The sequence below is a fragment of the Tenrec ecaudatus genome, chromosome 9 (genome assembly GCF_050624435.1).
Source record: "Tenrec ecaudatus isolate mTenEca1 chromosome 9, mTenEca1.hap1, whole genome shotgun sequence".
NCBI lineage: Eukaryota > Metazoa > Chordata > Mammalia > Afrosoricida > Tenrecidae > Tenrec > Tenrec ecaudatus.
Window position 1 is genome coordinate 119,372,741 of NC_134538.1, and position 72,089 is coordinate 119,444,829.

At 38.7% G+C, this 72,089-nt stretch overlaps 1 non-coding gene across 1 annotated transcript; it reads left to right on the forward strand.

Annotated features, from left to right (window-relative positions):
- The first annotated feature begins 27,894 nt into the window (after window positions 1–27,894).
- Window positions 27,895–28,058, forward strand: LOC142457463 (U1 spliceosomal RNA). The gene has a single exon (XR_012786193.1). It is a non-coding gene; the product is annotated as a U1 spliceosomal RNA (small nuclear RNA).
- Window positions 28,059–72,089: the final 44,031 nt, after the last annotated feature.

Genomic DNA, 72,089 nt, shown 5'->3' on the forward strand with positions numbered 1-72,089 from the left:
TGTCCAATCAAATCAATGGCAACTTCTGGGGGCATTTGCTGTGCCAGTTAAATGCAAGTCAGAGAAATCAGCCCAGAAGATGGTGATAACTCCTCTGGGTGACCCCAAAGTGCTACTTTTGAGAGCTCATACTAAAACTCATACAACTCTGAGAAGGAACACGATTTGAATACCTTGAAGTTGATAAAACAGCTCTTTCGATGTGGTTTAAATTGAAGAGCACAGAATTCCTGGGTTAGACAGATGTGCATAGATGTACATAGATTTACATGCAGGATACATCAAGAAGCAGTAGGTTAAAGTTTTGATATTTTTGATTGTAATAAAAGTTTCAATCGTTATATAAAAATGTTTTAATTATCTTCATATGCTGTCCAGTTTTTTTCCATTAGAGCAATGGTTCTCAGTCTTCCTAATACAGTTCCTCATGTTGTGGTGACCCCCCAACCACAAAATTTTTGGTTGCTACTTCATAACTGTAATTTTGCTACTGTTATGAATTGGGCGACCCCTGTGAAAGGGCTGTTTGACCCCCAAAAGGGTCATGACCCACAGGGTGAGAATCGCTGTATTACAGTATTTAATACATTTATTATACTTTACATTTTTCAAATAGTGCCAACATAGCTATCATATATAAATCTTTTAAAAAATATTTGCTCTGTCTCTAGGGAGTATGTTTTTTTTAAAAATTTCCCCTTGCTTTAGTGTATCTCAAATTATTTTTGTTGACATCAGATATATTTTGGATGTTCATATAAAACCAAGCCACCAACTCATTGGAGTGCTGTTGAAATTCTGACTCAAACTGAACCTGTATAGAGCTTCTGATGTAAATTTGTACAGGGTAGATAGCTTCATAAAAATTGTAGTAAATAACTTTTAATACCTGAGACAGAATACACATTTTCTTTTCTATCAACTTGATGGCTGTAAGTTTGGTTTGGGATTTTGGAGTTAGGAGTTGATCTGGGTTTCAGCTTTGTCTTTATTATGCCTATTGTCATTATAGTATAGGCTTCAGATTTCTGTAGTAACACGTGGTCTTTCAGGTAGAAATTGATTGGCCAGTATGTGAGTTCAACCATATGTTTTAGACTTATGCTGCGGCTCATTGTGCGTCTCTGAACAGCTGTGTTATTCTCTTGTCTCTCTAAGCAATATTCTGCTGTTAACTATAATTTGAAGTCTTCTAACTTAGTAATGAGAAGTGTACTCTCTCAATCGCAGACAAGCATGGAGTTGGTGTTGCAGTCTTCTCCATTTCCCTGCACCGTCTTAGGTTTATTTGTGAGTTCAGTGCCTATTCCTGCTAATCCCTTACAATTTAATTTATTTCTCAACGATATACTTATATCAATCATCTAACAATAATAGTTCTTTGTTCTCCCTCTCTACTCTTACACTCTCAGATAAAGGTGCTTTTCCATACATCAGTGGTATTCAGATGAAGGTGATGGCATAGTAGGTTTGAGTCAGGTACACAAGTTCAACAATTCAACACTACCAGTGGCTCCATAGGAGAAATATGGAGCTTTCCACTCCTATAAATAGTTACAATCTGGAACCTCCGGGGGACATTTCTATTGTCCTATAGGATGGCGCTGAGTCAGAATTCACTTATTGGCAATGATTCATCGCTTTATCACTCACTCTGGTCTCCATACACAAATATGCAACAACCCAAGACAGACCCATTTTCTTCAAAGTGATTCTAACTCACAGACATCCCACAGAACAGAACTGTCCTGCCGGAGTTTCCAAGCTGCCACATCTCTCTTCCAAGGAAAGATTGGTGAATTTGGACCACTGGCCTTTCAGGTAACCACTGAGCCCTCCACCACCGGGGCTTTTTTTTGCTTTCTGTATGACACAAAACTTTTCTTAGGGACATTTTCAGTCTTTTTAAGTGGAATGCTGGTGAAGTTCCTTGGGAAAGAGCCTGAAAAACTATGCACCCCACCCCACCCCAATCACCCAATTTCAGTGATCATCAGGACCTTACACTTTCACTCCATTTGATCCTCTGCTTCTATCAATCCTTCATCCACCATGTTAGCAGGTCTCTTTGAAACCTTGTCTTGGGGTCTACTATAAGTAAGGGGGTGCTGGCATGTCTCTCCCTGCAGATGTGTTTCTTCTTATATTTTGGAGATTTGGGTAGCTCTGAAAATGGAGTGCTCCAGTGAGCTTGAGAAACTTAGGAATGTGCAGTTTATCTGTTGTGCACTGCAGCAATAGTCCAAGGAGTACTCGTTCAAGCTTTTGGTTAACTGGACCCTTCTTAAGGCTTTTTTATTGTTGTTGTTTTTAAGTTTCTTAGAAAATATTCTAAAGGAATTTTTTTTCATCTTAAAATTCAATGCATTTTTTATGATGCATTTTTACCCAAATTAGATGTCTGTTCCAACTATTCCATCCCCTCATCTATGTGATGCACCTGATATGAATGCTTGTTGGATGTGGGGATGGTTTCATAGTGTATGGATAATAGTGTTCAAGACAGCACTAGCCTCAAAAGAGTCACACAAGGTATACTTTTTAAGACGTTTCAAAAGTGATTGTATTTCTATATAGTAGGAATAGTTCCTTCATGAAAACAAAAGGCATTTCTTTTGTTCATTTGTTTTCTGGAGACTATATTTTTAAGCAGTGATCAGCATTACAGATTCTAAATCATGGAAATATGGGTATGAATCTCAGGCAAATCTTAGGCCAAAATTTCAAAACAGGTCAGAATGTTTATTTGCTTTTGTAAACAAAAAGTAATTGAGCATCAAGTATGAAACCAAAAGCATTTCTAGGAAGTGGGGGCACATGGTGTAAATTCTACTCCACAAATGGGTGAATAAATGAATGAATCAATAGCAGGGTGCAATTCAAGTGTGCACCCACAATGTAGAAGATAAAGAAGGTAGTATTTGGTTTTGCCAACTTTGATAATTTAGCAATCGAATAAGAAGCCCCGATGCCACAGTAGGTTAAGAAAGTTTGCTAACTGAAAGGTCAGCGGTCAAACCCACCAGGCACTCCTCAAAGAAAGAGGAGGCAACCTGCTTCCAGGACTATAGAGCCTTGGAAACACTGCGGAATGGTTTCCCTCCATTTGAGAGGGTCACTGTGACTTACAATTGACTCCATGACACGGGGTAAATGCAATAAAATGGATCCAAAATCTAATATTGTTCAAACAGTACATTATTTTTGCTTTATTGCATAATATTGAGTGTGCAATTGATAGTATTTTTAAAAGTATATTCCAAGTCTAAATCTATTTTAAAACTCTACTTACAAATACTATGAGCAAAATTTTCTGCCTGATATAATTCACTGGAAAAATGAAAAATTAATTTCAAGATTTTTCTAACTTTAACCATAGATGTGGAGGATCTTCTTTTTAGTCATAGTGTTTTCAAAACTATTATTGATCAATATGCTTTACCATGCAGGAAAGTTGCTGAATCTTATATATTATAATTATTTAATCAATATAGCCAGCATTTCAAATTTACTTTCCCAATCTCTTGACTCAGAATTAAATGGTTCTTGAATTTGTTCAAGGATTTTTTTTCTTCAAGTGAAAATTTTGCATTTTATGAGTAAGTTAGAAGGGAAAAGAATATTTGTGATACAAAATTGAATTTAAAGGTTGTATGAACTTAAACTGTAACCTTTCTTCTGTATCAGTGAAGATATAATTTGGTTCTCTTGAATAAAGACCAAGCCTTTCCAGATTAAATAGCTATCAGTTTTGATGTTAACCAATGAATGTAAATACCTCTTGGAGAAAATGTGTAATTTCCCCTTCTCCCTCTCTCAATGACTTCGTTTTTGAGAAAATTGCCAGTAAATTGCTGCCTATAATATTTTGAATTTAGAATATTTTCAAACATCCTATAATAGGCACTTCAATGTAATTACTTTCCCATTTTTATGGATATTAATTCTTATAGAGTAAACTGATATGAATTAATGTATTGATATGACTTAATATTTATAAAGTAAATGAAATTAAAATTATTATAGTGATGGGCTAATATTAGCTATGTAAAAAGAAACTCCTATGCTTCTTTTTTTTTCAAATCATTTTATTAGGGTCTCTTACAACTCTTGTTACAATCCATACATCAATTGTATTCAACATATTTGCACATATATATCCCATCTTTCTTTTCTAGACATTTACTCCTTCCCCCAACCAACCCTCATGGCCCCTTGATAGATTGTTGCTGGTTAATTATTTTCAAATCTCACACAGACCGCTGTCTCCCTTCCCCTCTGACTTCTGTTGTCCTTTCCCCTGGATGGGGGTGTGTGGTTATATGCTATTCATTGGGATCGGTGCCCACGTCCCTCCCCACTTCTCCCCCCCTTCTCCCTACCCTTTTGGTATCTCTATTCCCATTCCTGTCCCTGGGTTCCATGTGTTGTGAGTTTTATCTCTATGTACATGCTCCTGTCTAGTCTAGATTGGAAAGCGGCGTTGGAGTCGTGATAGCGTGGGCAGGGCGTGGGGCAGGCGGTGAGAAGGCCTCAAAGGATCAGAGGTATATTGCATGACCCATTAGTGCTCTACTGCACCTGATTGACTCAACCCCCTTCCTGAGACCCCTCTGTGGGGGATGTTCCATTGTCCATAAATGGGTTTTGGGTCTCCGCTCCAACACCCCCTCCATTCTCACCAATGCATTTTTGTTTGTTTGTTTACTGTTTGTTGTGAATCTTCTGATGCCCTTTGTCTTGTCTTGATGACATCTCATGATCACACTGGCTGGTGTGCTTCTTCAATGTGGGCTTTTTGCTTCACTGTCGGATGGCCACTTGTTTAACTTCAAGCCTTTAAGACCCCAGACACTATATCTTGTAATAGCCGGGCACTATCGTCTGTCTTCACCACATCTGTTTATGCACCCATTTTGTCTTCAGCGATTATGTGTGTGTGTGTGTGTGTGTGTGTATGTGGTAGGGGGCTGAGGGGTAGGGTGGTCGGGGTGAGAAATACAAAATGCCAATTTGTTGGAACAAAGAGTTCTTGTATTGAGGGAAGGTCTGAGTTTAGGCCCAAGGCCCGACTGCAGCCGCAGTAGATTGCCTTATAAATATATGTACATAGGCCAATACCACTATTTTGTGAATTAATATATTTACATAAGTGCACACCACTGTTAATCTTCCTATCTATGCCTCTGCTTCCTAGAGTTGCCTCTGTTTCCTTTTGCCTCCCCCTGCCCCGCCATCCCTTTCCCTCTTCTTCCACCTCTTAGTGCTTCCTCTCCACTAGCTTGGTGTTGCTCTAATACTCACAGCATCTCCACCCTCTCCTAGATGCTGGTTCTGCTTCTCTAGTTGTTCCCCCGTCCATTACGCTGTCTGCTCACCACACCCTTCTCCCCACCTCCTTCTTCCCCCTCTATTGTCCCAGGCCGTTGGCCTCATTGCCTTCTCTCTGAGCTTCCCTCCCATGTCCAACCCATATAATTTGGTAAACCATCCATGTCCTAGTCTGAACAATAAGAAAATATATGGTTGAAGAAAGAAAATGAAAGAGAAAGAAATGAGAGAAAAAGGAAAAAAAAACCCTACCTAGGTCCAGGTCTGTTTGCTGGCTCCCATGATACTCTCCCTCCTAGTCCTGAGGGAGATCTGAGGACTGCCCCTCCTAGCCAAAAGTCCTTTCTTGGGGTTCCTCAGGGGCTGGGTGGCTCAGCTTTACTTTAATTGCTGATCTGTAATGCTCCATTCCCACACTGTCTCCCCACTGTGTGTCCCCATTACTGTCCCCTGTCTCCATATGTCCAGTTAGGGAACAACATGTCTTGAGTTGTTGGTGGTCCCACAGTCCTCTCTGTGCCTTCGCAGCTCCATGAAGGAACCTCATCCTCAGGGCTTGGTGTGCCTTTACGGAGTCTAGGCCAACTGCCCTTTCTCCTTCTCCTTCTTGGTTTGCTTCTGTCTGGGCATGGAAGGTCAGTTCCTTTCCCCCACCAGAAGGTCTAGTGTCCTTCTCTGTGGCACACACTTCCAGGGTGGGGTCAGGCTGTTTTTGGTTGGGGCTGGCCCTGTAGTCCAGTCTTTTCATGCATTCCTCCACGTGTTACGTTGCCCTCCTGCCATGGTGGGGTCTGTCTGCAAGCTCCAATTGTGTGGAGACACAACTAACCCTGGGTGGGTTAGTGCTCTGTTCACCCCCCCATGTCCTCATCTCATATCTGCCCACCCCCATTCTCCCTCTCCTTCCCCCTTTCCTCTTCTTTATGTTGAATTCACAAGTACCTCCCTGGGTTTGATCTGACCTCCACCTGGCTGCTTGTGATTCTACCTATATATCGTGAGATAAGTGTCTTTTCTTCTATTCCTGCTGTGCTGATTATACTTTCCTCAGGGGAATCATGGTGTACTTGTCCTTTTGAGATTAGCTTACCTCACTTAACATAATTCTTTCCAATGTTTCCCATGGATTGACATATTGCATGCATTCATCTGTGCTTTCTAGTGCTTCATAGTACTCCATTGTGTATGTGCCAAAGTTTACTAATCCACTCGTCTATCAATGGAAATTTAGGTTGTTTCCAACTCTGCAATTGTGAATTGTGCTACAATAAACATTGGAGCGCAGATGACTGGTCGTGTTTTATTTGTTGCTTCCACCAAGTATATGCCAAGTAGAGGGATGGCTGGGTCATAAGGTAGATCAATTTCCATTTTCTTTAGGTATCGTCAGATCGCTTTCCACAATGGCTGTACTTCTCTACATGACCACCAACAGTGAAGAGAGTTCCTGTTTCTCCACATCCCCTCCAACAGTTGTTGCTCTCTGGTTTTCTGATTTGGGCTAACCTCTGGGGTGTTAGATGGTATCTCATGGTTGTTTTAATGTACATTTCTTTTATGGCTAATGAACCAGAACACTTTCTCCTGTGCATTGGCTATATAGGTCTCCTCCTTAGTGAAATTTATTTTCCCTTTTTTTGCCCCCTTCCTTAGGGGGTCAACTGTTTTCCTCTTTTGGCAGTATATAAGAGTACTGTAGATTTTAGTAATAAGCCCTTTGTCTGATGTGTCATGACTAAAAATCCTCTCCCAGTCTGTGGGTTGCCTTGTTACCCTCTTGGTGAAGTATTGCAAGGTGCACAGGTGTTTTATTCTTATTAAATCCCATTTGTCGATTTCCAGTTCACCTGTTTGTGTATCCTTCCCTATTACGGTGAGCCTATGAATTCCCTGGGCCAATGCTCTTAGGTTAGTCCCAATGCCTTCCTTGATGGTCCTGATGGTTTGGGGTTTTACTTCTAGGTCTGTGATCCACCTTAAGTTTGTTCTTGTGCATGGGATCAGGTAAACATCTTGTTTCATTTTTCTACCTGTGGATAACTATTGTTTCCAGCACCACCTGCTAAAAGGTTATCTGCTTCCCACTTGATGTTTTTGGGACCCTTATCTAAGATCAGTTGTCTATAGGCTGATGGTTTTACTTCTGGGCTTTCTATTCTTTTCCACTGGTCTGAGTTTTTGTCATTATGCGAATACCACACTGTTTTGACCACTGTAGCTGTATAGTAGATGTTAAAATCAGGTAAAGTGAGTCCTCTGACTTTGTCCTTATTCTTGAGGAGTTCTCTGCTAATTCTGGGCTTCTTCGATGTCCATATGAAATTGGTGGTCAGTTTTTCCAATTCTTTGAAGAAAGTTGTTGGTATTTGAATAGGAATAGCATTAAACTTATAAAATGCTTTGGGTAAGATTCACATCTTTACTATGTTGAGCCTTCCAATCCAGGAGCATGGCATGTTCTTCCATTTGTGGAGGTCATTTTTGATTTCCTGTAGTAGAGTCTTAGTTTTCCTTGTATTAGTCTTTGGGGGTTTTATTTTTATTAAATATATTGCTAGGTTTTTCAGTTTGTTCTTGGCTACTATGAAGTGTAGTGCCTTTTTGACCTCCTCTTCCATGGCCCTGTCCAATGTATATAGCAAACCTATCAACTTCTCTTTGTTGATCTTATATCCTGCCACTCTTCCGTATTCCTCTTTCACTGTAAATACTTCCATTGCAGAGCGTTTGGGGTTTTCAATGTACAGGATCATGTTGTCTGCAGATAGCGAAAGTTTCACCTCCTCCTCACCAATTTGGATATCTTTAATGCCCTTCTGCTTCCTTATGTTGTTAGCTAGGACCTCCAGTATGTTACTGAAAAGAAATGAGCACAGGGGGCATCCTTGTCTGGTACCCTTTTTCGGTGGGATTGTTTTTGTCTTTTCTCCATTGACTGTGATGTTGGCTTGTCGGCTTTTCATAGATAGCTTGTATTAGCTTGAGGAATTTCCTTTCTAGTTCTATCTTCATTAGTGCCTTAATTAGAAATGGGTGCTGGATGCTGTCATACGGTTTTTCTGCATCTATTGATATTATGTGGTTCTTATACTTCTTTTTATTGATGTGGTGTATAATATTGATGGATTTTTGGGTGTTAAACCATCCCTGCATCCCTGAAATGATTCCTACCTGATTGTGGTAGATAGTATGTTTTATATATTTTGCTAAGGATTATTGCATCTATGTTCATTAGAGATATTGGTCTGTAGTTTTCTATACCTGTGGGGTCTTTGCTATGTTTGGGTCTCAATGTTATCCTGGCTTCAAAGAATATTGGGAGTTTGCCATCCTTTTCCATGCTATGGAATACTTTGTGGAGAACCAATGTCAACTCTTCCCTGAATACTTGGTAGAATACCACTGTGAAGCCATCTGACCCAGGGACTTTTTTTTGTTGGTGGGTTCATGATGACTCTCTCTATTTCTTCTTTCGCTAAGGGTTTCTTGAGGTTCTTGACCTCTGTCTGAGATAACCTAGGGGGGACTGTTTTTCCAAATATTTATCCATGTCTTCCATGTTTCTAAATTCATTCGAATACAGTCCTTCACAGTAGGTTGTGACTATCTTTTGAATCTCATAGGGGTCTGTTGTAATTATCCCTATTTTATTCCTAATCTTGTTTATTGAAGATTGCTCCCTCCTTTCCTTGATTAGGTTCGCCAACGGTCTGTCACTTCTGTTGATCCTTTCATAGAACCAGCTTTTTGCTGCATTTATTTTTTGCATCACTCTTTTGCCTTCTACTGGTTTAACTCTGCTCTGATTTTTATTTTCTTTTGCTATTGGCGGAGTTGTTCTGTTGACTCTTTTCTAGCTGTTGGAAGTTTTGTGATAACATATCAGTCATACACCTCTCTTATTTTTTCATATAGGCATATATTGATATCAAGCTACCTCTGATAACTGCCTTAGCAGTATCCCATGTTTTTGATAAATTGTCTTCTCATTCTCATTAGTTTTTAAAAACTTCCTAACCTCCTCTCTAATCTGGGACTGTACTCATTTATGTCTCCGAAGATCATTGTTCATCCTCCAATTGTTTTCCCTTGCTTTTCTGGTCATCCTTTTATTAATTTTAATAATTTCTATGTGTGTGAATTTATTCAGACTTCACTGTGTCCAAGTATGTGGTCTATTCTTGAAAATTAGCCATGTCAGTTGGAGAAGAACATGGCTTTTTTGGCGTTGGATGGAAAACTCTTGGCCCGGTTGCCTAATTGTATTGTCTAACTCTATTGCCTCTTTGCTGAACTTCAATCCCAGTGATTTATCTTTCTCTAATAGCCGATATTAAAGTCACCTACTATGATTGTTGAATCTGTGATTCCTTTTTTCACCTTTTAACAGTTTGTCCGATGAAATTTACTGCTCCATTTTTGGGTAAGTAAATATTCAATATGATAAGTGGTTCCTGGTTTACTATCCTTTGAGCATTATGTAGTGTCCCTTCTTGTCTATTTTTATGGTTTTAACCTTGAGGTTCATTTTGTCAGAGATTAGGATTGCCACCCCAGCTCTTCTTAGTTGCCATTTGCCTTGTATACTTTCCACCAGACTTTTATTCTTAGTTTATTTTTGTCTGTGAACTTAAAGTTGTGTCTCTTGCAGGCAACAGATTGCTGGGTTATGTTTCCTGAGTCAGTCCTCAATACTTTTTCTTTTAATGGATGAATTTAGGCCTTGGAATTCAGAGTTATTATCACAATCTGTGGATTCATTGCTGTCATATTATGTGTTGCATTTTGGGTGTTTTCCTATCCCCCTTCATATCAGTGTGCACTGATTGTGTGTGAGGCTTCTTTCTTGTCTTCTTTTCCCTCTGAGGCCCTATTATCTTGTTAATTGCTGTTGACAGTTGGCTTTTGGATGGAGTTGGGCTATATGGTGGGCTCCTGCTTGTGCTTGGTGGAGGTTGATCCCCTGGCCAAAGTGAGTCTGGCAGGATCTTCTGCCGGGTCAGATGTCTTGCAGCATAATCTCTGAGTCTTTCCTTGTCCTGGAAGATCTTTATCTCCCCATCTATATTAATAGATTATTTGTAAGGGTAAGGGATCCTTGGGCAGGAGTTTTGTTTCTTTCAGGTTTTGGAAGATGTTGCTCCATTCTCCTTCCTCTTCAAAATATCTACAGATAGGTCTGAGCATATTCTCACCTGATATCCTTTGTATGTAACTGTTTTGTTTTCTCTTGCTGGTCTTAAAATTTTCTCTTTTTCCTCAAAGTTGGATGTTTTTACTATTATATGTCTTGGTGAGTTATTCTGGGAGTTTAGTCTAGTTGATGACCTTTCTCTTTCCTGTATGAGTGCCTGGTTCTCAATCATTAAAGTGGGAAAGTTTTCTTCCAGAAATTCCTTCGCTATTTTGACTGTCGACTTGTGTGGTGTGTACTTCTCTGGTAGACTGATTATTCAAATATTATTCCTCTTCATAGCATCTGTTATTGATCTCAGGCTCTCTTCAGCTTCTTTAATTTTCCTATGTGACTCTCTTTCTTGCTTTCTGAGATATGTTTGAGGGTCTTTGAGATCACAGATATGGTTCTCTACCTCCTCAAGTCTAATGGTAAATTTTGTAACTTTGTGTGTGACTTCTGCTACCTCATCCTTTATCACCTGTATTTCCCTTTGGCGTATGGACTCCATCCCCTCTATTGTGGACTTCATCTCCTTTATCAATGCATCCTTATACTGCATTTCTTCCCTTAGCTCCTGTATTACTTACTCCAAGCATATTTCTGAAGATTTCATTCTGTGGCAGATCCATGTCTGATTCTTCTATGAGTGTCATTAACTCTGTTACTGTGTTTTGTCTCTCTGGTTTTTGGTTGAGAGTGATGTGGTCTATTGATTCTTCCTCAATGCTTTTGTAGGCCCCATGTTCCTGGGTGGCCCAGGGGCCCTTAGGTCTCTGTCTGTGTTAATGTTAGGGATGCTTTCAGGGTGCTGGCTATTACTTACTATAGAGGTGGGTCAGACTGCCATGCAGGCAGAGTTCCTCAATGGTTCAGTGGCCAACAGTAGTAAGGAGTTTCAGTGACTGGAGTGGGGGCTGGAGCCTATATGTATGCATGTTCTGTCATGCCACGCTTAGCAGACTTTTTTCTGGTTTAATTAATTTTTTCCTTTAATTTTTAAAGATGCCAAATAGAAGGCAAAGGTAGGGGAGGCCTTGCTGCCATGGGAGGTGGTGCTGATCTAGGGCTCTGAAGCTAGGCTATGCGTGGGGAATGTATAGATCAAGCACACACTCTCCCTGCTCCCTGAAACCCTGAGTGCTGAGCTAGTAGGCAGAAGCAGGCACAAAGGGAAGTGCATGGCAGCAGCATGAGGCACCTTCTCTGCCTGCCCTCTCCCTCTACCACCCCTCCTGCGCTGGTAGGGACAGGCTGGAACAGCAAGATAGTGGAAGTGCTCAGAGCATTCATGGCATGGGCTGGCCCATGAGCAGGCAGAGGTGGTACAGGTGGGAAGTGAAGGGCAGGGGCATGAGCCTCCTATGCTGGTGGTGGGACTGGGGCAGCAAGGTTGAGTGTTCCGGAACGCTGTTGGTCCTTAGTGCTGCAGTAACATGGGCTAGCTGGGAGCGGGCAGAAGCATCAAGGGCTCAGATGCCAAGTGGCAGAGGGAGTGGCAGGGAGTGCCCAGGGCTGCTGGCTCATAGAGTGCACTGCAATGAGGCCACCCAGAAGGGAGCAGAATCAACTCTGGCGGGAGCGGGAGGGCTGGCAGGGGTAGCAATGGAGGGGTACCAACTAACAATGGAAATGGATCGCCCCGGTCTTAAGTCACATGACCAGCTACAGGTAGACTTCAGGTCAATTACTGAGGCCCTAGGTAAACGGAAGAAGAGACCCAAGCCTGGGGGCGGATCACTGCCTTATGGGGAGAGGGGAGCTTCAGGAAAGGGAGAGTTCTCTCCTAGTGGAGCACGAGTGGCCAGCTGTTTCAGGGGTCCCACCACAGCCGCGTTATTTCTTGAGGGGGCAGTGAAGCAACAACTGGCGTAGAGACACGGCCTAGGGGTGGCGTGAGTCAAGTGCTGCCGAGGCAGCAGTGGCGGCCACTGGGGCAGCTCAACCTGATGAGCTGAGATATCGCAAGGATCAGATCCAGTCTGTGCCGCTCACCTGGGCACATTCTTGACCGCCAATCCACTCCTATGTTGCTGCATGTCAAGTCAGCATCCAAGGCTTTTTAAAAAGTAAATGCAACTAGTGATCAAAAGTTTAAGAAACTATTTCTTTATATTTTTCTTCTTATTTTTCTAAATATTGGAACAATTTTCCAGTATATATGCAGTATGAGTTGTAAATACAGACACACAGAGTGCTTAAAAAATTATGTGAAAATATGAAATTAAATAATGGATTTTCCATAAACTTTTTGAAGCCTTCTTGCATATATATTTTTAAAATCATATATATAAAATACATAATAAATAATGATTTATATACTAATGGAATAACTTTTTTATGCTATCATTTATGTTAATAAAAATTACCTAGGCTATGTATAAATGATCTTCTCTAAAAATTGCATACCTGTAACATATCCAAATACACTTCTATTAGACAATGTTCTCTAGGATCACGTGTCAGGATTTACATACAGGAACGTATTTTATTTGTACTTGCTTGTGCTTTGTTGCTATGTTTGTCAAGTGCAGTTTTCATTATTTAGCTACTTTTTACAGTTATCCTTTATGTTCCTCAATGAAACTAAATGATTATTTTAATTTGCCACATTATTTAAAGTAAATTCTTTAAGCAAATATAACACCAATTATAATCCTTCCCTTTAACCATCTTCATTTTCCACCCCAATCTCCAAAGTTATACTTTTAAAAACATCTTTCATCACTCTTCAAAGTATAATTCAAGTTCAGGATCAGTTTTACCACTCACATCTTATTGCAATAAGTAGAATCAGCAATGGTAATTTTTAAATGGCATATGAAAATAAATGACACTGTGCCTTAATACACTCCACATTGATATTTACTAAAAAATGATCACACTCTTCTATATTATACAATATTTTTTAACTCATGTCATTATAACAAAGTCACTAAACTCATTAGAAAATAGCTGACTATAAAGAACTTTTTTTTCACAGCACAATGAAGGAAAAACAATCTAAATATTTGTCATTGGCTTTCACTCCTCTTTCTTTTCTCCCTTTCTTTTCTCCTTTACTCCACTTGCACTTCATTTTGATAGCTTCATATTTTCTGATATCGTTAATAATAAGGATGTTCTTAAAGCATGAGTTTTGAAGATAGAGTTTTAAAGGTTTTCTTTAAAATGATTCAAACTTAGATAAAGAAAGATTAGGTCAGCTTCCATTTACATTAATCTGTCTCCCATCAAGACATTTTCTCGACAATATCTATCTCCCACGTCAACCAATGAAATACTTTGTAATTTTTCATTATGTTGAGCAATCTTCCTGAAGGAATTGTACTCAAATAAAAATATCTTTCTTTTGAAAATTAATTTATCCTTGTTTTCTGATGAATTCACCTTTGGAATTAGCATTTCTAATTAATTTTAAAAATAGATTTGAACATAAATTTCTTTTTAAAAATATAATTTTATTTATTTTATGTTGTTGAGAATAAGCAAAACGTACACCAAATCAACAGTTTCTACAGTGATCATTTAATGGCATTGATCACACGCTTCTAAATGTGGAGCAATTTTCACCCTCTTTTCTGAATTGGCTTTCTTTCATGCCCCTAAATTTACTACCCTTTCAGAATCCTATTTAATCTTTCAATTTGCCAATGCTGACTTGATTTCATATATATAGTTCTTAAAACAGCATGATGCTCAAACAAGACATTGTTTTTTTAGACAAATGAAATTATTTCTTAGTTTAAATGAATGTTTTTGGTCTGCAGTGTAAAGATTATCTGGGGGAGTAGTTTCAGAAGTTCGTCTGACTTTCATAATGTCAGAATGTTCGGAGTCCATGAGAGTTTATTTTCGGTTCTGGATTCCCTCTTTTGATTATGAGTAGTTTATGATTAGATTATGATTATGGAAGTTTGGGTCAAAATGTTTACTCATGGTAGCTGGACAACATCTAAGTTTTCTGGTGTGATACATGGTAAAGAAGGCAGTAGTTAATGGAGGACATCAGCCACTTATTCCATATTTCCTTACTATCCCCCTGTCCTTCCTCTATTGTTCCTTGTGAAGAGATGCCAAGTGCTTTGACTTGGATTGCTGCTTCCCAAGTCTGTAGACCACAGGCACTGTCCATCAAACTAGCAGGTAGAACAAACACACTAAACATGCTAGTAGGCCCTGAAATCTAAATTTCCAAACCAATAAATCAAATTCTGTGAGGTTTTTGTTATATATAAGCAACCTCAGAAGTAACTCTTATTAGTAATATTTTTGCTATTGCAAATGTTTCTTTTCTAAAACTTTTGTCAATTCAACATTTTGCCGTTGGATAATTTAATTGACACTAATTGCAGTAATCTGTTATGCCATTTTTTCCATAATCTAAATAATATTTTCATCACTGTTAAACCCCTCCCTCACTCCTCTCCCATCCACCCCTGCAACCACTGAAAACTTTGTTCTCCATGTACTTTGTTTTTCTTTTATTTTTCTGTAGGGGAGATGATACTATAGTTGTACTTTTGTGATTGATCTACTTCATTATGCTTAACCTCTTCCAGTGCAACACCTATCAGCACATTGTGCTTCATTTAAACTTAAATCTACTATTATCAACACCTAAAGATCATTGGAAATATATTTTATAGAAATGTATTTATTTAATTTATTACATTTTGATTAGGAGATTACATGTTCACTACTGGAATTTATTTGGATGCCGAAAAGTAAATCATATTGGAAGTTATAGGTGTGAATGCTAGGTTAAATGCAGTGTGTTATGCACAAATAGAATGTTCAAAGTAACAAATGTAGAGTTGAGAGTGGGGAATTGATTGTAGATGCATGCATAGGATGCAGGAAAGTAGCAGCACTTGAAACTGAAGTGAAAATAGCAGAATATCTCTTGCTTATATTCCTCATCTAGATTCCTGATATCTAGTGTCATATACAGTGTCTATTATTATATCTTCTAAGCTGAAAACAGTTTCCTTCTTTGTTAGATATGAATTTGTGCCTCCTAAATCCTAATGATCTTTTTCTTTTGTAATTCATGTTCAATGCATCAAGTCTGTTCTTGAGATGTTCTCAGAATTCAGATGGGATCAACTCAAGGTCATATTTTGTCTCTCAGGCATATGTTTTAATTTACCTCAGCTTCCACCTGAACTCAGGCCCGGCCTCATTTTAGCTACTGTTATTGAACTTCTCCATTGTTTCGTCCCCCAAGTGTTGTCAATTTGATTATTGTGTATTCCATCTGAAGAAGTCCATGTTATAATCACCTTTTGTGTTGTTGCAAAAAGGTATTTTCAAAGAAGAAGTTTTTGGTTTTGCAAAATTCAATCATGCAATCTCCAGTTTTATTTCTATCACCAACACCATATTTTCCAACTAATAATCCGTACAGTTTGTTTCCACATTTGGATTCCAGTTGCCAATAATGATCAATTCATCTTGATTGCATGCTTGATCAATTTAAGACTGAAGATATTGGTAGAACTCTTGAATTTCTGCTTCACTAGGTTTAGTTGTTGGTGTGTAAATTGGAATAATAGTTGTATTGAATGGATTTCCTTGTATACAGACAGATACCATTCCATCACAGACAGCATTGCACATTAAAATAGATCTTGAAATGTCTTTTTTTGATGATGGACATGATGCCATTCCTCTGAATCTGCCATTGCCAGCATAATAAACCTTATGATTTTCTGATTCAAAATGACCAATACCAGGCCTCTTCAGTTCATTGATTCCTGTTATTGTTTTTGTTGCTGTTAAGTGCCATAGAATCGGTTCCAACCCCTAGGAACCCTCAGCACAACAGAACTAAAGACCATATGGTCCTGTGCCATCCTCACAATCTTTCCAGACCCAAGCTCACTGTTGCAGCCACTGTGTCAATCCATCTTACTGAGGATCTTCCTCTTTTTTGCTGTCCTTCCACTTTACCAAGCATGATGTTCTTCTCAGAGGACTGGTCTCTCCTGACTATATTTTCAAAGTATGTTAGACAAATTTTTGCCATCCTTGCCTCCAAGTCACACTCTGACCACATTTACTCCAAGTTAGATATGTTTGTCCATGGTACTTTGAGTATTCGTGTCCAGCACCACAATTCAAGTGCATTGATTGTTTTTCGGGCTTCCTTATTCACTGTATAACTTTCACATGCATATGAGACGATGGAAAATACTATGGCTTGGGTCAAGCACACCTTAGGCCTCAAAGTAATTTCCATGCTTTTCCGTACTCTAAAGAGGTCTCCTGATTTACCTAACACAATATACCCTTTGATCTTTTGCGCTACCTCCATGAGCATTGAGTGTGGATCCAACCAAGATAAGATCCTTTACAACTTCAAACATTTTGCCATTTATCATGATGTTACCAACTGGTCCAGTTATGAGGCTTTTGTTCTTTACATTGAGTCACAAAGCATGCTGAAGGCTATAATCCTTAATCTTCATTAGCAACCCCCTCAAGCTCTCCTCAAGTTCAGCATCCAAAGTTGTGTAACCTGTACATCTCAGGTTGATAATAAACCTTTCTGCAATCCTGATGCCGCATTCTTCTTCAGATAAGCCAGCTTCTCTATAGGAATAAGTATGGTGAGATACAACCCCATTGGAAACCTTTCCTGATTTTAAAACATGCAGTATTCCATTCTTATGTTGACTTAACTGCTTCTTGATCCATGCAGAAGCTCTTCATAAGCACAGTAAAGGGGTCTAGAATTCCCATTCTTTTCAAGGTTCTTAATAATGTATTTTGGTCCAAACTGTGAAATGCCTTCGCATAGTCCATAAAACACCAGTAAACATCTTTCTGATATGATCTGCTCTGAGCTAAGATTCATCTGATAGCAGCAATGATAGCCCTCACCCCCATCCTCTTTTAATCAAGCCTGAACCTCTAACAGCTCCCTCTCAATGCAGTGCTGCAACCATTGTTAGATGATGTTCAGCTAAATTTTGCTTGCATGTGCTATCAGTTATATTATTCTATAGCTGCACATTCTGATGGGTATGTGGACAGATAGAGCTCTTTGGAATGTATACAACTATATATCTTTTCTAGTTAGTTGCCCAAGTAGCTGTCTTCCAAGTTTCCTGGCGTAGATGAGTGAGCGTGCCCACTGCTTCATGGTTTCAAATGATGCTCATTCTTTACTGAAGCCTTGCTTTTGATTAATATGTCCAGTGCTGCTTGAAATTCTTCCTTCAGCACCGTTGGTACTTGCCCCTATGCTACCTCCTGAAATGGTGGAATGTGTGCTATGTTTTTGGTATAATGATTCTGTGTATTCTTTCCATCTTCTCTAAGGCTTCCTGCATCATCCAATATTTTGCCCATAGAATCTTTCAAGGTTGCAATTCAAGGTTTGAATATTTTCAGTGTCAGATATGCTAAGTTTGTTCTGCCCCTTTTGCTTTCTCATTCTGGGTCTTTACACATTTAATATTTTTTTTGTCTTTGTCTTCTCAAGCTTCCATTTGAAATATTCTGTTAAGCTCTTTGACTTCATCTTTTTGGTCACTTGCTTTAGTTACTCTATGATTAAGATGTCCTCTCACAGTTCATTAGGTCTCTGCTATTAGTGTTCAATGCTGAAACTCTTTTCTTGAGATGATCTGGAATTTCAGGTGGGATACGCTCAAGGTTTTATTTTGGCTCTCAGGGACTTGTTCCAATTTTCTTCAGCTATATCCTGAACTTACATATGAGCAAATGTTCTGATCCACAATCTGTCCCTGGCCTGGTTTTAGCTGCTGATATTGAGGTTCTCAATCATATCTTCCCACAGATATAGTCTATTTTATTTCTGTGTATTACATCTGGGAAAATGCATATGCATAGTCTTTTGTGTTGTTGAAAAGATATATTTGTTATGAGTCTTGCAAAATTCTATCAAGAGATCTTCAGCTTCATTTTCTATCACCATGTCCATATTTTCTAACTATTTTTTCTTCTTTTTTTAAAAATCATTTTATTGGGGCTCATACAACTCTTATCAAAATCCATACATACATCAATTGTGTAAAGTACATTCGGTGCCCTTATCATTCTCAAATCATTTGCTTTCCATTTAAGCCCCTGGCATCAGCTCCTCATTTTCCCCTCCCTCACTGCTCCCCTCTCCCTCATGAACCCTTGATAATTTATAAATTATTATTTTGTCATATTGCATTTCCATCACCAATATTTTTCAGTGCATCTTGATTGCATATTCAATCTATTTCAGACTGAAGTATGGGGTAGAATTCTTCTTTATCACCAGCTTTTGTGGTTAGTGCATAAACTTGATAAATGATTACATTGATTGAATTTCCTTGATGGTGGATAGATCAAATCCTATCACAGACAGTATTTTATTCATGATGGATTTTACAATGTCGTTTTTATAATGAATGCCAAGCCACTCCTTGGGATTGTGTTATTCCCAACACAGTAAATCAAATAAATTTACGATTAAAAATGCACAATACCGGTCCATTTCAGCTAACTAAAGATGAGGAAATTAATATTTATATTTTCCATTGCAGTTTTGACAAATTCCAACTTTCCTAGATTCATACTGAGCTCCACATTCTTATCCTTAGCAGATTTTTCCAGTGGTTTCTCCTTATCTTGAGTTGTGCCCCATCAGCCATCAAAGGTCCAGAAGGATTCTCTCCCACAGGTTTTATCCAACTCAGGTTACCGTGGTCAACTCCATTCTCAGAAATCAGCTGTGAAACCTGAGGGTCTCATCCTCTGGCACTCCTGTGACAATGTCCTGTTTTATTTTATTGGGCCTTCAGCATCTGGCAATGTTTCAAAACTACGCGTATGGTTTTCAGCAACTACTCCGTCCATCGTTGGGAGCTGAGTCCTTCTGATTTGTCTGTTCTGACTCTGGAGCCCCCACTGACACCTGGGCACTTTTGGTGACCCTCCTGGCATTCATGAGAGCAGTGGTGCAGCTTTCAGCACCACAGCATGCAAGCCACCACAGTACGACACATTGGCAGACAAGTGATGGCCACTAATACCCCGAATGCCAATGTTTATGCATGCCATTTTATTTTCTACCATGTCCAGTATTCCTAGATCCATACTTAGTGCATTCCAAGTGTCTATTAGTAATTGACATTTGCAGCTGTTTATTCTCTTTTTGAATCATGCTCCATCAACAAATGGCAGTCCCAAAGACCCTACTCCCAAGTGCGTTTTCCATCCATGTAATTATGATGGAGTTTACTTTGAGAAAGCAGCTCTTCCTCCCTCGTATTTTGAGTGTTTTCTCCCTTGATGGCTCATCTTCTGTCACTGTCTCTGACAATGGTGTGCTTCTATTTATGAGGTTTCGGTATCTAAGAAAGTTTTGATGCTATTCATCTTATTTTCAACGGCTACTTTCTCAGAAGTGGACAGCCTGTTTCTTCTTCATTGTCACTTCTTATTCTGGGAGCTCTGCTGAAACCAGGTCATTTTGGGTGACTCTGCTGGTGTGTTTGAAACACCGGTGACATCTCTTCCAGTATAACAGCCACATACAAGCTACAGCAGTCTGACAAACTGACAGACAAGTGGTGGAATTGCCTTGTATACATGAGCAATGGGCCATCAATAAAGAAGACTAGAGATCAAGTTATACCTTTGTTGGTGAAGAATGTTTGTGACCAATAGAGTGTGGGCTGGTGGGGAACTAGAAAGGTAAATATGAAGCTTTTGCTGACCTTGAGGGGCTCATTTTTGTACAGCTGGATTCACCAGTTGGATAGAAACCTGTTACAAAACAGTATCCAAAGAAGGATTAGGGAGATGAAACTAGGCTACACTGCAACTGATTTCGTTCTTCTAACTTTTAAATTTTCCCTCAAAGCAACTCATGACTTCCTTAAAAACAATATTTGCTTATAAGCCCTTAGTTCAACAAATCTTATGAGATGGTCAACAGGGAAACTCAGTAGATGTTTCCTGATGATAAAATGTGGAATTTTGTTGCTATTGAGAAAAATATATTAAGTAGACAATCCTTGAACCAGAAATAGATTATGACTTAATTTATAGTGGTCTTCTTTTTGTAATTTTTGGTCTAAACTTTTGTTTTTAAATATATTGAGCTCCTAAAGTTTGCTCTTCATAAGCTTTATTCCTTTTAAACCCTCATTTTTATACAAGTCTCAATCAAGAAAATCAAGGTTAGATTTGTTATAATCCTTGTAGATAAGTAAAAGAAAAGGGTGAAATACAGTAACATGGTTTGAATATTTTAAATTTTGATTCGGAAGTACTACAATTCACCAAATTCTCAGAATTAAAGTTTAAAAATAATGCTTTACAGGTATCTTCAATACACTAGAAGAAACATCTGTTTAAATATACTGCCAATCTGAATGAGTAGCAGTAGCAGTTAACACAACTAAAGGCAACATCTACAGCCATCCAGAGAAACAATGTGACCCTAGTGAGAAGTGTCACTAACTTTTACCAGTTTAGACACAATCTCCTTTTAAAATTGGCATTAAATCGATTGTATTTTCTCCAGACTATATTACTTGAAATGGAGTAGATTGACAATTTGGAGGAATGGTAATGTGATTTAATTGACAAATAAAAAGGGAGGAAAATGCATACCTCCTGAGATAATATATTGCGTCTCATGAGTAACAATAAAATAATTCATATACAACAATGGCATGGCGCTCTTGTGGAATGGTGGGTTAAGTATTCAGCTGATAATGGAAAGGTCTGTGGTTTTAACCCAGTAACTACTCTGGGAAAGAAAGATGTGTCGTCTGCTTCCCTAATGGTTTACAGCCTTGGGGATCCTGTGGAGCGGGTTAACCTGCTTTGCAAGGTGGGACAGACTCAACATACATGGCCATCTCAACACTGTTAGTGTTTATGTTGGATGGTCATTGATGAGTAATCATGTGGTATTATTTTAGTGCATGATTTTTTGTTAAAATAAAGAGACACTATCTAGGATTAACAGGCAAAAATAATGAACACATATATTATATATGTATCACTGTCTGACAGAATCTGAATTAGAAAAGAGTGTTGGATTCATCTCTAATTTGAGCAGTTCTTGGAATCTCAATGACAGGGATTTATGCTTCATGTTTATAAGGTCAACTCTTAAGAAAACTAACTGTCCCCTACCACCTAACATTTCCACACCTCAGACTGCCATTCTAATGACGAGGAAAAATAGCTGTGCTCTCAGGGCAGGAGTGTAACTGTGGTAGTTATATAATTAGTTGTCAAATTGAGACTGAAGAGTGAAGGGGTGGAGGTTAGCCTGTCAATTAGGTTGCAGCTTGACCACCTCATTTGGAGGCACTAAGGAGATAATAGCTCACTGGAGGTGGGACAGACACATTGTCCCTGTGAGATATTACTGGCGAGTCTGAGAGCTACGCTGATGGCGTCAGAGCCCTGGAGCTAGAGGAGCTATGTGGAGACCCGCACCAAATTCACACCACCACCACTGGATCCATAAGACTTTCCACCTGCTGACCTAAGATCATCCTGCATTCAGCATCCTTGCATGTGTTTCATGAGTCTGAAGAGGAATTTATAGATTGGTTTTGGACATATGGGCTAATATCCGACTTACGGACTTGATCTGGACTGGGCTGAAGTGTTTTCTCAATATTCAATTGCTCTTGTATATAAAGCTATTTTTTATGTGTATACTTTCTATTTATTAATAAATAAATCATTTTATTGGGGGCCTGTACAACTCTTATCACAATCCATGCATCCATCCATTGTGTCAGGCACATTTGTACATTTGTTGCCATCGTCATTTTCAAAACATTTTCTTTCTACTTGAGCCCTTGGTATCAGTTCCTCATTTTTTCCCTCCCTTCTCCACCTTCCCTCCCTGATGTCTTACACTGACTGATGTCTTCCTTTACCCACTTTTCTATTGTCAACCCCCCTGGGAAAAGGCTAGAGGTAGATAACTGTGATCGGTTTCCCCTTTCTCCCTGCACCTTACCCTCCTGGTGTGGCTACTCTGCATTATACACATATGACTCTCAATGAATTTCTTTCTCTAGTCTACTCAGACTAGCACAATAACCAAAAGGATTTCATCTCAGAGAGAAGAAAGGGAAGATTCTAGCAAAGAATTATGCATAGTTCTTATCATACCACAGTATGTCAATTCTCTAGGAATTTCTAACAAAACAAACCAACCACAAAACAAAAGTAAATTGTGCTACTAATAATCAGGTCTGCTTATACAAAAAAGATTTTCTATATGAAAATTTAAATTGTTGGGTGAACTGTAACATTGTGTTGTATTGACTTATTTGAATATTCCTTTTTATGAAAATCATACTCTCTGAACTCATGCCTCTCTGAAACTGTAGTGCTATGTACTTATGTAGAGACCATTTAGGACAGGGGTCCTCAATTTGTGGATCATAACCCCTTTGGTGGTCGAATGACCCTTTCACAAGGGTTGCCTGATTCATAACAGTAGCAAAATTACAGTTATGAGGTAGCAATAAAAATGGTTTTCTGATTGGAGTGGGAGGGTGTCACCACAACATGAGGAACTGTATTAAAGGGTCACAGCATTAGGTTGAGAACCACTGTTTTAGGAGGAAATTCCAGGGGGCTTGTCGAGGGAGGGGGAGACGGAAATCCTGTTCAACCCTGTAGTCAGAAAGATGGAAACGATGAAATACATTCTATTTAATTTTCAGTCTACTCCTCCAACTATAGGCTAACTGACATTAACAACATATCCAACGACCTATAATTTACACTTGAGGAAATCTACTTTGCAGAGGAAGTTTTTTTTTTCCTAAATGAGTTTATTAAGCATGCTGTCAATACAGTCTGTTCTTTAATTCATGGGTTGGACTTTCATAAACTTTTCAATTATGACAGAATTAATGAGCCTGTTAATTTCAAATATTTTGCAACAATACCTCTAAAGACTGCATTTTCTCTTGAACTTTGTATTTAACATATGTTGTGCCTGACTTTAGATTTCTATAGATCATAAGACACCAAGAAATAAGTGTCCTTTTTGACTGATATTTAGAAACATCAAAACATTCGAACTTGAAGTCAGAAAAAGCTGTGAGAATGAGTTTATTCAGAGCATATATTTTCCCTGTGGTTTAATTAAAGATTGGTAATTAGGATTATTATGTGTTGTGCCTTATCTTGAATTCTGATCACTGAGCTTTGTTCCCAGTTGGCCCTTTTGATCTTTTATTTCATGCTCCAAATACTTTTACCAATTTGAGTCTAGCAACACACACACACACACACACACACACTCCTCTTTGTGACTCAATTTATAAAATAAATGTGCTACAGCAGCTCAGGGAGAATATTAACAAAGATAAAACAGAAATTTTATGATGAAGTTATTTCTTTGAAAGTGTTCTGCCCAAATTTATTTCTCTTATCTATTTTCCTCTGTTTTAAAATGTTATTACTATAAACTCATTATAAAGTAGTTCGCAATTGTTATCAGTGGATTATGTGTGTCCACAAACATCTATTACACCTTTCCCTCTGATTTTCATATAACTTATGGTTTCAATAATTTTTAATGGAAAGCATATTTTATTCTTTTTTTAAAAATAGGGAAAAACATAGAGAAGATATTTCAAGAAAAATCAATTGCAAGATATTGCAGTCCCTGGCCCCCAAATTTAGTCAAAGTTTACTAATTCTGTTTGTTCAAGGAAACCTAGAAACTTAGTTGAAGCAATAGGCTATGAGTCCTGAATATAAGTGCTTTGGAAATTTGATAGATTCACAATGAAGCTTTAGCACTTTTGGAGGGATGAGAAGATAGATGCTGGAAAAATTCTGTCAAACCTCTTTCAAACATGTACAGTGTCTCAATTTTAACCTCGTGGAAAATCAATGACTTTTCTGAAAAGCCCAAGCTTGTAAGTCTTCAACCTGTGGTAGTTACGCAATCTGGTGTCCATTTGAGAGGGTTATGAGTGAAGGGGTGGAGTCTAGGCTGTCAATTAGATCATAGCCGATGAGGCCTCTGTATGGGTGTGGCCTTCTCGTGAGAATTCGGGGAAATCCAGTTTTCCTCCTTGGAGATGGGAGGCACAGCTCTCTCTCTATGCTCACTCCCTGAGAGACTCTTTACTGACAAGACACATGGCACTATGCTGACAGACCCTGTGCTCTGGGAACTGGAAAAGCCACATGGTGACTCCTGCCAGTGCTGAGATGCTTACAACACCACGCAATCCAAAAAATTTCTACCCACTGGCCTGCGATCAACCTGCATCCATGTCATTGCCTGAGTTTCATGACTCCGAAGAGAACTTTATAAATTGGCATCAGATATATGGGCTACTATTGGACTTATGGACTTGGACTGGGTTCGGATGATTTCTTAATGTACAGTTACACTTTATATAAAACTCTCTTTTATACACATATGACTTTCTATGGATTTGTTTCTCTAGTCTACCTACCCACACTAACAAACAACTTATCTGTTACACTCACAAATTTTGGAGTGAAAAACATGTAAGCTTCCTAGTTCCTCTTTTCTTTTGAAAAAAAAATTCACCCAATTAATGCTGCAGTTTTTTCTACCATTTTCTTATGTCCTTCAGCAAAAGAGAGACATCTTGAGAATGTTACCATGGTGAAAACAATGGGCTGAAAACCCCTGTTAATTTGCTGTTCTATTGTCTCACAAATGGTATTGTTAAAAATAAATCAAGAGATTTGAAAAATAAGAATTTTCTAAAGCATGAGGTAACAATAGTTGGTCATTTTTAATTCGGTATACTAAATTTCTGTGTTTCATATTTCATTTCAAGTGCATATTTTCCCCATGTGACTATAATCCTTTAACAAGGTGGCTCAATCGTGTAGTAGTCCACCACTTGAAAATGTACACACAAAGGAGCACTGGAAAGAACAACGCTGATCTCTGAACCTTACAAGTCTGGCTTGATTTCCCTGATGGTCACAATAATCCAGTTTTGCATTCTGGTTTATGTTTACTTGCCCATCCTCTATAGGCAACGGAAGTAATAGACATCTCTTTTTTGTAGCTGTTTTTTGTTTGTTTTTAACGGGAAAAATTATTGGGGGCTATTCATACATCTTGGTAAAAACAAGTTTCTTTCTGTAACAGAATAGGTAAATACGATAAACTGTGCCAAAATTCAAAGTTGAAGCAGCAATTGCCTATTTCTCACATACATTTTTTTCCGGGATTACGTTAAGAATAACGTAAATAATGGGCTAAATAATGGGGTTAAGAATCATGGGTAACCGGGCCGGCTCCAATCCCAACTACTAAGGGGACACCTGCCCCTCCCCCCAGAAGAATTTATTTCAAAGGACAGCATTGACTCTGCAGCTCTGGGAGAGGGACATATCTGTTCAGAGCACACAAGAGCAGATGAAGGGGGAGGAGGACAGAGTGGAGCACATCCTGGCCCACCAGGCCTCGAGGATGATGTTCTAAGTTAGAGCAACCAGTACACATAGAGGACCACATGGCTGGCCCCACTATGAGACATGAAGCCCCTCACTGACCCAGAGCCCTACAGGAGACAACACTGGAGACACAGTGTGGGAATTGTGCCCAATCTGATCCCACCACACCGAGGCAAAACACTAAGGGGCTGCAACAGAACAGCAAGGAACCGGAGCAGCGAGGTCCCCAGAGAATGCTAAAGGTGGACTTTGGGGCCAGGGTGTGGTGCTCCAACAGGCTGACTGGAAAACACTCCCAGAGGCCAAAAACAGTCCTTGAACTAACTACAAGCTTTCGTTTCTTGTAGTGTTTTTTTTTTTTGTCATTGGTATGTTGTTGTTGTTTTGTTGTGTATAGTTGCTTGTTTTTGCTTTGTGTTATTTTTGTGCATCTTATCTCCACAGGTCTGTCTAAATAATAAAGGCTAGATGAACAATCTTGAGGAGGAAACAGCGGGACCGACAATTCTGGGGGGACATGGGAGACAAGGAGGTGGAGGGAAAGGTAGTGGTGTTAACAAACCCAGGGACAAGGGAACAACAAGTGATCCAAATTGGTGGTGAGGACAGGGTGGGAGGCCTGGTAGGGCATGATCAAGGGTAATGTAACCAAGAGGAATTTCTGAAACCCTGGTCGGGACTGAGCATGATAGCGGGACAGGAGGAAAGTCAAGGGAAATAGAGGAAAGAGTTGGGAGGCAAAGGCATTTATAGAGGTCTAAATAAAGACATGTACATATGCAAATATATTTATATATGAGGATGGGGAAATAGATTTATGTGCATATATTTATAAGTTTAGTATTAAGGTAGTAGAAGGACATTGGGCCTCCACTCAAGTACTCCCTGAATGCAAGAATACTTTCTCCTATTAAATTGGCATTCTGTGATGCTCACCTTCCCAACACAACCACTAAGGACAAAGTGAGTGAATAAGCAAATGTGGTGAAGAAAGCTGATGGTGCCCGCCTATCAAAAGATATAGTGTCTGGGGTCTTAAAAGCTTGAGGGTAAACAAGCAGCCATCTAGCTCAGAAGCAACAAATCCCACATGGAAGAAGCACACCAGCCTGTGTGATCATGAGGTGCCGAAGGGATCAGTTATCAGGCATCATCAGAACAAAAAGTCTTACCATAGTGAATAAAGGGGAGAGTGTAGAGTGGAGACCCAAAGCCCATTTGTAGGCAACTGGATATCCCCTTACAGAAGGGTCTCAGGCAGGAGACAAGCCAGTCAGGGTGCAATTTAGCAACGATGGAAAATACAAGTTTCCTCTAGTTCCTCAATGTTTCCTCCACCCCCCCACCCCCACTATCATGATCCCAATTCTTCCTTGCAACTCTGGCTATATCAGAGGATGTATACTGGTACAGATAGGAACTGGAAACACAGGGAATCCAGGGAGGATGATCCCTTCAGGACCAGTGGTGTGAGTGATGATACTGGGAGGGTAGAGGAAGGGTGGGTTGGAAAGGGGGAGCAGATTACAAGGATCTACTTGTGACCTCCTCCCTTGGAGACAGACAACAGAAAAGTGGGTGAATGAAGATGTCAGACAGGGCACTATATGAAAAAATCATAATTTATAAATTTTCAATTGTTCATGAGGGAGGGGGTAGTGAGGAGGGAGGGGAAAATGAGGACCTGAAGCCAGGGGATTAAGTGGAGAGCAAATATTTGAGAATGATGAGGGCAATGAATGTACAAGTGCGCTTTACACAATTGATGTATGTATGGATTGTGATAAGAGTTGTATGAACCCCTACTAAAATGATTTTTTAAAAAGAATCACGGGTAACCAATCCGCTTCATTAGAAGTACAATAATCACAGTAGCCAGATAAGAGAGAACATTGAAAATTACCCATTTCCCTTTAATATTTCTATTGCTCATACTTACCTGGCAGGGGAGATACCATGATCACAAAGGTGGTTTTCCCAGGGTGAGGCTTATCCATTGCACTCTGGATGTGCTGACCCCTGCGATTTCCCCAAATGTGGGAGACTCGACTGCATAATTTGTGGTAGTGGGGGACTGCGTTCACGCTCTCCCCTGGAAAAAATATTTCTATTGTTCATATTTCTTGCCATAGTCATTTCTAATTGACTCGACTAAATTTGAGGGGTCAAACTAACGTAACACCTCTTTTAGACCTGAAGACAGCAGAGAGCTAGACAGATTGGTGGGAGCAGTCATAGCCACTACACTAAGTGAGAGATTTATTTGATTGTTTGTTTTTCCTTTGCTATATTTTGCTAATTACAGTGTACTTGGAGCAGAAGTTAGCAAAGTTTATTTGTAAAGAGTGAGATAATAAAGGTGTTTGGCTTTGTGGACCATCTCATCTCTGTCACAACTACTCAACTCTGTGGTTGTGGTGCAAGAGCAGTAAGACACAACAAATTGTAAATGAGTATAGTTTCAGTATGTGTTATAATAAAACTTTATTTACAAAAACAGAAGGTGAGCTTGATTTGTTTCCCAGGTCGTGGTTACTCTCCCTTGACTTGGGGCAGCACCCAACAAGAGTCAAGACATTATATGATTGCTCAGGAGGCTGCCTCATATAACCAAGCACAATGCACATCACACAAATTCATATTGATTAGAATAGGAATTGTATCTCCTGGATTTGTGCCTGGTCGAAGGCCAATATTTAATTTTTGTACACCAAATATTTTACACTTCTATGGTGCAGATACCAATAGTCTGACATCATAGGAGGATGGAAAAGTGTTCCAGACAACAGCAGATACAACAAAAAAATTATCAATATGATTCGTTGATACATTATTTGTATTTCTCTATTTATAAACTATTATAAAACACAGAGCAATATCGATCATAACAAAAATAAGCTATTTAATTTTTTCTCTTAATCCAATTGCTTAGTGTATGACTATGTATACATGCACACATGCACAATTAATTTCTTATGATACTGTATAATCAACTTCACCTGATGACTGTTTTTGCCTAATAGTCTCCAAAGATATAAAACTTTCATAATTATGATTTTTAATGAGACATTTAGATTTTCATTAGGTGTTTAGATTCATTTATCTTACCAGGTGCCTTTGCCTGATTGAGCATGCCTCAAACTTTCACTACATAATATTACAGCAGAATGGTTACACATAAGTTTGAGCATATCTCTAGTTATTTTTCTTCAGAAAGATTCTTAAAGATTTAATTCCTAGGTTCCCCATAAAACATAAGAATATGTTCTTGCCTTTGAATTGTCTTGACAAATTTCCCCTGGAAAAAATTATGTTCTCCTTCATTCTCATAAACAGGGTGTGAATATATCTATTTCATATTATTATCATCAACATTGGTAATTATCTTCATTGTTGGTCAAAATTATAGATAATTTATGTCAAAACACACTCTTAATTAGCTTCCTTTATTTTGTGACTCAAGGATTACTCATTTTTCTGACAATCTCAGGATCCACAGGAAAAAAAATGATTTTTTTCAAATATTGTGAAATATTTCATATTTTAGAGAGTATTTGTAATTGATTCCTTTCTTATTTAGATAATTTAAACCCTTCTTAAAAATTCCAGGATGTCATTAAGACAACATAGGATGCAATTAACAGATATAATTATCAGTATTATAATACTTATTCTCAATAACATATTATTTAATTCCTTACTTTGTCTATGCAACGTTTTATTATTTTTACAATAAAAATGATAAATAAAAACACATATGTGGGGAGGGGCTCTAATTGAAACAGCTGGTTTTTCAATGGCCCTCAGGAAACTCAATCATATTATGTTAATCTTATAATGATTTCGTTCCAACACTACCTTATTTTTGACTTTGTGATTGTCACTTGAGTACGCCATGAGGGGAGGTTTGAGTTCCTATTATTTCATGCACAATAACAAGAGAAAATTATACTATTTATTTGAATATAAATGTTGAAAGATAGTGGTGATGTTACAACTGTAATAACAACAAAACAGGATGAAAAAAAGTTTTAGGAGGAGGTGTATTTCAAAGCAAATAAACTGGAAAAAATGTTAGGACGTGGAAACAAATGAGAAGTTCCCCATTCCACTTGTGGCTTTTAGAAGTCTTTCTCTTTTGCAGTATTTGTGATATGTTTTCTTTCTTTTGTTTTTTAGGAATCATTTTATTGGGGGCTTGTACAACTGATCACCATCCATACATACATCCATTGTGACAAGCACATTTGTACATTGTTGCCACCATCATTCTCAAAACATTTGCTTTCTACTTGAACCCTAGGTATCAGCTCCTCATTTTTTCCCTACCTCCCCCGCCCACAATGTACCCTTGATAGTTTATAAATTAGTATTATTTTGTCATGTCTTATATTGGCCAATGTCTTCCTTCATCCACTTTTCTGTTGTCCATCTCCCAAGGAGGGGGTTATATGTAGATCCTTGTAATGGGTTCCCCCTTTCTCTCCCACTTTCCTTCTACCCTCCCGGTATTGCCACTCTCACCAGTGGACATGAAAAGATCATCTGTCCTGGATTCCCTTTGTTTCCATTTCCTATCTGTACCGGTGTACATCCTCTGGTCTAGCCGGATTTGTAAGATAGAATTGGGATCATGATAGTGGGAGGTGGGGGGGCGGGCAGGGAGAGCATTAAAGAACTAGAGGAACGTTGTATGTTTCATCATTACTACACTGCACCCTGACTGGCTCATCTCCTCCCCGTGACCCTTCTGTAAGAGGATGTCCATTTGCCTACAGTTGGACTTTGGGTCCCCACTCCCCACTCCCCCTCATTCACAATGATATGTTATTTTTGTTCTTTGATGCCTGTTACCACACCCTGCATGGTGTGCTTCTTCCATGCAGGCTTTGTTGGTTTTGAGCTAGATGGCTGCTTGTTTATTTTCAAGTCTTTAAGACCTCAGATTCTATATCTTTTGATAGGTGGGCACCATCAGTTTTCTTCACCACATTTACTTATGCATCCATTTGTCTTCAGTGATCATGTCAGGAAGGTGAGCATCATCGAATGCCAGTTAAATACAACAAAGTGTTCTTGCATTGAGGGAGTACTTGAGTGGAGGGTGATATGTTTTCTTAAATCACATTTTCTTGCCTTCCTTCTACTTCCAAATGCCCCTCAACAAATTAAGGTTTCCATCTCTACATCACTGTTATTTGATTCAAAGAAGACAGATTTGTAATGTTATAGTAATTAACAGAGAGAATATAAAATGAAGTAAAGGGCTATGATAATCATAATTATTGTTAATTGATAGATTCTATTATCCTTGAAAAGAAGTCATTCATGATCTATTCTGCTATTTTATGTACTAGACATGTACTTGAATTTTAATAATAGAGAGTAGTGGAAGCAAAACATAATGAGAAAAGGTGAAGCAAAAATTGTTTGGATTTTTAATTAATGCAAGAATTTCTAAAAAGCTTTCAAGGAACTCTAGTGGTGCTATTGGGTAAAACTGTAATGCTAACGAAAAGGTCAGTTGTTCAAATCCAACAGAAGTTCATACGGGGGAAAATGAAGCTATCTCTTCCCATAAAAATGTACAGCCTTGTAAATACTAGAGAGGACAACTGTGTGTCAGAATGCACCCAGTGGTAAGGGTTTGGTTTGTGTTTTAAGGAGCATTCTGGCTGTACTTCTTCAAAGACAGATTTGTTTGTTCTTTTTTTAAATGTTTTTTAAAACATTGTATTAGGGGATCATAGAACTCTTATCACAATCCATACGTACATCAATTGTGTAAAGCACATCTATACTTTCTTTACCCTCATCATTTTCAAAGCATCTGCTCTCCATTTAAGCTCTTTGCATCAGGTCCTCTTTTTCCCCCCCTTCCCCGCTCCCCCCTCCCTCATGATCCCTTGATAATTTTTAAATTAGTATTTTGTCACATCTTGCCCTGTCCTATGTCTCCCTCCTTCACCCCTTTTCTGTTGTCCGTCCCCTAGGGAGGAGGTCACATGTAGATCCTTGTAATCCGTTCCCTCTTTCCCATTTGTTTGCTCTTCCAGCAGTTCTTGGTATATTCAATATAAATTGTCATCCTGTAATTGAAATGTATCAATTCTTCAGTTTTCTTTATTCATTGTTTAGATCAAAAATACAACTGCTTTGGTCCGGACACCTTAGTCCTCTCAAGCTGATCTTTTCTTTGTACCACTTTAAAGAAATTGTTTGCAGACCATTTGCCTAATTCACGTTGCTTTGATTCATTGGCTGTGGCTATGGGAGTGGACTGTAAAGCAAGTGAAATGGAATACCTGACAACGTCAATCCTTGCTCTGTTTGGCGGCCTATTGCTCCGGGGTCCACTTGTGGACATTTGTGTTGCTTGTGTTGCGCTGGAAGCCACACTGTAGGCTGTAGTCTTTTTATCCTCTTCAGTAAATGTTTCAAGTCCTCTCCATTTCGCAAACAGCTAGTTTAATTTACATATCATAGGTTGTTACTGACCCTTCCTCTAACCCCGATGCCTTGTTCTTCTTCATGGAGTATAACATACAATCACTATAACGATTGAATAACGACGAGCTAACAGATAGAATCTTGCCGTACCCATTTCCTGATATTAAGCCACACAATATCTTCTTGATTGTTCAAATTGTCTCTTTATAGATGGTCTCTGCAGGAGCACAATTAAGCATTTTGTAATTCCCAGATTTTACAATGCTCACCATAATTTTTATGATCCATAAAATTGAGTTTCTTTGAATATTAAGAAATACCACAGGTAAACATCAATCATTCTGATATTTCCTACATTCAACCCAAATCTATCTGATTCAGCAATGCATTTTCTCAATTAACATTCTCTTCTACATCTGTGTTTAATTTCCAGCAGTTCCCAGTTGATGTGCTGCTGCAGCCATTTTTGAATTATCTTCAGTAAAATTGGATTTGCCTCTGATACACACATATTCATGATATTATTTGATCATTTGCACATTCCATTAGATCACCATTATTTGGAATGGATGCATATATGAATCTCTTCCATTTTATTGGCCAGGTGCCTGCTGAGTTCCAATTTTTTTTGGCATAGATATTTCCAGTGTTGTACGTGTTTGTTGAAATATTTGAAAAACTTGCTATTCCATCAATTACCAGAGACTTTTCCACCAATGTCTTCAATGACTTCTTTCTGGAATGCCCCTGGTTCTTGGTCCTATCACTCCCCCATGAAATGGCTGAACCTTGACCAGTTCTTTGGGTATTGTGGCTCTGTGTATTCCTTTGTCTTCTTTTTATGCTTCCTCCATCTTTCAATATTTTGCCAATAGAATCAGTCAATATTGTAACCCAAATCTTGAAATTTGTATTCAGTTCCATAAGCTTAAGAAATTACAACTGTGTTCTTTCCTGGTGGTTTTACAACTTCAAGTGTTTGCACAATTCATGACAATAATTGAGTTTGCCTCTCAACACACCATTTGAAATCTTTAGTAGAGTGTTTTTATTTCATCATTTCTTTCATTAATTTTAGCTACTTTGTACTCAAAAACATGTTTCAGAAGACCATGGGAGATGGAAGGTGGATATCATTGACATCATACAGAAGAAAGAAAAAGGTCATATAAGAGACAGGAAAGAAAGAAAAAAATCAAAATAGATATCCAAAGAGATTCTGAAGTATGATCTTGAATACAGAGTATCCAAGACAAATGAGATTACATGGGAGTAACTGTACATACATGTCTCTCTATCTCAATGCCACCATGTAAAATCTGTTAGACTCTGTTCCAAATTCTATTCCTATAAAATAATAAATATGTCTAGAATGCTGAAAAAAAATAAGCCATCTTCAGCAAAGGCTTATTTGCTATTCTGATAGGGACTACAAAACTACAACAATGCAATAATTAATAATGCATATGCACAAAAAGTCAAAAAATGAAATTAGGGGAGAAGAAGCAGACAAAACAAATCGCAATAAGTACAATAATATTAGTATCAGCCAAGTACTCTGGGAGTATACAAGGGTAAATGATTAATTCTCTTCTGGTAGACAGAATAGGTTTCATAGACAAAGTGACAGATGAACTATATCCCCAAGAATGAGATGTATTTTTCAAGTCTTGCATTTTTATAGGTTTCCAGGAGTCAAATTTATCACAATGTGAAATGAGTTGCTTCAGGAAGTGGTAATCGTTCTATCACCGAAGATGATAAAGGACGAGCGGGCAGAACTCATGCAGGCCTGTGTTTAAGCATCTCATGGAGGGTGTTTATCAGAGAGATCCAACTGTTTCAGGTCCTTCTTTCCTGAGATGGTTCCAGAGGGCTTCAAAAATTTGTGGTTAAATAGAATGAAAAGATAACGCAAAATTTCCATGCACATTTTGAAGCTCTTTTATATACTTTTTTATAATGACAGTTAGGGGGAGAACTTGGGTATAGAGAAAGAGAGATATAAATTAATTCTAGGCAAATCATGTCATTTGCCAATGACCTAAAACAATCCATGCTTGATACACACAGAGTGATCCTGTGTAAGCAGGATCATTAATGTTAGGACTGTACTGATGGTGAAAGAAATAACAGTCATATGAGATAAGCAGGAAGGATAAATTGAGTTCAGAGTTTCAAGATCCTCAATATTATATTAAGGTCTTTTAGAATGATTTCATAGCTACCGAGTAGCAACACATATTTTGGAATAATGAAGGAGAAAAGCAAACTCGCTACTATTGAGTTCATTCTGACTCATAGCGACCTTATGGAACAAGGTAGAAATGTTCCCTGTGAGTTTCAAAAACTCCAATTCTATTTTTTCAGTCTTTTTACCCCTTTTTTACATTTTACTAGGGGCTCATACAACTCTCATCACAATCCATATATACACATACATCAATTGTATAAAGCACATCCGTACATTCTTTGCCCTAATCATTTTCAAAGCATTTGCTCTCTACTTAAGCCCTTTGCATCAGGTCCTCTTTTTTTCCCCCTCCCTCCCCGCTCCCCCTCCCTCATGATCCCTTGATAATTTATAGATTGTTATTTTGTCATATCTTGCCCTATCCGGAGTCTCTCTTCCCCCCCTTCTCTGCTGTCCCATGTGACCTCCTCACTGGGAAAACTGTAATTCTTAACAAATATAGAAAGTCCTTTCTTTCTGCCTCAGAGTTGCTGGTGATTTCAAACTGCTGACCTTGAGGAGCTCAACCCAATGCATCACTATGATGTCACCAGCACTCGGAATAATGAAGACTCTTGGAATAATGAAGATATATGAGAACATTTTTTTAAAAACCTGCAGCAATTTATACATTTTAGGGTAGATGTTGGATTATATTTTCAGGTGAACCCACTGGTGAAATTAATAGTAATATAAATATTATAAATTATTTGAGAAGAATTGACTCAATACATTGTTCAAACACATGCATAATATGAGAATATTAAAAATATCTTTTAATAATTGCAAAAGTGTGATTGTGTTAGAGAACATGAATTTAATGCCTGATGTTAGACATAGAAAATTATTTTTATTCAGTAACAAAAGGACAGGATGGTGGACCCTATTAGTCTGAAGTTCCTTACCAAATCTATTAGTCTCTTAAATTTTCCTATTTTCCCATATGCTACAACCTAACTATCTCTTCGTAGTCCAGGTGTAAAACAAGCTAGAAGGCACAGCCATGTCTGGCTCTCCTCCAATTTATTTGCAGAAGACTGACTTCTGCTTAATCGGGTATAAAGAACATGACTCTCTGCTTTTGCAATAGTGGCCAAGTACAAGAAGTCTTTTGTTAGACACATCGCTGCCTCAAACAAAATCAGGGGTCGATTAGGGGTAGATATTGAATTCACAAATAGCAGAGTCTGCCTCAGAAATATAAACTAGGGTCTTAAATTGTGGACACTGTGCATTGGAAAGTCTTACAATGGTGTATTATTTTAGAACTATTTCTCTAGAGTTGAGAAGCCATAGAATTTGGGTCCTTCAATGATTGGCCAGACATCTTGAGAAAAGGAAATTTCCTTTGGTGGATATAAGTGAGAGACACTTGGAAAAGCAATAAGGACATCTCCACTTATGAAGAGATATGCCCAGTGGAAGCTGAAGTCAGAAATATCGAGTATGCATTCATTTTTGTTTTTAGAGTTGTGATTTGCTTATACTCTCTGTATAGTGCTTCAGCGAAAGACTAGGGACATGGTTCAGAAATCCAAATTTATTTGTGGAACATACAAGTTATTTCTAGACATTAGAGAAGAAGTTGGGTCCTGAAGTTAATAATGAAGGAACAGTTAGATTACTGTTACTTAGATAGGCATAAATATAAAAAGTTTGGAGAAGGATAGTAGAATATGCACTATCTCCTTTCCTCTTGTTGCCTCACTCTGGCGGGAAAAGTTCAATCTTGGAACTAATAGAACAATTATTTACCTAGCAAGCATCACCTACGCCTATAAAAATATGAGTAGTTCCTCCAATTTAATATATTCCATTCACTCTGAAGCAATGTAAATGCATCAAATAAAAATATAAATGTATATCTTTTAAATCTCTGATAATTAAATTATCTTTAAATATTCTAGCAACATACTGAGCTTTCTACATGTGTGTTTCATAGTAAATGCCATAGTTTCATATTATGAATCCTTATGCATTTTACAATAGACGCCATGAAGTATCAGTATAAAATATCTCTCCTTGCTTTCTTGCTCATCACAACGAGCTTCATGTTTGCATAAGCAGATACCTGACACGCGCATGCTACTTCCCAAGACCAAGGAAAAGGAAATGAGAGGAGGACTGAAATGAAAGAGGAGGAGGAATAGTGCAAAGAGAAAAATGAGATGTAAAAAGTGGGGGAAAAGGGACATAGCCCCAGTTTCCTACTTTTCAGTCACGGTACTAGAAGTCCTCATGGTGGAATCATAATACACTGGGCTGCTAGCCACGAGGTTAGCAGTTTGAAACCACGAGCTGCTCCACGGGGAGAAAGACTGGGCTTTGCATGTCCATAAAGAGTTACAGTCTAGGGCTGGTACCGATAGGAACTGGAAACACAGGGAATCCAGGTCGGATGATCCCTTCAGGACCAGAGGTGAGAGTGGCGATAGTTGGAGGGTGGAGGGAAGGTGGGGTGGAAAGGGGGAACCAATTATAAGGATCTACATGTGACCTCCCTGGGGGATGGACAACAGAAAAGTGGGTGAAGGGAGACATTGGATAGTATAAGATATGAAAAAATAATGACAATTTATTAATTCTCAAGGGTTCATGAGGGAGGGGGTCAGGGAGGGAGGAGAAAAATGAGGAGCTGAAACCAAGCATTCAAGCATAAAGCAAATGTTTTTGGAATGATGAGGGCAATAAAAGTACAAACGTTCTTAACAAATTGGATGTCTGTATGGATTATAAGAGTTGTACGAACCCCCAATAAAATGATTTAAATTAAAAGAAAAAAGAGTTACAGGGGAACTCACAGGGGGAATTCTATTCTGTCCTATAGGGTCACCCTGAGTGAACTCGAAGGCATTGCGTTTGGGTTTTCTTCGCTGGGCATTATTAGAGAAATGAACTGATACCAGCATAGCACGAACATCGCTGATTGAGGGAAAAGTGTGTGTGTCCACCTTTATCTCTCATTTTTGCCATTTCAAAGTGTCTTAGACTAGGTCCTGCGTCTCTGAAGTTTCTGGATGCTGATAGAACAGATGGGAAACAGTCCTTCCAGCATTTAGAGGAAGGCAGTGAGTCGCAGGTAGTGTGTCTTTGACTGTCACCCAGTTTCACTTTTATTCAGGACAGATTGTCACGGGATTCAGGCTGTCTGCAAATCTTAACCTCATGATCTGTGCACTATTTGGTATCATAAAAATCATTTTTAAAAAACGAAGCAGCAGAAAAAGTAACTGCATGTTGCACTTTTGTGTAGTGCCTAGGAGATCCATTGACTTCGCTGCTCTCCCATTACGTGTCAAAGCCAGTGATGTCCACCAATGTTGGGCAGTCTAGTTAGAAAAAGAATGCAATATGTCTTGTAGTTTCTTCTTCAAAAATAATATGGATGGTATAAACAATACTGTTAATGTTTGATGGTGCAGCTGAAAATAAATGACAGGGCTGTTATAAACTATTATTCAGTCTGTGCAGCAGAGACACACATGTCATTTCTGCTACTTCCTGGTGCCCCTGATGAGATAACACAACCTCTCTGCATTTCAGTTCTCTGTTCACAAAGTAGTAATGGCAGTCCATACCTCACAGGATTGCTGTAATGTTGGAAGGAACAGGGTGTTTCCCAGGTACTCGCCTATAGATAGTGTGTTCAATAAATGTAGGAAGTAGCACTGCTGTGCCTATGAGGGGGAACCCCCCAAACCAGGATTACACTGGGCAGAGCAGAGCTTTCATAGCATGCTGTCCTTGTGAGCTGTGTCCAACATCACAACAGTTTCTGTGGCGTTTTTTCCCAAGCAGGAAACAAAATTTCACAGCCACATGCTATTCTCTTAAATCGCCTGGCACAAAAAAAAAAAAAAAAAAAAGATTTGAGCAAAACTGCTTTTAGGGGGAAAAAAACTCCCTGTGGAAAGAGAGACACTTCCCAGGGGAGGACACACTCCCTCACAGCACTCCTGTGTCTCTCTGGCTCCAAAAGCACCCCTGGAGAGAGACCCAGGCAAATCAGCAGTGACACCATGCAAATGGCATGCGCCCCAGATAGTATCTTAAAGTGTAAGCTTTAAATTCAGGATAAAATACACTTTACTGGCTCAAAACGTCCTCTAAAACGCTCACGAACATTTCATGAAAGGAAGTCTTCTTATTCCTATCAGTGATTCTCTTTCTCTTAGAATCAGAAAATAATATGTAACAGGCACTTCACAAATACTAAAACCTGCATGCCCACTTGCCACTAACATGCTCCCTCCCCTCTGTACTGTGTCCAATACCAGCCAATTACTGTTTACCTGAATATAATAAAACTATACTCCAAGTTTCCTGTCTCCTCTTGCTCAATGGCTGCAACGCGATTGCTCTATCACAATATATGTATTTCTATATACATTTTTTTCACAGAAGTGTTGAGATCTATGAAAGCAGGAAATGCAAATGGGCATTATTGCAAGAATTGCATTGTGATGCACTTTTCAACAATTACAGAAATAACCGAGGAAAATTATCATGAAGTCATGTGAATAAGTTTTCAAAAGAGAATTAAAAATTGATGTCAGTATGCACACTTGTTAAGCATTCTTGAATAATCCGATCGAGATTCCTTTAATTAAGGTAAAGCTCCACTAGGCACGAAATTACCACACAGAGAACAATGGAACGCCATCTCTAACAGCCAGGCATTGCATACGGTGAAGTCGGGAGAAAAACAATAACTGGCAGTTTCAGTGCGTTTGGTACCATAAAGTTATAACGAGAGTGCTAATGAAAAGGGAAGTATATCTTTTATTCCAGATGCCCCACTTCAATCTTCTGTTTTGTCATTTTCAACTGCTATCTTTCCAACTGCCTTTGAGTTGCAAACATCTTCACTTGATTTTAAAATGCAATTATTTTTCTCTTTATATTTTTAACTTCTGAATAAGCTATTTGTTTTTACCATTGACAAGGAGTGAAAATCAAAGTCAAATACCACATTTTAAAATCTGAACTTGAAAATGTAATGTTTTAGGTGGCTCCAAACTAAAATTCAGGTTGCTTAAAATGAAAACTCAAGGCGGGGAGGAGGGAGGGAAAAAAAAGAGGAGCTGATTCCAAGGGCTCAGTGGAAAGTCAATGTCTAGAAAAGAACGAATGAATATATACTTATATACTAATGTGGTGGATACAATTGATGCATGAATTGTAACAAGAGTTGTAAGAGCCCCCAGTAAAATGATTAAGAAGACAAACAAACCAAAAAACTAAAACTTAAAAGTGTGTTATGTTGTAAATAAACTTCCTAGTTAAAATCAAAATTATGAACCAAACATCGTCATAAAATGATTTGCCATTTTCTATCTTTACTGATTCCTATACTTTAAAATCTCAGATTTAATTTAATTTTTCTTGCACTTTAGAAAAGTTCTCCAATAGTAATGTAACATTAATAAGATGCATCAAAAATAAAACAGGCCCTATAATTTTTATTATTTTAAAGTGTTCTCCAGCTGAAATATAAATCTTCTTGCTATGGATTTAGCTTTCCACCAGTGACTAATTTCTTTCATTTATTGTCAAATAGTGTTACCAAGATCAAACCTTGGTATCAATTCTCATTTGTGACCTCTAACTTTGCTCTTGCAGTGGCTATAGGCTGCAGCAAAATGTTAATTTCCAATACCACAGCCATGCCTCATTGATCATAAAGGGAATTACTCATAAGCAGGGGTATGTTAGTGGAAAATCATCATCTGTGTTATTAAAACAATTTGAAAGTCAGATGTATAACTAAATTCATGATGGACAGCACATCATTAGCATCATTATATATAATTTAGATTCATAGTCTTTAGAGCATATTTTAAAAGTATAAAATATTCGTAGGCATCATCAGCTTTTATCTTTTAGCTTCTAACTATGCATTATAATAAAAGTAATAAAAATCTATTATTCCTTGGAAGTCAAATCCTCTGAGGTATAAAATAAATTAACATTATGTCACACGCAAGTTTTCTACTCATCTTTTATAGCAACTTTCCGTTTTCCAGTAGGTGACCATTTGCAGTAATTTGTCATAAGCCAATGGTCTCACGTGTTGAGAATGCTGCCAGACTGCTGAAGGGGAAGTTAGTCTGATGAAATAGAAATGAAAAGTGTAATAGAAAATTCATTCCACAGCAAATATCTCCTGGACTGGAGAAACTCTTCCCATAGTGGGAACTGAGTACAGAGGAAAGAACTCCACTTTACACCCAAAGCACTGTGATGCCCGTTTGAATTGCTCACTTCACAGATTTGCCAAAACCTGGGGAATCTAAGAAACGTAGTTTTAGTTCAATACTTGGAATAAATATTTAACTAGGTTGAAATCCCTAGAATCAATTTTTGGTTGGCTGAGTCCTCCTACGGCTTATTGGACTTCCAAGAAAATGTTCTGGGTACTAAACACCCTATTAGTGTTTGGGAACTAAGGAAAAATAACATCACATCATAATATGTGGTGCTAATTACCATCACGCCAGATTTTCAGTTTTGATCTTTCAATTGAGAAATATTCATATGCTCTGTTATAAGTAAATGTTATTTTTGTTTTCAAATACATAATAAGCCTATAAACCAGAAAATGTTATGTGAATTATGATGCCTCCAATAGCTTTATGAAAAATAAAGGAGACCTTGAAGATGGAAAGAAGCATGTTCATTATTTTTTACTCCATTCAAGTCTAAGACGGCCTTCAGGCTTAGGCATAAAGTTCAGAACCCCTCCGTCCCCGATGCTGCAGTTCCCATTCGGGCCCTGAGCAAAAGGGCCATCTTACCTTTTCTCGAGAATAGAAATGAGCCAGGTTCTCTAATATCCCGAAAAGTGCCATTCAGCTTAAAAACTCACATATGAAATGCTCAACTCCCGTCCAGAAGAACTCTGAGACAGAATTAAAAGAAAAGTTGATGCACTTTTAATTGTACATCAGATTTTTGCTCAGTATGAAGATTTTATAGGGACCTAACTCAATGTTTAAGGGACTCAGGAAGCACAGTGGGTCACTATACCTAAAGGAATATAGTCATGTTAGGGAGTGCGTGTGTGTGTGTGTGTGTGTGTGTGTGTGTGATTTAAATTGACACTGAGGAACAGAACCTTGGGTTCTTCCCAAGAAATAAATATATTCTCTCTATCTCTCTGTCTCTGTCTCTCTCCCCACACACACATCCACATGGTTGCACAGCTATAGTAACCATGAACACATAGGCATAAAGGTGCTTGTGAGGTTGATGTGGCAAAGGAAAGAAAGAAGGCAAAGGTAGAAAACAGTTTCAAGGGTTTTGTTTCAGAGCTCAGGGATGGAAGGGAAAGCAGAGAATGGGACGGGAGCATCGTGAGCTCCCGGGTGAGGCTCATGGGCCCCCAGTTGGGCTTCACAAAGTCACACTGTCCAGGTATTAAGTGGAGAGTTTCATAGGCCAGGTCTGGGGGAGGGAGTAGCTGGGGAATTTCCACTGTAACTTTGTTTTCTGCAGGCCTGGAGCTAAGCAACAGTGTCAGTCTTCACACCTGGGCCTGAAGGACACTGAAGGGAGGAGGGGGGGGGCGGGGATGTGGGTCTGGCCTCTCATAGCATCCTTGGAGTGTTTTTACCAGCTCTGTCTCCTAGCCTGCCTGCCCTGCTAACTCCTGCTTCTGCCTGATGGTTCTGATAGGTTTCCTTTGCTTATTGAGTCGTGTCTCTTGAAATATGTTGAAACCATAACCTTTGTACTGGCGATGCGACCCTGTTTTGGAAAAGGGATTTTCTTATGTGAGTAATATCATGCCACAATAGAATGAGCTCTAATTCTCATTCCTCTGAGTGGTGTTTTCTGGAGAGTACAGACACAAGAAGCCTGGTATAAGAATAAGAGTGAGACTGCTTACCAAAAGGGAATTAGCTCAAATTCACTGGTCACTTCTATGGCGATAAATAAGGGTGTATGCTCTTGAAAAGATTGATGGCCTTGAAAGCCCTGTGTCTGTGAGCTCTGAGTCATGGCACTGACTGAATGACAGCGGAGTGGGGGCAGGCAGGGTCAGAGTCACAGCTGTGGGAGGTGAGGGGAGGACCCATCTACAAGCAAGGAAAGCTGAGCCATGCCAGGTTGTCAGGCGTTGAAAGAGACAAGTGTGTTAGAACTTAGGTGCTGATCACTGGGCTAGGAGAAGGCTCTGGTGTGTAGCGGGAACCCTACATTTTTTTTTTTTAGTTCGGACATAAACATCAGCCTCCACTGGGTTCTTTCTGACCATCAGTCAGCAATGGAAACAGCTGGGGCAGAGTGTGTTGGAGAAGCGACTTGCCTGAGGTACCAAGATGGCATAGCCGTGACTCCCACTCCACACAAGATGGTGCAAGGACTCCCAGAACCACTCCTGTAAGCTTAATTCAAGATGCTAATAATGGAATCAATGATCTTTCTCTGAAGGAGGGATATATATAGAGCAAAACTTAATAAGGTAGAAATAACTGTATCAACATAAGTATAAAAATGAATTTAAGGTAAAGATGAACCAAATAGCATACTTATATACAATGTAAAAATATATAACAAAATGTTTTTACCAGATCATATTTATTTAATAAAAGTAAAAGCAGTCAGTGTAAAACATGACAAAAATAATTTATAAATTATCCAGGGGCATGGGAGAGGGAAGGAGGGGGGAGAGGGAAGGGGAAAATGAGGAGCTGATGCCAGGGGCTCAAGTAGAAAGAAAATGTTTGGAAAATGATGATGACAACATATGTAAAGGTGCGTTTGACAAAATGGATGGATGTATGGATTGTGGTAAGAGCCTCCAATAAATTGAAATTAAAAAGAAAAAAACATTCAGAGGCTAGTTACTTTAGGAAATGAGCAGAGTCAAGATTAGAACTGATAGTATGAACCCCCAAACCCAAACAAGCAGCACTGAGTTCATCCCAAATCATAGCACCCCTACAGGGCACAACTGAACAGGCCCTAAGGCGCCGGAAACTTTTCCAGGCTTTACAGTAGCGGACAGCCTTATCTTTCCCTAGTACTGGGCTCAAACTGCTGACCTTGCAGTGGCAGTTTGAATACTAATCCACTCTCCCATGAAGATTTTATTTCTTATAGGGGTAGGGGGCACTTTGGAATTCAATTAATATTCTATTTTAATGCACTTAAAATATTTCATTAATAACCCTGTGCATACTGCTTGATTTGGGTTTAAATTATTTCATATACTAAAAACAAAACCCCAACCAAATGCACAGATGTTGAGTTCTTCTCCTAACAATCATAGATAGGGTTTTTGAGGTTTTGCTAATCTTGAAATAAGTAGACAAACATCTTTTTCTCAAGGAGCAGCTGGTGGGTTAAACTGTTAATCATATGGTTGAGCACCCAAAGTTTTCATCTGTAATGTAGCCAAGGTTCGTTCTTAGACATATTTTTCATGATGCTACTCAATGAATTCATCACATTTCAATCTGGCTTTGAAATTTCCTTGTTGTTGCTATTAGGTGTTGTAAAGTTAGACTCAAAGTGACATTAGATGAGAACATGATGTCCTTCCCCAGGGGTTGGTCCTTCTAGATCACATGTGCAGTAACAGTGAAGAAGTCTCACCGTCCTTACCTCTCAGGAGTATTCTAGTTGTGCTGCTTCGAAGATAGATCAGCATCTTCATCAGAAACTCCATGGGATAGTCGATATTCCTGTACAGCACAATTTGAATGCATCACTTCATTTTCATTTTTCATTGTCCAATGATTGCATGTATATGAGACAATTGAAAATATGTTGGTCAGCTACATCTTACTCCTCAAAGGGACAGATTTCCTTTTGTTATATTTGGCCTATGTAATACTTTATTTAATTGCTTCACTGATGAATTGATTGTTGAACAATCATAATAAGATTCTTGACAACTTCAATTTTTTGACATTTATTACGGTTTTGTTTTTTGATCCAGTTGTAAGGGTTTTCATTTTCTTTGTATTTATGTATGTCCCTACTGAAGGTGTTTTTTATCTTCACCAATAAGTGGCGGCTCATAGACAAAGAGAAAAACCCAATGGGCTCAAACATAACAATTGGGAGGATGGCGTAGTACTGGGCAGTGTTTACTTCTGTTGTGCATAGGGTTGTTGTGATTTGGAAAAACCTTGACCTAATGACAAAAACATAGTGATTGTGATAAAAAAAAACTGTGACAAACAGATACAATCCTGACACACACTTTTCCTGAACTTAACCAGCCTATATCCCCTTGGGCTGCTTGAATGATGGATTGCCTCTTCCTGTATGGCCAGGTTCCACCTAAGCAGAAGGACTCCTTGTTCTGAAGTTCCTATTTTTGATGCTACCCAAAAATGTACACAGTCTCAGGCCTTTGGATGGTCAATCTACATGTAGCAGATGGTCAACGGAACTTCCTCCAATTTTATGGCTCCATTCTTCTTTATATAGTCCAGTTCACATTACGCAGGAAGCCACCCATGTCACTGGAGGGCCATGTCTGACTTCCTCTGGCTTCCATATTGCCCAGAAACAGGGGCCAGCCCTGCCCTCATGGTCCATCTTCTTTACCTAGTTTGGACACCAATCATTCTTCCCGTGTCATGCTGCCTCTATGGTGGGTTCAGCAATTCATTGCAATGGCCACACAGAAGTCACAGACAATACTCAGAATTAAGAGGGTTTGTTAGAGAAGTCAATAGATCACCACAAGTCAGGATCAGCAAGCAGTTAAGCATACAGTCACTGGTCTGCTCCGCCAGCAGCCATGTCTCTCTCCAGTCCTCAGTCGCTTAGCCATATGGTCTCTTGCCCTTTGCCTGCATGGGCCAGCAAGGCAGCTTGTCGGTCTCTTTGTCCATGGTTCCATGGTATAGGTCAGATGAGGAGAAGGTACCCCAGAGAGGCCACAGAGGTCATCTGAGTCCATGCTGCAGTCTCTGAGACATCTGGTCTTGGTGCCTCCGTGACTTCATCAGAGATCTTGTGTGCGTTCTTTCAAGGCCTTGGGAATTTTCTCTCTGCTGCTGCTGCTTCTCAGAGGGCTCACCATCATCACCAGCGGTCGGTGATGAAAACTGACCAATCTCGATTATTACGGTTGCACATGCCCTGTTTGCAGAGCCCGGGGCAATATTTTGGTGGAAATTACAGAGACTTGGATAAGAGAGCCAAATTACAAAATTTCACTCCACCACCCAGTTTCAGTAAGTAAAGCAAAAGAGTACAACTTTGCTGAACACTCTTTCCATTTTAAACTGTGCTCTAGCTCCTCGTTCTGTTTCGACAACTGCTTTTTGATTTATACACAGGCAGGGTAGGAATAAAATCAAGGTCCTGGAATTCCCATTCTTTGCAGCGTTATCCATACTTCTGATTCATACAGTTGACTAGCTCCTAGTAGTATAAATGACACAAGTAAACATTTCAGACATTGTGTGCTTTTAGCCAAGATCCACTAGATCCACGGGGTATTAGCAGTTTTATCTCTTGTTCCAAGTACACTTTTGAATCTGGTTGGGACTTCCTGAAATTCCCTTTGACTGTATGGCTGAAGCTATTTTTTCATTTGCTTTTGTTTAACAAAGGTATTTCTTATCATCATGGTCAGACTACTACATTTAGCAATAAATGGCATGGGTGTCACCGCAAAACAAAAGCAAACAAAGTGCTCTTAAATCCTTTGCTGGAATTCTTTACAATTTTCACAGGACAGACACTAAAATATCCTGTTATGCTATTGGTCACAAATAGAGTACTCAAGCTCTTTTGCCCATACACATATGGTCCAGAACACTTCTTCATTATAACAGTTAACCCCTGCCACCACTGTGCTCTGCTGAGTCCAAAAATTTATAGATTCCCTATCACTTTGCTGGCTCTCCTCTCCTGCTAAACTTTATTTCCTGGTAGTCATTAAAATCATCGGCCACTGACACAGCTACTATTGCTGCTTGAACCATCGTAACCAATTGGTTTTGTGGTTTGGCAAATTATTGACCTTTACCACAATAAGGCCCAGAGCTTCTACCTCTGAAGTTGTTCTTCATCAAGATAAAAACATTTGGCGATGGACTATTATAATTGCTCAATCATTGTAGTTTCTGCCACTTCCAAAATTGTCCCCATCACTGCCAAGTCCAAAATAACCATTCCACTCCCTTCATATCCACCACCACCATAGCTGCCACCAAAGCCACCAAATCCACTGAGGTTTCCACCGTGACCAAAGTTGTCATTCCTACCCCAACCACTTCCGTGGTCACCACAGATGTTTCCAGAACCACTTAGGTTTCTTTGTCTGGAAGAGGCATTGAACATATTTTGCTTCAAGGAGGCTTTGCTTACTTCACAGTTGTGGTCACTTTTAGAATGTATTTCTGAGAGCCAAACTTATCTGTGGAGTCATGATCATTACCATTGCCTCAGTCAGTTATGATTTCAATCACTTCAGTTTTCCCACATTGCTCAAAATAATCTCATAGGGGGTGCTTTTCAGTGTCATCGATGGTGCCACGAATAAAGATCTCTTTCACAGTTCCCTGGGCGCCTAGTCTTTGAGCATCTTCCAGTAAGACAGTCCTCTTTGGTCCCACAACTCTCCCATCTACCTTGTGTGACCGTGCGTTCCTATTTGAGCCCACCTCTTCCATCGTCGTGTAAATGACAAGCACAGAGTCTCCAGAGCACTTGAGGTTTGGATCTCGCTTTACTGGTCAGCCTGGGAGAGTCTCCCGTTATTCACCATGGCTCCGTGCGCTCTCAGAGCTCAGCCTTCCCGTGGAGAGTTTCCGCAGCTGCTCACACGCTTCCGGAGACTCTGGCTGAGACATGAGAGCAAGGAGGGAGGGGGATGCGTCCTTCACGATGACCACAGATGAAAAAGGGGGCTGCAGCAATTTTAAAATCATCTTAGTCAAAATGTACTCAGCATGTGACATTAAAGATATTGTCAAGAATTTCCGCACTCTTTGGATTTGCCACAAACATGGATCCCACCCAGTCAGTCGGCCGAGCACCTGTCACGCAAAGTGCATGACCCAGGGGAGTAAGTGCTGCGTGCAGCGTGAGAAGTCTATCAGTTGATATTCCACCCAATTCCGAAACCATGGTAGCTTTCACTCGTTTGTTCTTCCCCTCGATGCGTCAGATGCAGCATGCAGTTCTTCCTTATTTTAGCGCCACAGACTCTTGGTCACGCGCTACGTCCTGAAAGGGTTGGGCGCTGCCTGAGCCTTGCTGGCACAGTGACTGTATTCATTTCAGCCTCTCTTGATGATTTTTGTGTCGTTCGATGTTTTGTCCACGGTACCCTTCAAAGTTGCAGATTGAGACTTGAATTTCCGCAGTGTTTTCAGCTTGAGACATGCCAGTTGGGTTCTTTCCTTTACATTTCCTCACTTAAGCTCTTTGCACTAGTCATGAGAACATTGTACCTGCCATTGCAGCCCCCCTTTGGCAACCTTCAGGAGCCCTGGTGGTGCAGTGGTGACACGCTGGGCCGCACCCCGCGTGGTCCGCTGCGTGACACCTCCGGCAGCTCAGTGGCAGAAGTGCTGGGCCTTCTGCTCCGGTGCACCGATCCAGACCCAGCAACGCCCACGCGGTCGCCGTGAGTCTGCGTAGACTTGATGTCAGGGAGCTAGAGCTTGGGTTTCTTGAAACCTTCAGCTCACCTCTTCCTTCATCAATTATTCTGCTCAGTTCAGTGACTCTGCCCTCGAGAGCAGATTTCAGAGTCCTCTTAGACATTTATTTTGCTCTTTTCTTTAATTTCTGTCTTTTTCATCAAATGTCCTTGATGTTATCCCACAATTCATTTAGCCTTTAGCCTGAGTGTTCAGTGCGTCAAATCTGTCCTTGAGATGGCATCTAACTTCCATATGTGTCCACATCTTAAGTCCTCACAAACTGATAAGCTCTCTATGACACTGTAAATCCTGAACTCGAGTGATCACTTCCTTATCTATAGAAAAGTGATTTTACAGATCCCTACCCGTAGTATCTCACTAAATCCTTGTTTACAAACTCTGAATTGGTTAAAGGTAAACTCAAGCACAACTTTGCTTTCATGCAAACATTACTCAAGTCAAATCTGTTTAAATACTAAATTTAACTTAGGCCAAAAGATGCTTCCATTTCCACGTTTGTTTGTGTGTTTTTTTACCTACAAATGAATTCAAAAAGCTAACGAGTGTGAGCAAATTGCTCACATAACAAGAACAGTTTGTTAAGACGATGTAGAAATCACACAGAAATGCATGAATTAATATATAGTTTGCTCTCTTGTTTTATTAGCTTACAGGCACATTTTGTTTATCTAAATCAGTACTTAGTTTTCAAGGGGTAATCCATCTATTTCCAATTATATGTCAAATAGATGAAAAACATTTTCAATGTTGCTACATTATACATGTCTTGGCTAACTGATGACCACTGGGAAGACAGATGAAAGGATCATAGAGGCGCTTGGGTATCATGAAGATGGATAAATTCTCCCTTTTGCATCAACTTAAATGCTTGCAGTTTATTTCAATCAGAATGCGGAAAAATAAAATTAAGAACAAGAAAAGAAGCTGACTTTCAAAGTCATCTGAATATAGTAACTTGAAATGTCCAGAAGTGAAAGTTTTATATGAACTACAAATGGGAAGAGTCAGCACTGCAGTTTATTTTAATCTGACTGATAACTATTGCTGTTTCATGAAATATTTGTTTAAAAATTTTAAATGTAACATTGGGTGTGTAAGTAGGTTGCAAATATTAAACACAGGAAAGATAACAGAGCCATCCCCTGTAACCCGCCATCTGCTACCACCAGAAGAATGCCACCTCCCTCATGACAGCTCCGTAAATTTGTTCTCAATGGTGTCTAATGACATAAACCTAAAATGAATATATTCTTAGTGTGCTTCCTTTGCATTTATTTTCAAACAGTGGCATACTTTGTGTACCTCTGTATTTTTCTATGCCTCTGCATTTCAGCTTTCTCTCGTTCTGAATAGATTTTCAGCTTATTTATTTTAGTTCTTACCATTTTCTAGATTTGCCTCTCTATTATATATTTTCATTTACCTACTTGAATGCTTGGAATTTAGTTTCTCTCTCACATCTATCTTCTATCTATATTAAGCTCTGATAGGTAGAGCTTTCACATGACGCATTTCCCTGCTAGGTGAGCATCAAGCAACTCACTCCGAGTTAGTGCGCCCAGTGGTGTCTCCTGGGAAGGTTATATCTGGTCACAGTGACTTTTTTCATAAAAGTAGTTTCACTGAAACCTCTTTTTTGTGTGATGGTTGATTTAAGAGAACAGCGTGTGGCTATTAAGTTGTGTTTCCCGCTCAGGGGAAAAGTGCCACAGAAACTGTTGTGATGTTGAACACAGCTTAGAAGGACAGTGCTATGGGGGGGGGAAAGTCAAGTGTACAGGTGGTTTTCTCATTTTAAAAAAAAAGTGAAATGTCAATTGATGAGAAACCTCATTCTGGACATCCATGCATTTGTGCTCAGACAGATGAGAGACAATTAAAGATGTAGGGAAGTTATTTGTACTCGTTTCGAGCTTGGCTCAGTGAGTTTTCATGGAAGGTTTGGGAATGAGAAAGGCCACTGTGAAATTTGCCTAGGTTTCTGACTGACCAGGAAAAAGAGCACCGAGTGGAAACATGCCATCCTTGGAAAAAATAGCTCTGAAGTAAGTGACCCAGACTTTTCCCAAGGTCCTTACGAGGTGACGAGACATGATGCTATTCTTACGGCCCCCAAAGCATACTTCAGTCCAGCCAGTGGAAGATGCCGTCGTCACCTCACTCAGAAAAAGCTCAAGTGAACCCAAAGATCTAGATGACCCTAATTTGGGGTTTGGGTGTGAGGGGAACAATGCACTTGGAGTTCATTCTACTAGGTCACACTTTGTATCAAGCTTGCTATTTGAAGGTTCTGAAAAGATTGTGTAGCAACGTGGGGCCAAAAAAGCCTGATTTGTGACAAAAAGGGGACTGGTTTTGCCACCAGGACAATGCACCTGCTCACGCAGCCATCTCAGTGCGCCAGTTTGGGGCAAAAGGCAGCACGCCTTTCTTGCACCACATACCTTACTCACCTGACCTTGCTCCTTGTGACTTCTTTTTATTTCAGCGAATGAAGAGGGACATGGAAGTTGACGACATAGAAGAGGTGAAGCAAAAAACAAGGGAGGTGCTGTCAGCCATCCAAACAGATGAGTTTGAAAAATGCTTCCAAAAATGGAATCACAGATTTGACAAATGTATTAAGATTAATTGAAGGCCACTTTGACGATAATAAGGTGTTTTTTTTAAAAAAATACTTTAAATACATAGCTTTGGGGAAGAAAACTTCCATTTTGGGAGGTATCCCCTCATATATAGAATTACATAAAGGTGCATATTATATAGATATAGATTCTATTAGTTAAAGAAGAAATCATAATAGAAATTAGTAATCATAGTTTTATTGCATTCAGAAAACATTCTTATTATGGCTTACATTTCTACATGTGCTGTGACGTGCTTCTGTTCTGGAATGTGGCCTATGTTTGCAAGTACCTGCTGTGCAACAGGAATAAAAAGCAATGTGTTCTGTAGCGTTTGGGTGAAATGTCTCACATGCCCAGTATATCCCAATGCTAACTATGATTTTAAAGATTTCTATAGTTCCAATGATTTTATACATTCTCTATCAGTTAAGTTACTACACTCTCTCACACTATGGATTTTGTTAATTTTTAGAGTGCTCATATATTTCTGTTTTTATCTTATATCCTTACAAAACAACCTTCTTTATCTCTTGTAATTATTTCCACATGAAGTTACCATATCACATAAGTAGAAGTTGTATTTCTTCAAAACTATAGAATCATTTATGAAACAAAAAATATGAAAACTGTGAAGCTATTGTTTCCCAACATATCATCCCAATAGAGCTAGATGTCAATAGGGTGCTGTTTCCACCTTGCTAATCCTTTCCTTGGGAGCATTGCTGTTATAGTGTATGATGCATTGTTCTGCTAACCACAAGGTCAAAAATTTGAAACTACTAACACCTCCATAGGAGAAAGATGAGGCTCCATACATTTTTCATCTTAGAAACCCCTGGGGACAGTTCTACTCTATTCTATAGAGTTACTATGAGTAAACCAATGGAAAGAACTATATAAAAATTAAAACCTCAATTTGTCACTGTGTTGGACAGGGTTCGCTAGAGAGACAAACCAGATTGCTAGTAATTATATATAAATATATTTATAAAGATAGATATATAATTCAATAAATGACCCTTTAAATTATATACAGATAGATAATACAAGAAATTAACAGTTAAATTATATAGCAGTGAGACACTAGCAGTCCTTCAAGGCTTGAGAGCCGCCACTTGCCTGTCCCCTTCTGTAGAGAGAGCTGGGCTATATATACCCAGGCAGCAAACAGCAAGGCAGGTCCCCAACTGTCATCAACTGTCAGTCCCCAGCTCCAGAGATGAACATTCCAATCGTGTGGGCTTAAAGGGACCTCAACTTACAGCGACACAGTCCACAGGCTAGGCGTCCCACAGGTAGTGTACCCCTTTAAACTGAGGCACAGAACAAGCAAGCCATTTATCCCTCTGCCCTTCAGTTAATCCTACTTGTGTTTATCGGCCAGACTGGCACAATAAACTATAGCAGTCACTTTAAAAGATTTTATAGTCAAATAATGAATGATGCAAGAACTATCAAAAGAAAATGGAAAGAATACACAGAGTCACACTGTACCAGAAAGAACAAGTCCACATTCAACCATTTCAAGAGGGAGCATATGAACAAGAACTCATGGTACTGAAGGAAGAAGTCCACACGGCACTGAAAGTATTAGTCAAAAACAAGGCTACAGAAATTGATGGAATATCAACTGAAATGTTCCAACAAACTGACGAAACACTGGAAGCACACCCTCACCTAGGTCATAAAATTTGGAAAACAGCTCTCTGGCCACCTGACTTAAAGAGGTACATATTTGTACCCATTCTAAGAGAGGTGACCCACATAGTGCTCAAATTATAAACGCACTGCCATCGAGTCAATAGTGACTGATTTATAACGACCCCCAACGGGTTCAGAGAAGTAAAAAGCCCAGTCTGTCTCCAGTGGAGCTGCTCACTGTGGATAAGTCACAGTCCATTGCAGAACCACGACACCAGTAGAGCAATATAATTTATATCTGTGGTAGTTACATAGTCTGGTGCCAACTTGGGCCTATTACGAGTGAAGGGGTTCAGTCTAGCCTGTCGATCAAGTCATAGCCAAAGAGACTTCTATGGGGACATGGCCTTCTGAGGATTCTGAGAACTCTCGTCTTTCTCCCATGTGGAGACCACGCCATGTGGTCTTTCTGTATTTGGCATCATTGCATATGTTGGATTAGTCTGAAGAGGAATTTATAGACTGGTATTGGCCATAGGGGCTAATATCAAACTTAAGAGATTTGATCTTGACTGGGCTAAGATGTTTTATTAATATACTATTACTCTTTGATATAAAGTTCTTTCTTACACATATATGAGTGTCTCTGGATTTGTTTCTCTAGTCCACCCAGATGAACACATATCACATACAAGTAAAATTTTGCTGAAGATTATCCAATAAAAGTTACAGCAGTACATTGGCAGGGAGCTGCTGGAAATCCAGGCCTGATTCAGAACAGGACCTGGAATAAGGGATATCATTGCTGATAACAGGCGGATCTTGGCTCAAAGCAGAAAGCTGTTTTTTTGTGTTTTCTTGATGAGGCAAATCAATTCAACTGTGTGAACCATGACCAACAATGGACAGATTTAAGAAGAATAGGAATTGCAGAACACTTCACTGGGCTCATGCAGCACCAGTGCATGGATCATGAAGCAGCTGTGTGAACTGAACTACATGGTTAAAATCAGGAATGGTTTATGCCAGGTTTGTGTCCTCTCACTATACTTATTCAGTCTGTATGGTGAGACAGTCATCAGCGAAGCTGGATTCTATGAGAAAGATTGTGGCATTAGGATTGGAGGAAGACTTCTTAACAACCTGTGATATACAGATGATACAAGCTTGTTTGCTGAGAGTGACGAGGACTTAAAGGACTTGCCAATGAAGGATTAAAGATTGCAACTTTCTTTATGGATTATGACCCAGTGTAATAATAATCAAAATGCTCACAACCAGACCAGCAGGATACATGTGCCATTGTTGTTGCATGATCCAAGGACATATCCAAATCCAGAGGCTGGAGAGGTATCAGAGCTTAAATTCTGAACTCCCAGTTTTCCAAAGGCTGTGGAGGACAGTGCGCGCCCGCCATCCATTTGCAAGGTCCCCGTATGGATACAGCCTCTGCTGAACCCCCTCTGACCATGGTCCAGAGGTGTGAGCAACCTCGCTACCAAATAGAGAGCCATGTAAAGTTGATTGTGAAAGGTGTGATTAGCTTAAAACATAATACCTTATCATTTGAGTTACATTTTTACCCATTTTAAAATTGTTAAACTGAAGTTTTGTTAGTTTTCTCTTGTTTGGGTTTGTATTATTTTCTATAGATGAAATCCAGGATAGGTAAATCTACATAGGCAGTAACTTGATTAACAATTACCTAAAGGCATGGCAGGGGAAGCGGAAGGAGGAATGAGGAGCTAATAACAATGAGTACAAGAAAGACAAAAATGTTATGAAATTGATTGTAGTGATGATCATATAACTCTTCTTAATATGCGCTACTAACTTGTATGATATGTGAATTGTATTTTAGTAAAACTATTTTTAAAAAGAAATCCAGAGTTTCAGTATAATGGCTGAAGGGTAGATGGAGGAAACTCAAAAGAAAAAAGGATAGTCTTGCTACTCTTGAAAAATGAACAGGTGTATTATTGTGATGGAAAGAATATTGCAGGACACTTTTGGTCAGTAGTCAAGTACATTGTATTTTTTTGTGCCCAGTTGAGGGTTCCGCATATATCTCATAAGAAACTAGATATGTAGAATTTTAACCCAAAGAAGCGGCTCAGGCTGGGGCTCTGAATTTTAAAAGGGGCCAGAATTGATCTTTTCAGATTGTGAGGATTCCAAACTAGCCCAGCTTTAGGTCATCAAAGCTTACTTGTCTGTAAGAAAACTGGTACTCATGAAATGTTTATTCAGTATACATCCTCACGTGACTACCGCTCTTCTCACTACAAGGTGGTAGCTACGATTAAGAAGTCAGGTAAGTAGACCATCATCAGTATCAGATCAGTGAGCTTGATTTTCTTCCTTTTTCATAAACTGGTCCTTTTCCTCAGCATTATTAAGCTTAAATCATGGCCTATATGCAAACATCTCTGAAACTCTTTTTCAAAGATCATTTTGAAAAAAAACACAATATTAGAAAGAATTATATTACAGATGGCAATTCAGATTCTATTATATTTGCTGCTGCTATTAGTTGTTGCTCACCTGGCCTCTGGTTTAAAGAGATCCTGGAAGTTAAAACTATTCCATTTGTGGTAATCTATAGGGTTATCACTGGCTAATATTTTGACAGTAAGTGGAAAGACCTTTTATCTATTTGATCACAACAAAACCAAATCCAATCAATTATATCCATAAAAAGAATTGATAGAAAGTTTTCATATGAAACCTTCATGGTTTGATATTGGTAACATTGATAGGTGCAGGGCCATTAAAGAGAAAATCCTGTTGAGAACCGACTCCTTCATCCTTTATCCTGTGCCACTTGTACTCACGAGCCTTTTCACTGAGCACCAAATGATTGTGGAAATGACATCGAAGGAGTTCAGCAGAACCGACTACATTTGAGTCTTGCAAATAGTCCAGGGAATCTGCATATCACAATGATATGAATAATATGAGTTTCAACTGTTAATTAATACAACTCAATACCAATGCCAAGTATGCCAAAACTTTAGGAATTAATGAGGCACAATTATTTATAAACATTTATCATGCTGTATCTCTATGGTTCTGAGTACACCAATAAAAAAGACAACTTCCCATTCGAAAGACACTGATTGTATTGCTGAGAAAAGATGAATTAAAGGGAGAATAATTATAACAGAATATAAATATTACCCAGGGAACTTGTATTTCTTTAGATTTATTAGATTGTAAATAATTTGGCTTTATAATGAAATGAAAAATAGAACAATTAGAAATTTGAGAACGGTTAAACTTTCCTTTTAAGAAAATTGGACTCACAACTATGGCAGACCCTGAGTGGGGAGAGGGGATTGTACATGAAGACTCTGGTAATACATTGGTGATAACAATGCCACATAGAGACATCTAATAACGTTTTATTAAATGATGGAATCCACTAAAGGATAACAGCAATTTATGTTTTTGTCTCATTTGAACATGACTCTCTCTTTCTTCCTCTAATGAGTCATTTTGAAATTGAATGACTGATATGTGACAGGTCCTATATTAGCTATTGAAGTCACAGAAAGAAATAAACAACAGGGAGGAAAAACATAAAAAATCAGTGTCTATTCTCAAAGAAATCTTGCCCAGTGCCATTTTCTTTTTTCAGGCCACTGCTATCTTTATCTGGACTTCCTAATTGACTTCTCCAGCCTCTCTCTACATTCCATCAGTCATTTGAACGCTGTCAAAGATAGTCTCAAAGTACTTGTCCAATCAAGTTAGAGTTCTGCTTAAAACTCTTCAATGATTTTTCATTTTGTGATGAATATAATATACATTTTTAAAGGTGAGCTCTATGATTATTAACAATTTGTATTTTTCTGGACATATATTCTACATTTAAGCCATATAATATATTTTCCAAATATACCTTGATCTTTCATGAATCTGAGTCAAGGGTAGAGCCTTGAACATAATTTCACTTTGATATAAACAATGACTTCAAAGAAACTCATGTCTATGGTCAGTCTCCTTTATTTTGGAGACAATGCTTGGGCTGAGGCAGCATAACCCCTAGTTCACATGGTAATTGACAGTTCCAACATGCAGGGTGATGATCTATGAGGGTGCCGAGCATTGGCTGTCAGACAGAGCATTCGGACATTAGTTTACCAGCAATGTGGAGGGAGAAATGAAGGTTATATTTTTGTTTTTTCTTGTGTGTCTCTACCAAGAAAGTCATATATTGAAAGAGAGTATTTCAAGGCCATACTATCGATTGGACAAACAGTATAGTTGAGGCAACACCAAAATTTTGGAATATATTGTAACCATCCAGAAATAAAGTGAGTATAATCTTTTGATGTGGGCTTACAAATATTGTAAAAACAATATTTCTTATACAGAATCACTAAGGCTAAATGGCCCCTAGACACTGTTTATTGCCCAGAGATAAATTTTATACCTCAAACTGAAACTATCCTTTGACATCATCTTTAGATCAAACATTATACAAAACAGAAAAACCGAAACCAATGCCATCAAGTAGATTTGGACTTTCTGTGAACACAGGACAGAGTGAAGTGGCCCTTTGGGTTTCTGAGACTTTTTAAATCTTTAGCGAAGCCAACAGCCTCATTTCTCTGAAGGAGTAGCAGGTGGGGTCAAACCACTAATCGTGACTGTGCCAACCTCCCAAATATTCCTATGCCTGAACCCATTGATGTAGCCACTGTGTCAATCTCTTGTGAGGGGACTTCCAGCTTTTCACTGCCCTTCTACTTTACTAAATATGATGTCCTGCTCCAGGGACTGGTCTCTCCTGACAATATGTCCAAAGTAGGTAAAAAGAAAGTAATGCCACACTTGCCTCTACCAAGCACTCTGGTCTTAACTTCCTGCACACAGCTCCTTGGAGCTGTCCATGGTACTTGCAATATTCTCTGTCGCACTGCAATTCAAATGCATTGATTCTTCTATAATTTCCTTATCCACTGTCCAACTTTCACATGCATATGAGGCAATGGAGAATATCACGGCTTCAATCAGGCACCCTTTAGTCCTCAAAATGACATCCTTGATCTTCAGTACTCTGAAGCGTTCCTGTAAAGTGGATTTACCTAATACAATAGATCTTTTGATCGCTTGACTCTTGCTTCCATAAGCACTGATTGTTGATCACAGTAAGAATAAAATCCTTGACAACTTCACTCTTTTCTCTATTAATCGTGATGTTACCTATTGGTCCAGTTGTGAGGAGTTTGATCTTCTTTGCATTGAGTTGTAATCCATACTGGAGGCCCAAATCCTTGATTTTTATCAACAAGTGCTTCAATTCATCCTCAAGCAAAGTTGTGTCAGGTTGTTAATAAGCCTTCCTCCAACCCTGAGGCTGCACTCTTCTTCTCATATTCCAGATTCTCTGAGAATTTTCTCAGGATACAGATTGAGCAGGTATGGGTCAGCGGATACAACCCTGACACATACCTTTGCTGATTTTAAACCCTGCAGTATTCCCTTGTTCTGATCACACACTGTCTGTTGATCAACATGCAACTTCTGCATGGACACAATCAAGTGTTCTGGAATTCCCATCCTTCTTAAGTTATCCACAATTTATTGTGATCCACACAGTGGAATGCCTTTGTGTAGTCAATGAAATACAAGTAAACATCTTCTGGTGTTCTCTGCTTTGAGCCAAGATCCATCTGACATGTGTAGTGATGTTCATTGTTTCACAACCTCTTCTGCATCAGGCCTATACTTTTGGAAATTCCCTGTCAATGGACTGTTATTACCATTGTTGGATGATATTAAGCAAAGTAAAATTTTCCTTAAGCTAATCCAACTGGATTGTAGATATAGAATATTTTGAATATTTTGTTGTGGATATTTTCAGAAGAACACACATAGCACCACCACGCCCCCCAACATACACACTCACACAAGACAAGAGGCGACAAGAAGCAAATTGCAACATCTGAAGACATGGGAGATGTAAGGGGCCGTTTGATGAAGAAATGATGGAGATGTTGCTGCAAATCCAGTAGTCTTGGAGTTAGTGAGAGGCTTGGCTAGTACATTTCTGATAAGGCTGAGTGTCTTCATCCTCATCTTATTTATGAAAATCTGTAACCCCCGAACACATGAGGCCATTGTAGTGTGTGCCATAACACACAGAGACTATTTAGGGGCCTGTGACAATACATTACCTGTGAATGGCTTAGAGGTATCTCTTGAGGCTCTTTCTTTTAAAATAATCTATTCTTCCTGAGAGAAAAGCACCAGTTCTGTGTAATAATGCCTTGGAACCCTCAGTATAAATGATGAATAGTGCAAGTGAAATGAGAATTTTAGAAAATGACTCATTACTGCGAATATCTCTATTAATAAAGTGCCCATGCCTGGGCCAGGTAAAAATGTTGAGCTTGACCTGGCTATCACAAGTTATGTTGCCAACCACTTTCAGTTCACACACTCAAGGTCATCAAATGAAGGTTTATGTTCTCAGGCTAGGAACTCATATGATCAAGCTATTAATCAAGAATATCCATTTATTTTTCTAGTGTTAAAAATGACTAATAATCTGAAAATATGAATTTTCTTCTCATGTAATTTATCCCAAATTCTTGAAAACACTGAATAGGTTTCTTAGTCACCAATAATCTACATTAATTATCCCAATAAATTATACCCATATATATTCTATTTAATTTAACTTATATTTAAATCCATTTAGGAGTGGGGTTTACAGTTACTGTCTTGTGTATTTTATTATGAACCTTTTATTAGGTAATATGTAAAACTAACCTTAACTGATGGTTATTATGTACAGCTTTGTGAAAAATATTAACTCTAATTATAGAATTTCATTTTATGATTTAAGTTGAAATATCTTTCCATTTCAAATAGCCAACTGTCAGACAGGGTTTGAGAAATTCCTTACAATAGATTTTACTGCTTATCAGGAACAGATAAACTGGTCAGCTATAATATTTTTTCCCATTAACATCTTTGTATGCCAAATTTTGACAGACTTGGAGTGAACTTTCTTTTCTATTTGGGTACTAACCCAAAGGAAACATATTCCTTGATATTGGTATTATTCTGTTACACAGAAGACCCACCCATTCCCTATCAGCAATCTCTACTGCCAATAGCTGATATATTTTATTTCATAGCACTTAGATCAATATCTAACATCTGTATAGTACTTCTCTTGTTTAGAATGCCTACTATTTGATGGCAGAAATGTGTGTGTCTTTTATTTATTTCTGTATTTCTAGCGTCTAAATACTGCCTGGACTTTATGGGAGTTTAAGCTGTTTATGAGGGAAAATAATATGAATCTAGTAGCCATTAATTTCAGAGCAGATACTTGACCATTCCTTTACTTAAGGATAATGAGGGAAGTGAGACAATATACTTTTTACCTGCTTAAAGATATGGAGGGCCAATAATGCAGTAGAAATATACCCCAAATTAATGATCAAACACTAAAGCACACACAGAGAAGGTATTCTATAAAGATAAGATAAATGATCCCCAATGAAAGATCAGAGGGAATAGGGGGATTAATTAATATGTAAAAGAATAAATGTTACAAAAACCTAAAAGAATATTCACTCTGTGAAGGAAAAATCCTGCTGGAGGATTGAAATACTGGGAAAATTAATAGGTAAGACAGTGTTGATAACTTGGGAAAAGCTAACATGGAATTAAAATGATATAAGGTCTCAAGTATATTTGGAAAGATGGTAACATTATGAATTAATATTAGTTTTGATGAATTAAGGAAACATACAATAATCTTGATAAGTTTAGAAAAGTTTGAAGTTGTCAAAGGTTTTCACTTATTGGATCCACAATCAGTATTCATAGACGCAGCAGTCAAGGGATAAAATGACACGTTGCACGGTGTCAATATATTGCACAAAACCTCTTTAAAGTCTTAGAAAGTAAGAATGGTACAGTGAGCACTGAGGTGTGCCTGACCCAAACCATGGCATTTTCAGTAACCTCCTATGCAGGTGAACGTTGAGCAGTGAATAAGGAACACCAATGAAGAATCGATGCTTTTGAGTGACTGTAGTGGGGAAGAATACTGAATGTACCATGGGCTGCCTGAAGAACAATCTCATCTGTCATGGAAGAAGTACAACCAGAATGCTACCTTGAAGCAAGGGCAGCAAAATTTTGTCTTGTGTACTTTGGATATGTTATTGGGAGAGGTCAGTCCCTGGAGACGAACAATGCATTTGGTGAAGGTGAGGGGTAGTGAAGAGATAAAGGCCCTGGACAAGATGGATTGACACAGGCTTAGAACAATGGGCTGGTACAGAAGAGCAGTTGAGAAGATTGCGCAAGACCACATGACATGTTGTTCTGTGGTCCATTGGATCCCTGTGAGTCGGAACTAACTCAACTGCATCTAACAGCAACGATCTCTATCACAGCTAGTGTAGAAAAGTAAGTCACAATTCCCAAATTAACGGAGGACAACGGATGTTTTCCACAGGCAGGAAAATAGAAAAGTACCATCGATGGTGCCCAAAATGCTTTTCCTAACATGATAGGTTTAAGTCAAGTATGTGGTATTCATTTATTACATTAATATTAGTGAGATAAATCTTAAAATTAAAGGAAAATATTTGGGGGTAGGACCAAAGAGAACTGAAATAAATCGTTAGATAGCATAATTATATTAATAAAGTAAACGGAAAGTATATCATACAAACTTGATTTAAAAATATAACACAAAAGTATGAATTGTTATGAGTTGTGAGAGCCTGAGTAAAATGATCTTTTAATTAAAAATAATGTCTTTGAATATGGATTGGATGCATTTTTATATGTATTAACTGATGGAAATAAATGAATACATATTCACTTAAAATATATATAACACAAAAAGCTGGATGATGAGATTGTTGTTATTAGGTACCATCAAGTCCGTTCTAAGCCGTAGTGACTTGATGCATGAATGAATGAAGCACTGCCTAGTCCTGTACCATCCTCAGCCTTATGGTTGAGCCCCTGGTTGCAGCCAGCTGTGTCAATGCGTTATGTTGAAGGCCTTCCTCTTTTTAGCTTCCCCTCCACTTTACCAACCATTAGGAACTGGTCTCTCCTGACTACCTGTCACAAATATGGAAGACAAAGTCTCCCCATCTTTGTCTCTGTGGATCACTTTGCCATGCTTCTTCCAAGTACAAGTGTAAATCACAAGTATTATTCCTAGGGCTACAGGTCTGAGTTTATTCCAAACAACATATCTTTGTAATCCGTGGATGACTTCAGACAAGTTCTTTCATAATATACTTGCTTTTTTAGAAATATTAAATAGAAAAACATAGAAAAGCATAATTTTTGTACCATGCAAAAATCACATGTTAAGGCAGGGCTAGTAACAAATTTTTAACAAAGCTCAAGTGGACATCTTCCCAAATTATTGAGCTTGCAACACATTTATGGGCACACTATTCCACATAAAACAATAAGAGCAAGTTCCGCAAGCAAGGATGGCAGCAGGGGCAACATTGCGAGTTTGGGAGGAATTGAAAGCAATGGAGGTAAACACTGCTATCTATACAATCTTATAGCTGTCCAGTGAGGAGGCTAACCTGACGTCACCTCATGTCCTTTGGACACATTATCAAAAGGGACCAGTCTCTGGAAAAGGACCTCATGCTTGGGAAAGTAGAAGAACACTATCAATGCAATAGATTGGCGTGGTGGCTGCAACAATGAACAAAAAACTCTATTGACCACGGTGAGAATCATGTAATATCAGATGGATCTCATTCTGTGGAACGAGGGGGCACTGTGAGTTGGGCCTACTTGACCGAATCAGGATAGCTAACCAATATATGGACAACCTACACACACGAACACATTCTTCCAGGTGCATCTGTAGAATGGTGATCATGATAATAGTATTAAGAAGAATCCCTGTTTCCATGAGAGAAACTTGGGTTCAATTTCTGAACAATGCATATCAAGTACCAATTTTCTGTTGGTGGATACTTGCATATTGCTATGATGCTTACACTTTAGCAGAATTTCTGACTTATGCCAACAAGGAAGAAAGACCTGAAAATCCTATGGTTTCAGGGTTAGATCTTTTAGTGCATGGGGCAGCCCGGAGTGAGAAGGCTCAACATAACTTCAACAGCAATAGCCACTGTCTGCTGCTTCCATTCTAACCACTCCACAGCATCCGGGAGATACTTATGCAATCTTTCCCAAAATAGGTAAGATATTTAAACATATTATAATACAGTGAAATCTGTAATATATAGCAATGCAGAAGGAGATGCACTGAAATCTTTATTTGGTTAGATGTGAAAACTGATGCTTTGAAAATGGATGAGGCAAAATCTGTGTTAGAAACCAGGTAGGTCTTTGTGAGCACAATGTTCCTTTCTCATTACTGGCTTCTCTCTCACAGTCACAACAGCAAATATATATACATACCCTCTAATGCTGAATGGATAGTGTTTGCAACATTTGAAGACAGTGGGTCTAAATTATTGACCTAGGATCTAACATCTCCCTGGCTTTCTATAGCAATGTATTCTGTATAAATATGCCAGATCTAGTTTGAACTGGAGGAAAACTGATGTGTGGGCCTCACCATCTCAGGCATCAACGTAAGGAGTCCATTAGAACAAAATACCCAGTTATCATTCCCTAAATTTGTGTGTGCAATATATCATGAAGTTGTCATAGACCATTGTTTATTCCTTGCTCTAATGGCATGGTATCTAAGAATGTCCATTTTCCAGGAGGAAGGCTGCCATAGAGTGAGGTATCATTAAACTGTGAACCACCTTTAAAAGGATTTTAGTGAATTTTTTTGAGACCTTGGAGATCTTTCAAAATCATTTTTACACTTTTGAAAATCATCTTTGGAGATGGTCACATATTTAAAAGTTTGATGGGATAGTCCACATTCAAATGAAAATGCTTTAAAAAAAACATAATTAAAATCTGAAATACATTGCCACAAATTAATATAAATGAAGTGCTGTACAGTTTGCTCCATTATTTTTGATAGATGTGCCACTAAAGGAATGAAAATGGAGAGTCTGGACGTGGAAGAGACCGTGACACTAGAAGCAACGTAAGCCTTAGCACTGAAAGCAGAGGAAGCAGATGTGAATCAGACCAGTGCTCCAAAGCAGTGCAAAACTTGGGGGAAAGTTTTGCAATAAAAACTGATTGTTTCAAGATGACACCTAATTTAATTTCTGAGTTTATGTTTTATAAGAATATAATGGGAACGGGAACGCTAACACAGCTGCAGCAGAGATGGCAGGAGACTGGCTTCCCTGACACTTTTCTAAGCTCCCTCTCCAAAGCATTGGTTTCCCAAAGGTCTTCTGTTCTTTCCATCTGAATATCCCAGACATTCCCAGAAGCAGCTCATTTCATCTCAGCTTATAGCATTTGAGATAAACTTCCCAAGTAGCCAATTACTTCAGTTAAAGAATAGTTCCTGTCAAATGATTGCTGAAATTTCAGTCTCCAAATAACAACCAAGGAACAAATACACCGAAAAATATCCATGAGTGATGATTTAGGAGATGATGCGTTTTGTAAGGGAATGTGGGATATTGAAACCTGAGAAATTCCTCTTCTGCAAAAAGCAAGCAAACTGTGAATGTTACTAAGGAAGATGGGTACGCAGCCTTCCCAATTCACTGTTATCTCTGAGAGCTTCATCCCAAAGGGTCACTGTGAGTGGAAGTCAGCTAGATCGCAGTGAGTGTGGTTTCTTGATGTATGTTAGCTAATGGTATATATAGAAGAGAGCATTTAGCCTACACAAACACACACAAAGTTAGTAGAAGTCAGTGTACCCCCTTCATCTTATAATGGCAACATCCCACATTGTCATCTGGCCTATTTCATCTCCATTGTTTTACCCATATTAGCCCCTTAATGCATCACTGATATGTTCAGCACATAAACACCTCTAATTTCTTTCTTTTAAATTTTTAATTACTATTGACACCACATATTTAGTGACTTACACTAAGCAACCTATTGTCTGAAAGTGTTGGTGGTGACAGGTAAGCATCGGAAAGCTAACTGCAAGGCTGATGGTTCAAATTCACCAGTTACCCTACAGGAGAAGGTGTGGAACTTATTAGTGTCTATAAAATTTCACAGACTCAGAAACCGTGTGTAGGGTCACAATGAGTCTGAATTGGCTCAATAGCCCAAGGTATTTTTGTTTGTTTGTTTGTTTTATAATATACTATTTAAGTATGTAGCTATTTGAATGATGTGTGGATATCTGGCTCATTCTAAGGAAATCTAAAACAAATCAGTGGGAGAATGAAATAAATTACAAATGTACCATGCACAAAATTTTCATCTGAAATGTATTTCGAAGTACAGAGAAGGTGCACGTGCACACACACACACATACACACACACACACCACTTACACCTCCAAATTTCTCAGCACTCTAGGATTAGTTTAACCCAACAATGCCCTCCATCCAATATCTCCCTCCAAAAGAAACCCCATAGCTGTAGTCAATCCTAACTCGCAGAGTTAAAACTCTCCGTAGAATAAAAATAACTTAAATTGACTTAAATTGCTATCATCCTACTTTTTAACTTAATTTAAAGAAAATTAAGCATATATACTTGATGACATCATCATTTCCAGGAATATTAGAAATGTTACAGTTTTAAACTGCTTAAACTGAGTTAATGATCTTTGGCATTTCTCATCTCATAGAGCTGAGTGTCTTTGCCTTGTGGTCACCAAGGAAAACAAGCACCTGTTCTTGTTTCCCAGTGTTTATTTTTAAATATTTAACAATTAAATTATAGAAAATAAAGTCTCTTGAATTCCCTTAAAACCATTTTTTTCTATGCAGTAAAATGTGAAATTCTTCAAATCTGCACTTCTTAATTTAGTCCCCATCAAACTTCCTGTATTGGTGTATCTAACATGTTATATTGAATACAGACATTTTAGGAATGAAATAACAATTGTTCAATGGGGAAGTACTAGGAGTGAGATTTTTTATTCTTTCTTCCGCTGGACCTCATATCTTTTTGGGGGGAGCTCTTACAGATTTTATAACAATCCATAATTCAATTAGATCAAGCATCAGTGTACAGTTGCTAGTTCCATCATTTTCAAAACATTCCTTTCTTCTAGAACACTTTGATATCAGCTTCCCTTTATCTCCTCCCTCCCCCACCTTGTAATCCAAGGACCCTTATTATTATATTATTATTATTTTGCCATATCTTGCATCGTCCAAAGTATCCGTTCACCTACAATTCTGTTATTTGTTCCCCTTGAGTGGGGTTATACAGTATCAGTACTATCAGTTCCCCCTCCCCCTACTCGTCCCCTTCCCCCATCCTCAGGGAATCATTACTTGCATTATTATTATTATTTCTGAAGGGTTTATCTATCTTGAATTTCATGTATCAAATAACCTTAATTATACAAATGAACATACACATATCTCACAAGATTAATGAGGTGAAACTAAGACTGTAATAGTAAGGGGAGGAAATATTAAAGAACTGGAGGATATTTATGAGTTTCATCAGTGCTTCATGGCACCCTGGATATATCGTCACTGCGTGTGGCCCTTCTGTGAAGGACTGTCCAATTATCTTACAAGTGGATTTGGGGCCTCCACTTTGTCTACGCTTTTTTGCTCAAATCTGATTTTTGTTTTTGAATTTCTGACACCTATTCCTGTCAACACCTCATGATCACACAGACTGGTGTGTTTCTTCCATGTGGGCTTTGTTGCTTCCCTGCTAGATGGCTGCTTGTTTAACAGACCGATGGCTCCAGGGGTGGGGCATAGGAGAGGAGGAGGAGGGGGAGGGGAGTGATGAACAAATAGTTTCAGGGACAGGACAATAGCAAGGGATCTAAAGTTGCTGGTGAGAAGCTTGTAGCATTCCTGGTCATGTTTGATCAATTGAAAAGTATCCAAGTGGAATTACTAAGAGGTAAATGATGGGTAAACATGATAGTGGGTCAGGAGAAAAGAAAATTAGAAAAAGAACAAGACAGTAAAAATTATAGGCATAACTTTAGATATGTATATATGTAAATATATAAAGATGGGTGTATTTGTCTATGTAAGTATATTTGTAAATACAATAAGGAAGCAGATGGACTTTAGGCTTCTACTTAAATCTTACAAGAACATTTTGAATAATGTGGCAATGTATGATACTCACCTTCCTGGTAGGAACACTGAAGACAAAATGGGTGCATATGCAAATGATGTGGTGGAGAAAACTGATGGTGCTGTTACTAAAATATATAATTAATGTCTGCGGTCTTAAAGGCTTGAAGTCGAACAAGCAGTGCCCGTATTTTTTACCCAGCTTTCATTTTTAGTTCATCTGGGCTCCGATGAGACAGGGAGGATGATCAGAAGCACACATATTGGAATTACACAACACCTACACTTGTCCCTTAAAGTTGGTAAGTAGATTTTTCTTCTCAGTTAAAAAAAATCATTTTATTGAGGGATCATACAGCCCTTATCACAATCCATCCATCCATCCATCCATCCATCCATCCATCCATTCATCCATCCATCGTGTCAAGCACATTTGTACATATGCTACCATCAGCATTTTCTTTCTACTTGAGCCCTTGGTATCAGCTCCTCATTTTCCCCTCCTCCCCCCACCCCCTCCCTCATGAACTCTTGATAATTTATAAATTATTATTATTTTTTCTTGTCTTACACTGAACGATGTCTACCTTCACCCACTTTTTTGGTTGTATATTTCCCCAGGAGGGAGTTATATGTAGCTCGTCGTGATTGGTGCCCCCTTTTACCCCCACCTTCCCCTCCCCCTCCTGGTATGATAAGTAGATTCTTATTGATGCTGCAATAACTTACTGCACACTCGGTTCCATAAAAGAACATACCTATATATTACAGTTCTAGAGGTCAGAAGTCAAAAATGATACTGGTGCAACTAAAATCATAGAGACTTTTTCCTGAAGGTCTTAGGGAAATGTTCCTTTTCTTTTTCTTCGTCAGTACATAAAGCTGCTTGCACCACTTGTGCGTCAGTTTGTCACACTGTGGTGGTGACGCTAAGGGATATGTCACTTGTATTCCATGTCCCAGCATTGTCACTCAAGTGAACACATTTCAGCAGAGTTTCCAGACTAAGAAGAGATTATGAAGATGCAATAGACTGCCCACTGCGGAGGGATTAGCTACTTTAAACCCTACGGATGGCCCGGAAGCATTGTTACCTGAACCCTACCGAACGGAAGAGGCACATTATCAGAAACCAGCCACTTGATGAGCTCCTGCGGTAAGAGGGCACCCAAAATATGACGAGGGAGGAGCTGCCTTCTCCAAACAGAGTGGACCATGACCACATTTCAGATTCAGCTGGGCTGGTGTCCATTTGAACATGCTCTCTCCCATCCCTGAAAACGTTTCAGTATTCTGTTTCCTTGTGTATATTTATGCTTAAAAAACAGCTGACAGTCTGTTTGGTGAAGAATGAAGGACATGATTATAAGACATATATTTTGTGGTGTCAATGTATGCCCTTTGTTCTTGGGTTGCATTCTGTCCTTAACTAGTAAATCCTGGCCTTGAAAACTAGGCCAGGTCAAGCCACTCAGCAAGAGTTCATGTTTTCTAAAGGGAGCGAGTCTGCCCTAAGCCTCTCAGTTCTGAAATCCTAGTTTTAAGAACAAAACAAAAACAAATAAATTAAGCCATATCCTTGTGGTCTACTATATAGCTTGATCTAGTGACACAATATTCCATGAATCATCCCCCAAATCTCTACTGGGCAGACTTTCAGGATGCCCTGCTGCCCTAGATACTCATTTTAATATTCCCATTTTTATGCTTAGGGCTTGAATGCTACCTCATACTCTCTATTATTTCAAAATCCAGAGATGCTCATTAGCATAGCAGAGTTGTGTAGCAATATTTCTGATGGGCAGCTCGGTTTCTTAATTGAGAACCCCTCACAATTGAGAGAGAAAGTGAGGGACTTCTCAGTGATGCTGGCTGGCACCCTCTCAAGACTTCACTAATTATTAGTATTATTTTGGTAAATGGGATGTTCTTGGGTTCATACACATTACATAGTGGGTTTTTAAGTTTTATGACATTATATAATTTATAATCTAGTGAAACCGCCTATATTTTTTTATTCTTTCTTCCTTTGCCTGATACAACAATATTAACATTTCTATTTCAAGTATCAATACTTTTCAGCAAGCTTCAAAGATCTGTCCGCATAATATGTTTGCTGTCTTTTACTTGGTCATTGACAGAACACTGAATCTTGTATTGTGGGAGAGTGGTTCTCCTACCCTTGACCAAATACCAACAAGATTCAGTTCCATGAGTTCTCTCCAAGCTCTTGATGTATATGTTGGCTAAATCTCCCTTCTTATATATTTAAATCCTTTCCTCTTATAGAAAAAAACAGTATTTTCTGGAGAATTTTTGGATTTAATCCTAGTTATTGATCAGTTAAACAGGAGGGAGTTTGGGATTAGATTAAGATGTGGTCTTTTATAGTAATGACAGCAACTTTAAGCAATGGTCAATAACCTTTGGCAGTTAAGAGATGGTCAGTTCTGCATGTTCAGATTGCATGATAAGATGAAACAAAATGTGTATAAATTTTAATGTAAAACTGATGGTATTTTATAAAAACCTTCACTTAATTCACTTAAAACTTTAAATCCTAACATGTTTTCAAATGTGTTGATTTTTAGGTAAAAGATACAAATGTCAACTTAGGGTGTGTTCCATTTTGCAGAATCAAACCTTCTCCACAATATTCCTACATTTGTAAGTAGGCCTTGAATATCATCTTTATCTTTTTTCTTCCTTCAAGGTCTCTTGCCTTCATGGTGTTAAAATCTCTATATGTCCTAGCAAGAAGGCCCTCTGAATATTACAGTTCACCACCAGTTGATAATTAATCAGCCTTACATGAACTTTTGCTAATTCACTATTTTTTCCCCCAGGAAACGTCTTCTGTCTCATAGTCTGTAAGTTTACTAATGGCCCCATGCATCCTAAATGCCTGCGACATTGCATATTTATGACCTTCTTTCCCACTATTAATTCATCGCAGTACAATAAGGAAAACATTTAACAGTATAGCTCACAGAACATTATTATCCTGTTTTAAAATTCTGCTTTAGAGTCAGCTTTATAGTAAAATTCCTGATATCAACTATTGTAGGTCAACTTCCTTAGGCTCTTCTTTAAGTTGGAGAATAATTTCAGAAATGACTCAAGCTGTACATGTGTGGGTGGGGTGGGGTGGGGACGGGTTGGGAAGAAAATGGAGGAGTGGATAGAAAAAGTTGGGTAGAATTTTAGTTGAGATGCATTCACAATGAAGGCCTTAGTCATTTCAAAGGAAAAATCCACAGCTAGGACACTCCTGTAGAAATATTCTGAAACAAAACAATAAGTGTAGTCTTTGCCTGTGCAGTGAAAAGTTTTTAGATGCAGACTGCCTGGAGTTATACATTTTGGCAGCCAAGTTTCTTATACCAAGAGAACTCTGGGGGAAAGCTATCCGTTGGGACTGGGAGGGACATGCCCCACAGTGTCTTCCACAGAGGTGGGTGGCTGCTGGTGTTAGGTCTCGTCAAGCTGGCTCAGACTCAGAGAGCCAATATGGACCACCGAATGCAACGCTTCCCAGTCATATGCCGTCCTCACAAGTGTCCTTATGTTTGAGACCATTGTTGCAGTTACTGGGTCAGTCCACCTTGACAAAGGCCTTCCTCTTTGTCATTGCCTTTCCACTTTCCCAAGCTTGATATCCTTCTCCAGTGACTGGTTTCTCTTGATGGCATGTCCAAAATATTCGAGACAAAGTCTCGCCATCCTTGCCTATAAGAGGCATTCTGGCTGTACTTGTTTCAAGATAGAGCTATCTGGTCTTTTGGAAGTCTGTGGTACTTTCAAGATTTTTCATCAACACCATAGTTCAAGTGCATCCATTTTTCTTTGGTCTTCTTTATTCAATGTACAGCTTTTACATGCGTATGAGCTGATTGAAAATATCGTGGCTTGGGTCCGGGGTACCTTACTTCTCTAAGTAGCATCCTTGCTGGTCAACAAGTAACGAGATTTTGCACAGCAGATTTACCTAAAGCAACACATCTTGTGATCTCTTGGTGGCTGCTCACATGCACACTTGTGATTCAAGAAGACCCCAAACAAACAAAAAGCACATATTACTGAGAATGGATGGGGGATGGTCAGAGCAGAGATCCCAAACCCATCTGTAGACAATAGAACATCCCCTCATGGGTCATAATAAAGGATGAGTCAACCAGGGCACAATATAGCACCTATGAAACACACAATATTCCTCTGGTTCCCCACTATCATGACCCAAGTCCTGCCTTTCAGTTCTGGCTAGACCAGAGCAAGTACACTGGCACAGATAAGAGCTCACAACACTTGGAATCCAGGTCAGATAAACCCCTCAGGAACAGCAATGGGAGTAACAATACCAGGAGAGGAGCGGGAGGAAAGGGGAACGGATCTCAATGATTAACACATAAGCTCACACCTTAGGGAGATGAACAACAGAAATGTGGGTGAAGAGAGACAGTGATCGGTGTAAGATGTGAAAACAATAATAATTGATCATTTATAAGGGGTCACAAGGGTGGGAGAGGGCATAGGGAGGGGGAAAAGAGACGCTGATACCAAGGGCTCAAATAGAAAGTAAATGTTTAGAAAATGATGATGGAAAATGATGATACAAATATGCTTGATACAATTGAAGTATGGAATGTTATGAGAGCTGCAAGGGTCTCCAATAAAGTGATTTTAACAAAAACGGAAGATGAAATCCTTGACAACTTCCACATTACCTTATTTCATTGTTAATTTTACATGTGGTGATGTAAAAACGCACAAGCCACCACAGTGTGACAAACTGACAGAACAACCGGCTGCTCGCAGCATCTTCTGAAGAGCAGGCTGGGTTGTGCAACAGACCCAGGCGTTTTGATGCAAGCATTTTCATAAAATAAGAATGGATCCAGAAAATCATAGCAATGAATGAATCATGATATGTTTAATGCTCCAGGTATAGTATAACACCAACTTAGTGCAGATACATTAGAGTTGACTAATATTCTATTCTAATGAATATTTCAGTCTACGAATTATGTAACATGGATATCTAGAGATAACTTAATTTGCAATTAATTGCTGAAATGCATCAATCTATCTCAATGAATAGGGATATAATATTGCATGTTAGCTTTAATTTATTGACAAAAATGCATTTAGGGGAGAGAGTTCTTAATTTTTCAAGATAATTTACAAACATCTCTCAGTAAATTCAATAGTTACAAGACTTCAAAGCACATATTCTGCTTGTGTGAATTTCTCTGCAATTTTTTTTCCACTGGAGTTTGATTTTAGGAAAAATTGAAGCTCTCAAATAGCACCATCTGGTCATCTATTAGACAGTGGCACACAATAGAACAGTTTCAAAATGAAAAAGAAATG